The sequence below is a fragment of the Amblyomma mixtum genome, chromosome 1 (genome assembly GCF_055824585.1).
Source record: "Amblyomma mixtum isolate Tamu chromosome 1, ASM5582458v1, whole genome shotgun sequence".
In the NCBI taxonomy this organism is placed as follows: domain Eukaryota; kingdom Metazoa; phylum Arthropoda; class Arachnida; order Ixodida; family Ixodidae; genus Amblyomma; species Amblyomma mixtum.
Window position 1 is genome coordinate 189521580 of NC_143012.1, and position 71844 is coordinate 189593423.

Sequence of the window (71844 nt, forward strand, 5' to 3'; positions counted from 1 at the left end):
AATCACTCATCCAGCACTACTTCCTCTTTAACATAACTCTGTCGGAGACGCAGCTTCATTTGGATACCAACCAAGTCGAAACATAAACCATAAACCAAACATACGGTTTCCGTGTTTCAACATTCCATCTCTTAACGAAGCCTCAAGTGTATTGTTCAACTTCTCGATCTCCCAGTGATAATCTTATATCTCCAGTGTGGGTTTTCGTAGCTGTGGGCCTCGTAGCTCTATTAGTGGAAGTCACGTAGTGCGACAATGTTTCTCTCTAATCCGAGGGTGCAAAGGTGAAGTCACTAACCAGGCGCTAAGCTTCTAAAATTCGCTGTAAAGTATACGAGTGTGTAAGCAAGAGCAAGCAGTCCTGCCATTGCACACTATGGATGGATAGTTTATTTATGCTGCTAGGTATTGTGTAGACATGGCCGTATCCTAGACTTGAATTTATTACAGTGAAAAACGGACGGACATGTACTCGAGTGACACGGAAATTAATTTCTCTTGGAGCCAAGCCTAACGTCCCTGCTTGCTGGCTTCTCCGGCTACGTAGTTCGTCTCAAAACTCTGAGCCCCTTGGAAAGGCTGAAAGGAAATTTGTTCATTGGAGTGATCAGTGCTCTAAGGGCAAAGTGACTTCGGATTAAGGCTGTAATCTTCTACCAACGTAGTACGTCATAATGGTTTGGGCCTACAGTTTCGAATAAATGGCATGGCAAGAAGGGGCTACTGATGATTATGAGCAGGCAAAATGCATAAACTAGTCACCTGTAAATGTTTCACCTCATATTGATATATTAAAGAACAGTGTACCAGCTATCATCGCGTGCGGGTTCTAAACTCGAACCGCTGCGCAAGCGACATGCGCACGCCTGTGCTTGCTTCTGTAATTCAAAACATTCTCGATGATAGCTCTAGATGAAGTTAATGAACTGGTAGCACACGATAAGTAAGTTGTAATAGTACAGCTTTGCTGCATTTACAGAGTCAAAGTTTTGCTTTCTTTATGATCACAAACATTTTGTAGAGGCACTCTAGTTCCACAGACTTCTTACCTCGTAGTCGGTACTTGAAATCGAGTATTTAACACGCATTCGCTCACCTTTATCCTTTCACTCTCGTATAATGAAAATGATTGTTACCAAAAGCGTTCTGGTAATGTGTTTTTCTCTTTAAGTTTCAATTCCATGGAGAGAATTTGGAAACACTTCACAAGGAAATTTCTCCGGAGAATCTACCACCCGATCTGGGAGGCCAGGCTACACCACTTGATTACGGCGGCTTCTGGCATGAACTGGACAAGCTAGAAAATCGCTTCGAAGCTGAGAACCGCTACGGCTACTCCAACAAGTACCTCGGAGACTTCGCCACGAAAGAGGAGATAGAAAAAGATCTGGAATTTTTGTGAGAGAGAAAAGAAAGAAAAGAAGCCCGAGGTGGAAGTGGGATTGGGAAGTCTCCAGGAATGCCTAGCGCACGTGCCACCTAAGTATGCTGAAATATTGATGGCAAAAAGAGCTAATTTTCTCTCTGTTTTTGCATCAAATTCTCTTAGTGTGCTCGCCCATAAAAGGGCTTCTCTGGGGTTGCTTTCATCAAAATAAAAATTTAATGCACAATATCAGTGCTTTTTTTCTTCCTACTGTAAGTGTCTGAATAGGGATATAAGTGGCCGCAGAAGGTGCCTTCCACAAATTGATCAACATGCATAGAAACTTATAATATGGTCTGAAATGGTAAGGATTAGTGAATGGCACCTAGGTCAGATCGTCATTTATATTTTCGCTGCTGTCGCTCCCGCTAAGTTGATAGAAGACACTTTGCAAAAACAAAATTGCGGCATGATCAGTTGGACCCCCTCTGTACCTATCTAAGAACTGTTTTAATGCACCAACGCCTTCTACTTACAACGACACAGGCCATGCGCGCCGACCACACAAAGCCAAAAAAACGTAATCCGCTCGTCAACCTGAAAAAATCCGACTCCTTGCTGTACAAGTGGATCGACGCATCGATAACACACTTATCAGGCCGGAACCTCGCGATTTGCGATGCTTCAGGAATTTCGCTCTCTTTCTTTTCCTTCACGAAATCGATAGCCTTAGTCCGGTTGAAAAGCGGAGTGCATCTTATTTATAATGCTTGCAGGACTTGAAAAGCTTAGGTAGATGTTGCACACGTGTATCGCCTAAGGAATTCGCATGCTCTAATAATCTGATTTTACTGCAGCTACTTGTTTTCCCGACATACGAGGGGCGTTCAATAAAGATTTTCCCTCACCCACTTCCTGTGGACGAAGTGCAACGAAACTTTGTAGATTTATTAGCCCTTCTCTACATACACTCTAAACACAGTAACCTATAACGTAACTTTTGGACGTGGGTAACTTTTGTCACAAAGGTTACAATGGATGTTTTTTGATGTTTTCATTATGTTTTCTTTATTTTTGTGGAGCCCAAAAGTTACAACGGTCCAAAGTCAACCGTTTCAAAGGTTACAATGAAAAAATTGCCAAGTAACCTTTGCGCTGTAACCTTTGCTCAACACGGTTACCTATATACGTCGTCAAGCCAGGAGATATGCACATGTAGAGGACGTATGCTGCTTTATGTGCGGGAATGTGCTTTTCGGATGCAATGGGGATGCGGTTTCGACCGCAAGAGGGAGACATCAACGCAAGCTATCGCATGAGCCCGATACTGCTGTTTTGGGTCGCAGCCGCATTGAATCGCGCGTTATCAGATATCTGCCTTCACATTTACCAAAGGAGGCTGCGAATGCAATGCAAATGCAGTATTTTGCGGCTGTATATGAGAACACATCTTTAATGTTCGATTCCTATCCATGAGTTTTGCAAAGAAACCCAACGTGCTACTTCTCTAAGCATGTTCTCTACCGATTTTATTGCTCGAATAAACGCTAAAAAACTAGTATTTCAAATTCCATGTAATTTCTCGATGATTCGGATACAGCCATTTTCTCATCTTCCTCGAACCGATCCGCGGTAGCAACGGTCGCAATTAATAGTAAGAAAGCAGACATATGGAAGGACAGCGCCTGGAAAGGCGACTGCGGACGTAACCGCATTTGCGGGCCCGCCGAGTGCGCGATTCGATTTCCCTTCATGCGGCTCTCTTCATACACTTCCAATGTATCAGTTCTGGTGGAAAATATTTATCACAAATCAAAACGTAATGCGCCCACGGTACGAACGGCGGCGCCTATAAGAAACGAGTAATTGGCAAAGAACTACTCAAAATATGACATGACGGCCGCTCCAGTATGCGTGAGATGGGCATGCGCAGTTGGCCGGCGCTTCACCCAATGAAAAGCGGCGCTTCTGTTTCAAACGCTTGGCATCGTTGCTCGCCGGCAAGTCTGGACGGCGGGAAGGCTCGGACGCTACAGCGTTGCGGAGGCTGCTTTGTTTTTGGAACCGTTGGAACCGAGACGTGGAACCGTTTGTGAACCACGCCGTCTTTTGGTGGTGTTTCTGAAGTGGTTTGTTTGCGGGGAATGCCGCTAAGCAGCAGGGACTTGTGGGGTACGCTGCGCAGCAGCTGCAACGAACCTCAATGTGTCTGTAGACGCTACGTCGTTGTGTGCTTGGCGGACAGCTCCGCGCCCGGCGCTATTCGTTTCGACTACTGCAATCACGTTCCTGGGGTTCATGGAAGAATGACAAACTTGGGTGAGTGGCCTTTTTTTTTACCATATGCACAATAACGACCTGCGAAGTCATTTATTTCATGCTTGTAAAAGTGCTTATTTTGTTTGTTTGCCAGAGCAGCTTCATTCCTAAGCCTCGTTGAGTGCACTTCGAAGCGAAATCTGGTTCAGTAGTTTGAGTGCCTCATCCACCTCATCATGAGTGCGTATTGCGCGGGGTTTCGTGCCAAAAGTTTGGTTATCCAGAATTTTGGTTTTACACTATTGTTGCCGTATGTCATTTGGGATCATTAGGTGCGATAATACGGGGGTAATCCAGCGCTAATTCTTGATCGTTTGCATGCGTGTGTGCGCGTTTTTTTGTTTTTTTTATACGTACAAAAGAACATGCGTAAAACGCACGGCGGTACTTTTTTAATGAAGGATGCGATTTAGACGAGTTGGTATTGTAAGCGATTTTATGACGCGATTCCACATCGGCGCTATACTCCCGCCCAGGCGGCGGCAGTGGCCTCCTCGATTCGAGTGGCGATCACGTGAATCTGGCTCGGTGCTCCGGTCGGTCCCATGCAGTGCCTACCGCATTGCCTGTCTATCCTCTTCCCAGCTCCGTCTGGATGACGTTTCTGTTTGTGATGGTTGTTTTTCGCGAGTGCGGCGCGTCGACTCATTAGCGTTGGCTACGGGAAGCGCAGCGCAGGGTGTGTGGTGCGCGAGCGATCTGAGCGGACGTGCGTAAGACAGTGCGAGCCCTATTGAAGTGCGCTAACAAGAATTAAGTTGTAACTGCAATATGTCTGTTTTTTATTTTCACAAATTTGTGTGAGCGTCGAGTGTTCTTACTCACTCCCCCTTCCGTTTTGGTCATCTCTAACAGTATTGATTCATATATTGAAAACAGCGCGGGAAAACGAGACGATGTGTTGTGTCTTTATTTGCTCGTCTCGTTTTCCCGCGCTGTTTTCACTATGAAGCGGTACTTTTGTTTTGAATCTGAATTTTGGAACTTTGCACGTCGTTTCATTGATTATCAATTGATCGGTGCGCCATACGATTTTGGCAATACAACTGGGCCCATTAAAAAAATTGGCTGTGGTTTGACCAATGGCCATCCTGAGTGAATTGCGGAAACAACAGCGCAGCAATCGCAGCAGCGGCGCTGCGATGCGGTAGGCACTGCGGTGTTCTTTGTACACTCTAAGAACTGATACTCTCTATGATAGAGTATACCGGCTACTGTACTCTCTCTAGCAGCAGTTTACTCCGCCCAAACTGCCTAAGGAGTGAAACGACTCCTTCGGTAAGGAGTAAAACTGCGAGCGCACTCCCTCTAGGGCCTGAGGGAGTTGGAGGTTGTTTATTTTCTTAGCTTTTGTACTGCAGCAGAGCCGTATATATAGTGACCTGTGACTCGCATCTCATGCAAACTAGTGATAAGCAGAAACAACCAAACAAGAAAGTGCGCTGTGCTCCGCCCACAGAGCCAGACCTTGTACATAACCGATACGTGCAGTGTACACTTTGAAGATTATTGCGTTGCATTCATACAGCATATTTGATTTGATTTCAATGGATTTTACGTCCCAAAGCAACTGCACTGACATCGCGACATCCCAAAGCGAAGTGCACTAACATCGCGCAGTGCATGAGGCTTTGGAGTTTCGCATTCATCGAAATGCGACCGCCGCGGGGTTCTGAAGTCTATACCATTCAGCGAAGTCATGTACTTCCGTAGAATGCGTTTAAGAAGAGACTGTCATGGTAACTGTCGCAATTTATCCTAAACATTAGTTTATTGCTGTGTGAATATATTTTATGCCCTTCGGAACGGCCATTCACATTTTGCAACATCTATTTCAGCACAGCAACCTCCAAGAAAAAGCGGTTCGCAGAAACGAGCGATGCTTCTGTTAAAGGAAAACACTTCTGTCAGATCCCGTAAACCTTCGCGGTCGACGGCGAAACATTAGTCTAAACACTTTATATGGCATTCCTACTAGGGTATGAATGATCGACGAGTGCTCTAGGGAAGCTACACATCATTTTAATACGAATAATAGTGCATCAGGACACCAGTTAACTCGTTCGCGAAGGGCGAGTCAACGTACTGTGCACCATGAAATTGCTGTCGAGTAAAGATTTACCGTGGCGTTGTGGCGTTCAGGTGTTGCCTGTACTGTTTCATCATTTACTGAGCTGTGCCAGCTCTAACCAGCCAGCGATCTACCAATTTAGAGAACAGAACTCGCGACATATACGCACAAAACTGCCGCTGAACTCAAAATGTTAGCATATATAACTACTGAAAAGCAATGCGACTCGTCCCAAGTATAGGCGAGAGGTAGCGCACTCGGCTCGCAATGCAGAGTTTCCTGGTTCGAATCCTCCCTCTGGCGCAGCTTTTTTTTTCCCAGCCATTTGTAATAAAGGAGTGTTTCTACTCCTGCAGAGGGAGTGCGCCTAGCAGGAGTGCGGCGACTCTGGATAAAGGAGTGAAATATGGGACAAGCGTATACTCCATCGAAAGGAGTTCCCCGCACTCCTTTTGTTCTTAGAGTGTATACCATGTTTCACTCTGGTGAGAAAATCAACCAAGATTTAAGTATGAATGGTTGCTCACTGGCTCTAATTTAACATTCCACAGATCCCACTGCCTGAAGAGTTGCAAGTGACTGCACCTCATGTATACACCTGTGCTGAGTGTTTACGCTGGAAGTAGTAAAGAAGTGATCTCGATCAGCAACGGCAACCTAGAGCGTGCCCTCATCTTCTGCCTGGTGACATATTACATAAAAAACCTCGACTATCCACCGGTATTTTCCGCCATACTCATCCTGCTGCAGAAGATTGCCCTGCCAGACACTTTAGTGCCACGTGCACTATACTGGCGAACCGACTTAAGAGCTTGTTGATGGTCTTGAAGAAGAATAATTTGTTGTAATTTTCTGGGAAGAAATGTGTTTCAATTGTTCACTTTCTAATATGTTGAAGTATATTTTCTACAGCTAAATTGAGCAAGTTTTTTTTAACTGCAGTACACAGGTTGATGAACTTATGCGAGTGTTGTCAGGCTTATAGCACTGTTAATGTTGCAAGTTATTGGTCATTTCATTGTGCATCTTTGTTAATGAAGTGACTCGAGGAGTTGCAAAGTGCTTTTGTTTATATGATCTAGGCAAGTTGTGCTGAATTTGCTGATCCTAGGTACCTCTGAAAGCTGTCCGGTACATGTATATCTCTGGTTGCTGCTTAGCCAAGATGTCTCAATCGATTGATTGTTTGCGTTTGTATGTGGCCGCAAGTTTTAAAAGAACTTATTTTATCTGCACTGCTTGGACCACCTTTCTTGATCTCTTATTGTATAGTCATTTTAACCTTTCTCTTAATAAGTGTGGTAAAACGTGTGATGAAAATATTGCCTTCACTGATATTTTTGCCATTCATATTTTGTGTCTGTTGTATTCCTCACGCAATGGCGAGTTGACTTGGCACTTGGTCTTGAATAATAGAGCTTTTATTTTGTTCTTTTTGGTACTACAATTACAGTGACTATGTTTTTATGTACATTGCAATAAGAGTGATATGCTGTAGCCAAGCTCTATTCGAAGCGAGACTTCATCTGAGCGTGCTTTATTGAGTTGCTTGTTCAACGTGGTTTTGTTTCGCATGTCAACAGTAATACTGCAATATGGGCCTATATTTTAGTGCCTTGCATGCCCATTTATTGTGATTTTTTTTGCAAAAAGTTTGCAAAAATGGTGCCTTGAACATACCTGCATCTGTTACATTCCTTAGTTTTTCTTCAATGTAGACAATATTTGGGAAGTTTTGTTGCTTTGTATTTCCTATAGTCTTGAAGATGTTGGACTCAATTAAAAATTTGCCTATCATATGCCCATAATTGTCATTTTTCTCTTTTCGAAACCATTCTCTTGTTCGGACATTTTTTGTTCCATTCAAATTGAAATCAAGCAGAGCTCTGTATTTCATCACCTTCAGCAAGTTGGAACAACATTTTTGCCATAGGCCAGCCATTGCGGCTTACAAAGGTTACACATTTTGGAGCACGTAACCTATGGCTAACTCAATGATGTATACCTTTGTAAAGGTTACAGCGCTAAAAAAGTCGCGTAACCTATGCGTAAAATGAAGTAACCTTTACCATTTGTAACTTTTACAAACGTTATAAGTTGAAAGGTTACATTCTGTAACCTTTAAATTATAGGTATACTTCAATGTGAAAATGTGCACCTTTACAAAGGTTACCCAAAGGTTACCGTGTTTAGAGTGTAGGTGCCACCCAAGGACACACATTTTTCCCATTTTTTTATGCAACTGTAAACACCTCGCTTGTAGAAGTCGACTGGTTGCTCCAAAAGCTACGTTGTGACTTCAGAAATCAGAGTCTCATCATCTGGAAAATGCTTGCCCTTCAAATATGACTTCACTGTTGGAAAGAGGTGGAAGTATAGTGCGAGGTCTGGTGAATAAGGCGGATGCGGTAGAATTTGAAAGCCGCAGCAGCGTGCTTCCATCTGGGCAACATGTGAGTTCTGAACTGGGGCGTTGTCTTGCAAAAAGCGGACACCTTTGGTGAGCATGCCACGTCTCTTCCTTTCGATGGCCTCCCGCAATTTTCGCAGCAGTGAAGCATGGTATGCCCCAGTAACCTAGCACCCTTTGCTAGGAAATCCATCAAGACTACTCCGTGCTGGTCCCAAAAGACTGTGACCATGGCCTTGCCTGCCGAGGGCTGGGCGCGTGCCTTCTTTGGAGGCGGTGAAAACAAGTGCTTCCATTGCATCGACTAGATTTTAGTCTCCGGATCATAGTGATGGGCCCAGATGGCATCCTGTGCAATAAGTCTGTTGAAAAAGTTATCCTGGTTTCCATGGCCTATGGTCAAAAGAGCCTGGGAGCATTCGACTCGGTCCTGCTTTTGGAATGGATTGAGCAGCTGGGGAACCCAGTGAGCCGATACCTTACGCAGATAAAGTTGGTCCTAAGTTATTTTTTCCACGGACCCCACACTAACCTTGACATTTTCGGCAACGTATTCAACGGTTACGGGGCGATTTTCTAAAATGGCGGCCTCCACTTGCTGGATGGTGTGTTCATCGATAGCGGAGTGGGGTCGTACTGCAATCGGAGCCGTCTTCACCGAAATCCGACCACATTTGAATTGACGATGCCAGTTCTTCACTACATCTTAATGTATGATGGGGAATCCTCCCCATAAACCTCTTTTATCGCATCGAACGTCTCCCTTGGAGTGCGGCCTTTCAAGTACAGGAACTTGATGACTGCTCTGTATTCCACTCCATCCATTATCACACGTCACACCACTTCAGCACCTATAAAAGAAAGACCGTTATTACTTGAGAGTTGCACATTGTCACGTGACCTATAGTGACTTCATTCATTACATATGCGCAGTTTCAGCATCGTGCAATAAATAGAAGTGAGTCAGGGGAAATCTTTATTGAACACCCCTCGTACGTTTTACCATAGCTGAGTGGAAACTCGTAGATTACTTTCGATCAGCAAGGTGCAAACCTGTTCCTGTGGTTAGTGCCTCGCCAAAACTTCTTTTATTTATCTTTCCCTACTAAATTTCAAAAACAAGACAGCTTGCAAGGCGCACAAAAAAAGAAACCCTGCCTTGAATTTAACGGCGACCCTCTTTAGGCCATGCGAGACCCTGTGAACACACGGTATAGACCTTATGCGAAATGCACAGCCATCTAGCGGTCGCCGCGCGTGATCCGCCATGTTGGAGGATAGCCGCCGGATTCACAGCACGTACTGGTACACGCTCGTCGCGCGCGCTCTAGTTTCACCGCCCTCAATATGCTCATATATTGCTCATTGCCTTGCTGTATGCAGAAGGGTCACAAAGAAGCCCGGGGAAAAAAGGCAAGAGCGCTTGATTTGAGCGCATTTCTATTTTTGGACTGCGATCCCCGACATCCGCGGCAAAAATGTTGCAGAACCGTCCCTATATGTGGAGACATCGCGCAACACATTTCGTTATCGCCATGTACCAAGTGAAATTAGAAATAAGCTTTTTAGGCACGAAGAAAATATCAGACAAAAGCTGGTTTTCTGCTGCGATTGCCCGTGAAGTGCTGCGAATATCGGCCTCGCAAGAGAGTAATCGTGATCAGCTGTTCAGTGGTACGGGTCGCGCTTTGTGAGAACCGTCGCTCCTAGCGTTATCCGCTGCAGCGGTTACACGCGTTAGTTTTAGTGCGAATATTTGTTTCGACGGAAACACTAGCAAGGGTCAAGTCCCCGTGGCACAGAACGTTTGCGCTCTGCAAGTCAGTCAATCGTTTCTGTTAGACCAGGTAAAGGTGCCTATTTTGTGGAGCGACGGCTTGTATGCGTGTAGCGATTTCACTGAACCGGCCGGTTTCCACGAAACCGTGTGTTGTCTAAAAAAAAAAGGACCGTAAGGGCAGCCGCTCAAGCGGTACCATAGTTCCAACTAGTAGCGGCAATACAGAACGCGTGTAGAATCCTCCAAAAATATCACTGCATAACTGCTTGCTCGTCGTGGTAAAACCATAGACACTGCTGCATTCACGGGCTACGTATTTTTAACGGCGATAGTCCAAGAATGGTAAGCACTTGAGCAGTGGGGTCGTGCGGCGACCCAGGAGTCTCTGTGCCCGGTAATAATAATAAAATGTTTTCTCTCTCGGTCTAGGGCACTAGGGCAAACTAGGGGCTCTAGAGCACTAAGGCAAACAAACAAATGCTGTATGAACTTTTCAAGGAAAATGAAAAGCGTCGCATGTTGAGAGGCCACTTTTTTGGACACTACCAACATGAGCGTGAAGTTTACTATCGATTGCTTTCGGCGCCGACACAACACACAGAAAACGCAACCACAAAAACAACAATTCAAGCAGCACGCCCGTCCGCAAAAAAGTATCGAACCATATAAAAACTGACTCAAACTAGACGGAAATGCGCACATTTTTAGTCGTAAACGAAAATTACACTTGCTTCGTACATTTCTTGGTGTTCAGCGTAGGCAAACTGACGTAGGACTCCGTGAAAAACTTGTAGCTCCGTACTCGGTGGCGTTCGGAAAGTGGTTTGGATGCGCCTTAAGTGTCTGCGAAGTCACTTGGAAACTTGGGCATCAGAAACACGTCGACTGACCATTCAGTCATGTTTACAGGCTAAATTGACAGTAAATAAGATTTTCGAGCCAGCACAGCAGTAAGGAAGCTAACGCAGGGCACGCCTTCCAGACAGGAGAGGCGGAATGAGCTTCTGTCATCCTCCAACATGGCGGATTTCCACTGGTTCTTCTTTTCTCCGATAGATGGCAGCAATTTTGCATAACGCCTCTCTTCTGTGTCCGCTCCCCCGAGGCTTTGAGTTGGGGAGTAAGGACTTCAGCAGGGAGTCAGCGACCGCCTGAAGAAGAGCAAGCCAAAAACGAGAAGTCCGAAGTCGATCTGCTTGAGCACCAAATTTAACATGAACCTTTTACAGACATGACTTGGCCAGCGAAGCCCTGAGGCGAGGTTAACACTACACCCCTCTTCACCGTTTTTAACGGTATGAGTCCAAGTGCATATGGGGGAGACTGGTGCTTCTGGAGAGCTGCTGCCCTCAACACTCCGTCCTTGAATTCGAGTTAGACGTAGCTTATTCGTCTGGCTGCGCCGTTAGCTTCATACCTGTGAAGGCCTTCTCTGTGGTAGAAGTAGAAGACGTAGACGGGGTTTTGGTTGGTTGCGCTTTTGGAGGGCAGAGTTGGGTTTATGGGTGGGGTGTTGTGTGTCTGTAGGGTGGAGGGGGAGCGTGGAGGCTGTCCTTGCTTCCTTACAAGAGACATAAGCTTCTCTTCAACAGGTATCAGATTGTGAGTGGTGGGAAGGAAAGCGGGGGGGAGGGGAGGGGGTACTATGAATGGAATTCCTCGGGTATGGGATCAGCAGCCGAATGCCAAACCCATAGAGACATCGCGGCAGGTAGAAGCCTCACTCATTCACTGTGGTATGCTGAAACGAAGTACTTCGACAGCTAATGACAATTTCATGAAGCCGAGCATGATCCCCGCAATTCTTTGTATCCTGGCGTTACAACTTTAGTTCTCAGGTGTGTCTTCATTAAGTCATAACTTTTAGGGCGGAAGCACTACTCCTATCTGCAAAACCTGAAGGTCACGCTGCTCCCGAAGGGACACCTCCAAGCGGCAGAGCGGGGGTGTGGCTGTGACATCATACCATGTAACTCGCCACGCAACGGCTCAGCCGGGGCGGGCGAAGCTTGCGGCGTTCGCTGGCTTTCGGAACCGCGTTCAACAACGTGATTCATCGCTCCGCTCGCAGTGCGCTAAAGCACGTCCCTTGCGGTTTATCTGATAAGATAATAAAACGCGCAAAGCGTCGCTTGACATTCGAAGATAGCGATGAAAGAGTCGCGGGCAGGAGCGAGTGCTACGGCTTTGTACCGTGGGCGGCTGATTGAATCTGATGATTCTTATGGTCAGATCTTCTTTAGTCAAGCAACAGCCAAGTCATGTCATTTTCTGACCATGATTAATCGAGTTTTCGTTTTGTAAACTATGTTCCGCCGGGTTGAACCACATCCAAATTTTTGCTTAGGCCCTCGGGGCAAACACGAAAGGAGTGCGCACTTCGCAAGAAAGGTATTTCAGAATAAAGGATTGCTAGATGAATTGATTCAGGATGGTAGAGAAGAGCGGCGAAACTAACACCCCACGAGAGAGAACACGACACATGCGATATAAGTGGCATTCTTTCTTGTGCTGTGCCACTCACGCAACGCTTGCTTCACCAGAAAGGTTTCCTTACGGGGGCGAAAAATGCTTAGCCGGGTGATAAACTGGAAACAGCGCCTAAAGAGAGCGCCCACACAAATGAAAACACCTTTTTTTGCTAAGCGGAGGAGAGTACAAGTCGCAGTTAGACCGCGTGTCAGCGCCCCAGGCTCTGCATGTACTCGTGGTGTGAGTGGTCATTCCAGTCCATGCAGTTTTTTATACATGTTATTGGGCAGGTAAGATTTCATCCCTTCTTGCGAAATTCAACAAACGCTTACTAAAAGCATTGCCGCCACCTTTGGCAGATTTTAGTGGAGTAGTACTACATGTCGCACTTTACGAGTTTTGCGCAAACATAAATACGTCCCTGGCACCACGCACGGGACACCCCGCTCCAAAAAGTCGCTTTGCCAGGAGGTACATGCAACAAACTTTGAGCGTATATATGACAAAAAATTGTTATTCTTTCACGCACATAAACCCGCACACACGCAGACGCACACACACATATATGCACAGACGCATGTGCACACGCATGAACAGACGCACACACGCACACATGCTATAGACAGGAAGAGACAGCATACAATGGAAGTATTTCACTGAGAGATCGTCTTGTTCTTTATTTTTTATAACTAAAAGAAGCTCATTTAGATTTGTATCATGGTGTGCTGATAATTTTATTCTGCTTTCCAGCAGTATGGCGAGCTTTTTGGATTTAGTATTTCGGTGCTTCGGAGCAATTTGTCGGATTTATTGGCTCAGATATCATTTGTCATTTGTTCGTTTTTTTGCATTGTATTGTTCATATTTTTTAAAGATACCAGTCATTTTAGCGATTCCAGCAGCGCAGACCTATGCGCCGTTTATTGCACTTACAAGGGCACCATGTGCTTTTTTTCTCCTTTCTTTTTCACTCCTTTCGTGTGGGTAGACAGCCAGCAGTGACAGTCGTGTTCTTAGTAAGGGTTACATGATGTGGGATGGTCAGGACCGAAGGGAGGTACACGGGACGTGCACCCTCCTTCACAAAAAGCCGCCTGCAAACATGCTGCATGATTACCATGCTCTAAAGGCATATTCTGACGAAGAATGGATGACCCGCGTAACAGGCGTCACTTCCGTTTTGCTTGCTGTTCATGCTGCTCGCAAGGCAGGCCTAGATTTCATGTTGCGTGCATAGCTGGACCGATTTGCTTTATTGCTGTTGGATTCCTTCTCTCACGAACGCGATACTAAGGAGTCGGTTCTCGCTGTTTGAGCGACGTTGTTCATGCTGCACACGGTGCATGTCTAGCTTTGATGTTGTGCTCATCGCTGGACGTATTTGTTTTCTTGCATTTGGACTCCGTCACTCACGAACTCGTTACCAAAGGGGCGGTTCTCGCTGTTGAAGTCCCCGCTGTTCATACTGTTCGCGGTGCAGCTCTAGCATTCATGTTGCGCGCATTGCTGAGCGTATTAATTTTGTTCTGGCAGGGTTCATACAAAAATCGGTCGGTTCTGCGCCTAGGCACAGTAACCGAACTATCGCTGAATACTGAATATCTGAGAGGTTAATACTCGAGAATGGAAGCGAGGACCTCGGCCAAAGATAATTGCACACATTTGCTTGTGCTTTCAATTTCCTCATGAAGCAACTTCCTAAACGAACAACGTTTTGCTTCGAACACGACTGAGTAAATTCGAGGTTTGGTTTTTCAACTCTTGAATTTTTCTATGCGCTCCTTCGACAGAAAGCGATTAATTAACTAGGGTAGCTCAGGCTGCTGCGGGTTATTCATGCCAATTACATGTGGGAAGACAATGTCCTCTTACAAGCAATTATTGCATAGGCTGACCCAAGATGATAATCATTTAAAGAAACAGCCTTCTATTCAATCATGCAGCGCTGTATCTGCGCGCGAAGAAGAGGTTGAAAGCTTTTTTGGTTGCTGTTACTTAACCCTATACTGTTAGTCCTTTATAAATGTTCTGGTCACAAGTGCCTTAGAGTCCACAACGAGGGCATCGTATTCACCTATTTACATAAAGTAATGGACTGCCGTCAGTACGGTCCTTTTAACGTTAGCCTGCGAGGTGGCCGAGGTAAAGAGAAACTCAGGCCGCCGCGATGGCTCAGCGGTTATGGTGCTCGGCTGGTGACCCAAAAGACGCGGGTTCGATCCCGGCCGCGGCGGCTAGAATTTCTTTGGAGCAGAAATTCTAGAGGCCCATGTACTGTGCGATGTCAGTGCACGTTAAAGAAACCCAGGTGGTCGAAATTTCCGGAGCCCTTCACTACGGCGTCTCTCATAGCCTCAGTCGCTTTGGGACGTTAAACCCCATAAACCAACCAACCAGAGAAACTCAGAAATAATCGGTGAGCTTTCCTGCACCAGAAAATACTACTGGAAAAAATACTAATAGAAAATGGAACTAAATAAAAATAAAATGGGAAATAAAACAAATGAGCAGGAGCCTACGCACAGCTGATTGAGGGAGCAAACGCGCCTTTGAGAGCAGAATATTTTATGTCAGGATTACACCGCCATCCGTTCATTTAAAGCCTCCGCCGCACGTCTAGTCGTATGTCGTACCACTTCCTCTTGGACTAGATAAATTCTGAATAAGATTTGGCGGAAGACACCGGTCGAAGACAACACTCCCAGGATGTTTACTGATGTGCCGCGAGCTTGCTTGCGCATGCGCTTTCTCCAGTGTGTACCGCAATCAAAGCGATCGCAGTACAAAAAGTTCTGATAAAGTAGGGCAACATGGGGGGAGGGGGGGGGGGCAGTTTTTGGGCAACTATAATTTTTTATCTCCGGAATCGGAGGCTGAATCGGAGGCAGAAAATGCAAACAATTGATACGAGCGCACGGTCCACAGCGCGCCAAAGCGCCAGCACTGTTTCCGACACTCTGAGGATATTCTCGGCTGCACACGCCACCTCCATCGCGTGCACCGCTGTGAAATCGATCGCAGTACAAAACGCTTCAATAAAGGAGTACAACGTTGGCCGCCGCGGTGGCTCAGTGGTTATGGTGCTCGGCTGCTGACCCGAAAGACGCGGGTTCGATCCCGGCCGCGGCGGTTGAATTTCTTTGGAGGAGAAATTCTAGAGGCCCGTGTACTGTGCGATGCCAGTGCACGTTAAAGAACCCCAGGTGGTCGAAATTTCCGGAGCCCTCCACTACGGCGTCTCTCATAGCCTTAGTCGCTTTGGGACGTTAAACCCCATAAACCAACCAACCAACCAACCAACCAACCAACCAGTACAACGTTGCTCGGGGCAGTTATTTGAGTAACAAATTATTTAATGTCCCATTCCATGATCGTATTCCGGACGAAGCCAAGACAGAAAACACACGCGCGGTCTACCGCGCGCCAAAGGGCTAGCGTTGGGAGCGTCTGCTAGCTTCCCCCCGCCTAGGTGCCACCAACGTCGGCGCCCGGGGAGAGCCGAGAGAAGGAGCGCCGCCAAAGTAGGAGGATGGAGGAGATGTCATAATAGGAAATAAATAGGAATTCTTTACCACGCAACATTTTTAAAAGCAAAGACTTTGTGAAAGGACTAGAAAGCCATATTTTGCATACCTAACATATCCTGTTTTCCTTCCAAGAGAGTTATTTGTCATGCATTTCGCATTCTTATCATACATGAGATGTGTTGTTGCCATTTATTACCCAATATTAGTTTTATCATATAGTTGTTCTTTTAGGAATGTGTTTTTTCTCATGTGTTCTTTCTCGCATTGTATATGTTCTTCTTGTTCTGTTGTAAATTTGTATTCCCATCGTGCTTGGGCCAAAACATTGGCCGGCAGTATATGTAAATAAATAAATAAATAGGAATTCATCAGCTTCAGTTTATTGAGGGGTTTTAGGGCGGGGTGCTCTGTAGCGCCACCACATGGCATGGCGCCCGAAAAGAAGAGGAGGCCCAAGCACACGCCGAGCAAAACGTTCAACTTTGAAGGCACAGCAGCAGAGAGGATGTGTTGTTCGTTGGCCGTCGCCGCTAAGTGGGTCTCAAGCCATCTGCAATAGATCTGGAGCCACGTCTAGCACCCACAGTACCTCCATGTCGGCGTGATAAAAAAAGTGGAGCCGGGAAACTTTATTGACCATAATGGAGATGGTATTGAAATCATGTGGGTCGCTTCCTCATTGCAGGATCCTAGGGCCCATTGCTGCGTCAGGGACTACCGTGGCGAGTGCCCGTTGGCCCATCACTGTGTCGCCGGTCAGCTGTGCCTCAAACATCTCATACGATGAGCGTGTCGTTTTAAGTTTTCCTAATTTGTCCCTACTACCCCTTCTGCCCCTTCCAATGCCCCTCTTGTCCGCCGAAACGTGGTAAAGAGCGGTGTACAGTCTTTTGCACTTATGCGGTTTGAGAAAAAATTTGCTTACAAAAGAGGACAAATTTCTTCAAGGAAGAGCAGGAAAGACACCATCTCTTCCCCGTTACTATACGAGGGGATACCCAAAAGAAACCGGACTAAATTTTTTGGTCGGCAAAGCTACTGTGGTACCGCGTTTTGCCACTAGGAGCGCATAGAACGAACATTCCAGAGTCAGTAAGCCGAGTACCGTCGTTGAAGGAGGTCAGACTAGTTTAGGCAGAGTTTTAGAGTGACGACTGTTTTGTGTGAATGTCGTTTTTGCAATGGCTGATTTTCGTGAACAGCGTGCGCCGGTGAAATTCTGATTTTTGCTCGGAAAAAGTTGAATGGAAACTCTTGAAATACTATCAAAGACGTACAAGGACGATGCTATGGGGACAACTGAAGTGTTCCTGAATCGAATCTTGAATCAAAGCAACAATCATGCCAATGGAAAACTTCAAATTCACCTCGCCTCAAGAAAGCTAGTCAGGTGAAACCAAACCTCAAAACAATGCTGATTTGTTTTTTCGACGTGAGAGGAGTCGTCCATTGTGAATTTGTTCCGCAGTGTCAGACAGTTTGCCAGGCTTTCTACTTGGATGTTTTGAAAAGATTGGGCAACAGTGTGCGGTGGAAGCGGCCAGATTTGTGGCGGACGGGTGACTGGTTTTTCCATCATGGCAATGCCCCTGCTCACACAGCCCTGTCTCTACGACAATTTTGGACCAAAAATGGCAAGACCCCTATTCCTCAACCCTCATACTCTCCCGACCTTGCCCCGTGCTACTTTCTTTGTTTCCTAGAATGACAAAAAAATAGGTGAAAGGAAAGCGTTTCGCTGATGTTGCTGATGTGAAGAAAAAAACGACGGAGGCACTGTCAAGCATCACAAAAGATGAATTTAAATAATGTTTTGAAAAATGGAATGAAAGATTCTACAAGCGTATCATTGCAAGTGGAGAAAACTTTGAAGGAGATTGAAGATATGTGCTTAAAATGTGAGCAAATAAATTGAAACAAAAATAAGTCCGATTTCTTTTGGGTAGCCCCTCGTACGCTAGGCGTCGGAGAGAGGAGAGTTTATGATTGAGGCAGGAAGAAGATCAAGGCAGCGCACAGCGAATGCGCGCATTGTTTCGCGCGCCCATAATCCCACTACAGAGGCCCTTCACAAATGAATAGCAGAGTGTTGTGAAGCACTGCGAAACATTAAGAAATAAGCTGGACAATTAATTACAACCAGGTCAAAGAACATTTGTGTGCGTGCGTGTGTTTTGCTGCAGGCTCGTAATAGACAAAGAATGATGCTGAATGATTGGCTCGCCAGGTGCACTGTTGCAGCTGCCGTAGGCGGCAGACAGACAGGGGGCGCTCTTTCCAGCCTACGAGTGTTACAGTCTACGAGCCTTCGGATGTTAAATATACCACAGCGCCGAGCGGAAAGTGCGCGCCTCTTATCTGCTACACACAAACAATTCAAATTGAAAAGCGAAACTCCAATTTGCGTCGTAGGCTCCGCACCGGTACAGAAAGCGAAATTGGTTGTGGGCGTCCGCAGCGACCGGATTGACTACATTGATTTTTATGGATGAATAGCAGGATGTGACAACTGTATCCTGCTGGGAGAGAGAAAGAATGCGAATTATGAAAGCGCACTTATTTGCTAGCCCGTGTGCCCCGTCATGCTGCCGAGAAGGGTACCCACTGTTAAGAATTTATGTGTTATCAGGAATGCCACTAAGCTCGCAACGTGCTTCACGAGCAGGCCGCTAGCGCTTTTACGTACCGGCCGGCGGCGTGTAGAAGTACGCACGTGGGCCAGAATGACGGTTCAGATGCCACGTTCCTGAATTCCATACGAAACGAGTTACATTTGCACGCGAACTATAATCGAAAAAGAGGTGCGCGTCATAGAGCTTTCCTTGCCGCGTAATTTTTGTGTAGACAGCCGCTATGCAGGGGGTGTACAAAAGGAAATCAACCGAAGACATTTATGACACCTCCGAAGAAGCCCTTCCTTTTCATCTGCAACGCACTGCCGAAGACGACCTCGGCGAAACTCCTTCTAGGCGGAAAGAGTCAGTGGAAAAACTTGCCAAGATTTTGTCAGGTGAGCCACCGAAACTACGTGCGGTGATGAAAATAAATTTTCTTTCCTCTCCCCTACACGAAACGTAAATAGTTCAAACTGTGAGCTTATATGACGGTCGATTCGTTCTAAGATGCCTTTAAAAGGTACAGTGCGCACGAAAACAAAGTGCCACAAGTGACCGACGGCAGCAGAAAAGAAATCGCACTACGCGGATCCGATGTATCGAACTGACCGCTATGTGGTCACGTTGGTATTTAGCGGCCGAGGGTCAACAGCGTCGTAGCCCAGGACGTGCGCTTCCAGAACAAGGATGATGATGATCTCCTAAGGCTCAATGGCACATATCCACGGCGTTGGATTGGCCAGGGTGCATAGAGGGTACAAGCGCATTCATGAACAAGGCAAAAAGTATTTTGATAATTTTGGGACTAAGAGCTAGAATTGCACAAAATCAAAAATACGGAAATCAAATCGCTGCCTTTTCATTTTGCTGGGAGGCGTCTGTATAAACTTCAATATGGTTAGGAAAATTATCTAGGTACTCCTCTATAAGCCCATTTAACACATTATCACGGATGACAAATTGATCAAATGCGGATGGCATTACCTCCACTGTTGGAATGAGATAATTATTGAAGGTCTGCTTTGAGGACCTTTTTAGAACTCTCATAATTTATAAATGTGCGCCGTGTGCTCGTACTAGAGGTCAACTGGCACACAACTTGGAAACTGATCTGAAGCTGATCACTATTAGAGGCACAGTCAACTGGCGACCAAGAGCAAACAGTTATTCCGGGGGAGGAAAATGACACGTCTAGCGATGAGCGAGACTGACCACCAAAAAATGTTAGGAGACTCGAGTTTAAACAGATGAGATTGTTTTCACAAGCCCTGTCCCAGCGATCTGCTTGAAACCCCCAAGAAACATGATGCTAGTTGAAGTCCCCGATAATTCAAACTTTTTCCTACAACTTGTTAAAAACAAGTCAAGTGGCCGAATGTCATGCACATATGTGGCAAAATATACATTAGCAAGAGTGAGTGGCTGATATCGAGGAAGATTCAGATCAATAGCCTGAATGTCGCACTGCTTGTCCATATAGTTAAATGACACAGTTGCCCTGTGGCAAAATTTTTGTGAATACGAACAACAGCATGTCACTGCCTCTTGAGGGTCGGTCTAGCCTGAAAGAGTGATAATTTTGTAAGTTGTACCTAGAGTCTTTAGTTAGCCACGCTTCCTGAAGAGCACATAAGTCTGGAATTAATTTATTGATTAAACAAACAATTTGTTGAAGCGTAAAGAATTGACCGGTAGTTCCACTGCAACACCTTCAACGACCAGTTGCCGAAAATGCTGCAGTGGTGACCACCTGATCCAAAATACTGGCTTTGGGTGTAGATATAGGGTGATTCATTTTTCTCATCGTAAGAGGGCAAGACGAACCAGCAACTCCTAACGGAGACGCACTGCACTCTTGAGCTCGCATCTCAGCCTCCATGTCAACGCACTCTACAGATGAGATTTCTGTCGCACTGTGACGCGGATAAGCCGTTGGAGGAATAGAAAAATGCTGTGATTGAGTCTGACACATTGGATTGGAAGCCACTGGCACATACTGTTAGGGAGGTGCAACCAACGGTGAAGAGATTGTGCCAAAAAGACGAGCAGTAGAGGCTTGCAACAAAGCAGACACATGGGATGCCATGACCTGCGAAATACACGCAGAGAGATTTTCGACTCTACGATCCATGACACTCACCACTGCTTTCTCCGCCGTTTCAGCAATCGCTTCCGACAAGGAGGTATCCACAACGGTTGCATGCCGCGCTGCCATACTTGGATAGCCAGATGCCCTATCTTTGATGACTGTAAAAGCCTCGCGTCTTGTGCACCTGCGCTTGTCAAATTTTCTAGCACTTGAACATCTTCAGCCCCCGCAGGGCAGCCGTAATGGCTTGCTGAGTGTCCACCACCACACGAACAGTAGTTCTCGTGTTGACAAGAACACCCATCGGGATCGTGGCTCTCTCCACAAGCACAGCAATGGAAACTCGATTTACAGGCATTGGAACTATGACCAAACTTTCAGCAATTGTGGTACTGAAGGAGCCTAGATGTAAATTGATCAACATGGAAAACTATCTTGAAAACGTAGCAGCAAGAAAAAACGAGGATAAAATAGACACAGGTACGACAGGACATATGCTGCACTTGGTTGGTAAAAACTTTTATTCATAGTCCTGCAGTGCTTTCGCCTACGGGGCCTTAGGTCTCCCACGTGGGGACGTCGAGGCGCTGCCTCGCCGTCGCCTCGCGGGCCTGCTGGACGGCCCAGAGTTGGTCCCCGAGGCTGGGGCTGCGCAAGGCAGCGGTCAACCGCGGCCCTACTGAATATTTTAGCGGAAACCAAAGATTAAGTACAGCGCTACTATCGTCCCGTGGCAATCAACCGCAATGGTCCAAAAACGCCAGTTCAATATCAAGAAGAGACAAGGAAGCGGTGCTAACACACCGATCACCTGCTTTTCTAATGTGATATGCCTCAGTAATCTCTCTTTCCATCGGATCCTTTCCATGCCCAAGAAACTAAGTTTTCCGAAAAATGGGTTTACACTTACACTCCCGGCAGTAGATAGCAAGATGACCACTCTTCCCTTATTTCACCAGATTGTAATGCTCCCTAGCTCTGTCATTAAGACAACATCCAGTCTGACCTATGTACAGCCGCCCACAGACTTAACAAGAATGACGGAAAGCGTGGCCTGGACTTCCGTCAGCGCCATGAAGCGATAGTCATCGGGTGGGAGATAATGCTCACGGAATGTTTGCAGTGTCTGACGATAGCAGGTGCGAACCGCAGCAGCTTAGCGGGCAGTTCCTGGCTGCCGCAATAAGAAAACTGCAAAGAGCGTTGCCGGGGCCGTGGAGGCCGGATTGGCGAGCAAAAAGCTCTGAAACGCCCCCTTTACGAGCACGCTGTCCACGCGGCGATCAGGCACAAGCGGAAAAGCAGTAAAAGCGAGCTGCGCACCAGCTATCGTGAGCCACCGCAAACATACCGAGAGCATTGTCTCGCACCAATGACTATCGCTTCGTGGCGCTGACGGCAGTCCAGGCCACGCTTTCCCTCATTCGTGTTAAGTCTGTGGGCGGCTGTACACTCTGTTGCAAGTTAGCGGAATGCTGTACACTACCTTAGTGGTGCAACGGGTGAAACCTAGTTGGTGGTTGATAGTACAAATCGGCTTTTTCTTATTAACCATCACAGGACAAACTTTTGCTAGCTTGCTTGGGGCGGAGAAGAACACGTTTACATCGTATCTTCTTGCAATTTTCTCAAGATTATGAGACACTCTGTGAAGGTACAGAATTACTTGAGTTGCCATCCTGTCATCATGCTTATCTGTCATTTTCGGCGCTTTTTCGTTTGTAGCAACGTGTCTGCAATAGCTGACAATGAATCTGGAATGAATGGAAAGCTAAAGGCCACACCTTAGCTTCAGATGAACAAGTCAGCACCGCAAATGTAGCTATAACTGTCTCCGTCGGTATCTTTTTTTCCGTTCACCATAAGACTGCATCGGTAAATGGCGATCACGCCAGCCAAAGTTAGTTTCTCTAGGGTCTCAGACGCACAAAGCCGTGGGTCTACACCACAGACTAACCCTTTCTAACACGCCAGATGAGGAGGTATGGACGCGCTCACCGGGTGATTGGCAAAGGAATAACACTTTAGAATGTCAGCCATTGACGGTATCGTCTTTTGGTGCCTATATGAAGAGCTGGCTTAAACCAGGAGCCTTTAATGGGCGTGAGAACAGCACTACAATGCGGCTTACTAATCCTCGCTGCTGCTTAGATCAGGTTATGGCATGGGCTCACTTCAGCGCCGTATCACTAAATACGTAACGTGGTGGACCATGGAGTTCTTCAAGGACAGAGCAACGTAACTGTTGGGGAATTACAGGTAGTTGCGGAGGCTTATGAGGGCGTTGCTGCGGCGGAAGAGAATGCCATTCTGAAGAGCATATAGTTTCAGGGATGGATTCCGGTTTTCTGAGCTGCGGCCGCCAATGAGAGGTGGAAAGGAAGAATCTTGGAGCTGTTTGTCGGCGATGTTGAAGAGGTCAGAGATAGCAAAGAGACGAGGCATGGTATGAGTTTCACCACTATCAGACAGCTCTACAGAGTAGTGATACAAGTAGTCAGCGCCTTGATGGGGACGCCCTGACTTATGCACGACAATGTACGAATATTCTTGGAGGAGCAGCGCCCAACGACCCATGCGGACGGTGGGATCCTTTAGTGAAAAAGGCGTCGTTCTCCGTTACCACTGAGAAAGAACGGTCGAAGAGGTAGAACCTAAATTTGGCGACTGCCCTGACAACGGCGATACACTCGTGCTCAGTAAATGAGTAATGTTTCTCCGCAATGGAAAGAAGACGGCTGGTGTAGGCAATGGCATGTTCACGTAGGGCGAAGACGACGCCGTTCCCGTATCCGGAGGATCGGTGTGAGCTTCAGTGGCCAATCGATCGAGATTAGCTAAAATGGGCTGAGAGGGATGAGGATGAGGATGAGTGAAGAAAATTCGGTCTCCTGGGCAGGGTCTCAGGTAAAGAGAGTTTCTGTCGTAAAAAGATCGGTGAAGAAACGATGAATGGCGGCAAAATCTTATGCAAAAGCTTTGAAGGCTAGAATTTTAGTGGGATCTGCTCGTACTCCCGAGGCGCCAACCAGATGTACGTGAATGGTCAGTTCTTAGCGACCAGATTTGCATTTCGAGGAGTTGAGCTGGAGCGCGACTGTATGGAACACTGCTAGGATATTTGTGAGGCAGTCTAGTTGCGTGGCAAAGGTAGGGGATAAAATCAGAACGTAATCTCCATAACAAAGACATGTAGACCACTTAACACGGCGAAGGACACAGCCCATTATACGTTCGAAGGCAGCCGGCACGTTGCATAAGCCAAATGGCATGACATTGAACTGATATAAGCCATTAGGCGTCACGAAGACGGTTCTTCGCGGTTAATGTCATCGACAGCGATTTGCCAGAACCGAAACCGAAGAACCGAAGTACTTGGCTTCGTGAAGCCAGTCCATTGCTTCAATGCATCATCATCCGTTATAGGCGAAGTGTAGTATATAGATGTCCTTCGTGATGCGGCTCACGTGCCAGTAATCGACGCAGAAGTGCCAGCTCCCGTCCTTCTTTTCGGTCAGGACGACAGGTGACGCCCAGCGGCTAGAGGATGGCTCGGCAATCTCTTTATCGAGCATCTTGTCCAACTCATGCTCTGTTATGGGGCGCTCTGCACTGGACACGCTATGCGTGTTGCATTCCCAGTAAGCAGGCGTAGGCTTGACGAAACGGCTTTATTCACAGTGCTGCATACTGGCAGCTCGAAAGAAAACTCCCCCCCGAGTACAGCACATGACACGCATATATACATATACTCAGCAGCCCGGCACATGCGCAGAACAGACAGATATATCTTATCACACAGCGGTACACGCACGTGTCGCGCCCCAGATACCGACACAACACCTCCTCCCCTACTAGATCAAAAACGGTCATAGCCCCAACGCTCAGGAGGTCGCCTTTCCCGATTGCTCCTTCTTAATGAAATGGGTTCATTTTCAGATGGCAACCGGCCCAGTGGACTGGGTGCCACCTGAGGCTGCGCTGAAGGCCTCGGAGGAGAGGCGACCTCTGATGCGTGTGGCAGGCATATTTCATTTGCAGTTGTTTTTTCATCATCAAGAACGGAATGTCGCAAATGATCAGCATGCACAAAACGCACTTTGTTTCCAATGACAACCAAATACGTAGTGGGAGACTTTACACGCACAATTTTGCCAGGACGCCAGTTCACCGAATCACCACGCACAGAGCGCACTAGCACCCGGTCACCAGTCGCAAAGAATCGCGGCTTCGCTCTTCGCTTATCTGCAGCCTGTTTCACCCTTTCGCTTTTCTCTGTCATTGCACTGGACAGTTTTGGTCTCAACAAGGAAAATCTGGTTCGTAACTGTCTTCTTAAAAACAATTCAGCCGGTGTCCTTCCGGTGAAGGTGTGCGGCGTTGTTCGATAACAAAATAGGAAGTTGTCTATTCTGTGCTGCAAGGTTCTTGTAGTTCCCTTTTCTCTGTCCTCCAGCAACTGCTTGAACAGTGCTGTCTTGGTAGTCTGTACAGCCCGTTCCGCCGAACCATTCGACTGTGGGTGGTACGGAGGGGTGCAAGTGTGCTTTACTCCATTTGCTTTCAGGAAGTTTTCAAACTCAGCGGCACGGAATTGCGGCCCATTATCAGTTACAACTTCAGCAGGTAGACCATGAGCAGCAAACATGGATCTTACAACTTCAACGGTTTTAGCTGCCGTCGTCGTTGTACACACCTTCACTTCCAACCACTTGCTATAGGCATCAACTGCTAAAAGGAACATTTTTCCTTCCTTCTCCGCAAAATCGAGATGAACCCTTTCCCAAGGGTGCTCGCACACTTTCCAGGGAGCCAAAGGCGCTGATTGTGCTGCAGGTTGAACACTTTGACAAATGTGGCAAGTTCGCACCGTTCGTTCTAATGCTTCGTCGATACCTGGCCACCACACCATTGACCTTGCGACCATTTTCATCTTCGTGATTCCAAGGTGCTGCTCGTGCAGCAAGTTTAGTACAACACTGCGCAAACACTCCGGAATGATTACTCTGTTTGTCCAAATAATGCAGCCCGCTTCAATAGAAAGTTCGAAACGTCGAGCCCAGAAAGGCTGCAGTTCCTGAGAAACAGATTTTGGCCAACCATGCCATATCATGTCGCGAACCGCAGTTAGCAGCGTATTGCGCGTTGTTTCGCGTTCAATGTCTTTTGCCGTCAAAGGAAGCTCGTCAAGTGTAGAAAAATAAAAAAATGTCTTCAGTGTGCTCTGACGTTTCTGGCAAAGGAAGTCTAGATAAGGCATCGGCTTGGGCAATTTCCGTACCGGGCTTGTGCGCTATCTTATAGCTGTAGTTTGCGAGGAACACAAACCAACGGTGCACCCTAGCAGTTGCCACAGCACTGCTTTTTCTTTTCGGGTCGAAGAGTACGGTTAGTGGTTGGTGGTCTGTCAACACCTTAAATGTTCTACCATAAAGGTAGTTATGAAACCGTTTCACACCAAAAACAATGCTCAAAGCTTCTTTTTCAATTTGGCCATATTTGCGCTCTGCAGGTGACAGTGACCGGGATGCAAATGCAATTGGTTTATCTTTCCCGTCCACGACGTGCGACAGTACAGCACCAAGACCATATTCGGATGCGTCACATGTTAGTTGTATTTCTTTTTTGACATCGTACAACTCCAGAACATGCTCGTTAGTCAGAATCTCTTTAGAAGTCTTAAAGGCAGTATCACATTGACGCGACCAGTGCCATGCAGTTTCTTTGCGCAACAAGTTATGCAGGGGTTCGAGAACTGTAGCCAGATTAGGCAAAAATTTTGAATAAAAATTGATCAAGCCCAAAAAAGCCTTTAGCTGGGTCACGTTTCCAGGTTTTGGTGCGTTCTTTATGGCTGCTACTTTATCAGCTGTGGGATGTAATCCATCTCTGTCGATTTCATGGCCCAGATATAGTATTCGTTGCTGGAACAGCTTACATTTCGCAGTGTTGACCCTTATGCCATGTTCTCTTAGGCGTATGAGCACCTGCTCCAATCGGTCATGACACTGCTTTTGATCTTTTCCCGCGATGACAATGTCATCTAAGTAGCAGGCTGTGCCAGTCAGCCCGTGTAGGACTGTGTCCATAACGGCTTGAAACACTCCTGGCGCGCAGGCTACGCCGTATGGCAAGCGTCGGAACCAGTAAAGGCCGAGGTGTGTATTGACGGTGAGCAGTTCTTGCGCTCGCTCGTCTAATTCCAGCTGCAAGTACGCCTTCGACAAATCTAAAACTGAAAAAACGGACCCGCCTTGTAACATTGTAAAAATGTCCTCTGGTAGAGGGAGCGGGTACTGGTCAACCTCAATTGCAGGATTTACCGTGACTCGGTAATCACCGCACAGCCGAAGCTCCTCACCATTTTTCTTTGGAACAATCACCAGTGGTGTCGCCCAAGCACTGTGGCGCACCTTATATATGACTCCAGCTTTTTCCAAATTAGCCAATTCCTGCTCAACCCGTTCTCGCAGCGCATACGGCACTGATCGCGCCTTACCAAATACAGGGGACGCATTTTCCTTAACTACAATGCTCGTCTTGAACCCTTTTATCGAACCGTAGCCAGGCTCGAACACTTCGCGGTATTTCTCGGTCAAGGTCATCAAGGGCATTTCTTTCGTCAGTGGCTGCACATGCATCACTTCATTCCACCGAATTTTGATTTTACTCAGCCAGTTCCTGCCAAACAACGTAGGCATTCTGGCGCCTTTCATCTCTTTAACAATTATAAGAGGCAAGTGAAAACACTGATCGTAGTACTTCACTACAACATCAATTATCCCCTTGATATCAATAGGCGTGCCATTGTACGTAACCAGTTCGACGTCTGCTGGCCTGAGCTCGGTGTTTGGAAAGTGCTTCGCGCACTCTGCCTCCGACATTACGGAAACCGCTGCTCCTGTGTCCAACTCCATGGGTACGTTTTCCCCATTTAACTGCACACTGACTACAATGGCAGGACTGGCCGCACGGTTGTCGGTGTGGCAAAGGGTCAGAAGTTCACTGTCCGACGATTCCTGCTCCAGTTGATGCACAACTCTAGTTTTGCACATTTTAGCAACATGGCCTTTCTTTTGACATTTGAAACAAACACTGTTCAAGAACGGACAACTTACCGGTGCGTGCCGCCCACCGCATCGATGACAATTCGATTTAGTCCTTTGAGTCGTATCCTTTCTTTTTGGTTGGTCGGAGGCGTGACAGCTGTACGCCGTCGACGACTTGCTCTGCCAGAAGACATCACTGCCGCTTGACGCGTGCTCCCCACTGGTTTCCGACATCATTGCCACTGTGTCTCTCGCTGCCATTTCCATGGCCGTAGCGACGCTGCAAACACGGTCCCAGGTGAGCTCGGTGTCGGTCATGGCCAACAGCCGGCAACGTATCGCCTCCGAGTGCAGACCAGCAATCAGGCGGTCCCGAAGGGCTTGTTCCAGGAAGCTGCCGAAGTCGCATGAGGCTGCCGCTTGCTTGAGCTTCACCACAAATTCCGCGACACATTCTTGAGGTCCTTGCTTCCTTCGATTAAAATCATATCTTTCGCTCACCACAGACCGCTTCGGAGTGTAGTGCTTCTGCAGAGCCGACACGACTTCCTTGTAAGTTGAGTTGCTGGGCGTCTTTGGAAGAAGCAGGCTTCGGAGCGTCACATACGCTTTTTCTCCTATGGCGCTGAGGAACAGCTGCAGTTTCTTCTCCTCGGCCACTCCATTCCCTGTGAAGTACAACTCGAAGCGCTCGATGAAGACGTCCAAGTTGCCGCTGTCAGGATCAAACTCCGGTAGCTTGCGGACTGCGAATGCCATTCTCAGTTCGGGTTGTATCCCATCTTCGTCGCCAATTTGTTGCATTCCCAGTAAGCAGGCGTAGGCTTGACGAAACGGCTTTATTCACAGTGCTGCATACTGGCAGCTCGAAAGAAAACTCCCCGCGAGTACAGCACATGACACGCATATATACATATACTCAGCAGCCCGGCACATGCGCAGAACAGACAGATATATCTTATCACACAGCGGTACACGCACGTGTCGCGCCCCAGATACCGACACAACAATGCGCATCACTCAATTTGAGGTTGGAGACAAACGGTGAACATCAGAGTCGAAGATGTCGCACAGACGGGACAGTAGATACCGCAGTCCTTGGGCTGCGTTTGTGACAAATCGGAAGCGATCATTTGACGTACTCGTTGCTTGGTGTCACGGCAAGCAAGGGGTCGTGAGTAGAATGCGAGAGGCAGTTGGACACAGCCAGTATGACAGATTCAGCAGCAGGGCAGAGCACAGCGATTGTCATGCCTTTCGGGCGCTGCTAGACATAAGACGCAGAGTTGAGGATCGGAAGCCACACCTCGTATGGGCAGACGCAATGCTGCGGGTGAAGGACACATCAAGGGTTGGAGTGACGACGTCGTAATTATCGGGGACAGCTGGCACGCAAGGGAAAGGCATGTGAGTGGCAGCGTTCGGCTTTTATCAGCGTGGAACTACATCTCGAGAGAGGTGAAGCGACGACGTTGGGGCGAACGGGCTTGGCGGCGAAGAGGGAATGGTGAACGGCTCGAGCGGGGTGTCTGCGGATGCGTACTGGGTGGGAAATTACCGGGTTGTTCTTCGGTGCAGCGAAAGTGGTTCCTGTAACTGGACGTGTAAGCACCTAACCAGCGGTAGAGACAGTGGTGGGCTATGTGGCCAGCATTCAGACAGTGAAAACAAATGGTCTTGTTATCAGGTGTCAGCCAATCTGGAGGGTTGGATCGGCGCAGGGCGAAGTACTCAGGTAGTTCATGACTGATTGCAGAAATGTAGGGGGTTTGTGAAGAAGGCATGGGGCTGACAGACTGGAGACGGAGATAACGAAATTTTTGGCCGGGTTCGGCTTGGATGAGAGAGGTGGCGGGAAACTGAGAGTCGGCATCACGTGGCTGCACGGTGGCAGGAAACATGGCTTCAAGTCCTAATCGGATGATGCGGGCCACATTTCCAGGCGGGGAAACGGTCGTCGGGACAGCAGGTCTTGATATGACAATATCGCAGCTGTGTTTGGAAGGTGGATAAACTGCGGACAAATACGATGGCTTTTGGTTTCCTTCTAGCGCCGAAGTTCCTAAATAATGGCCGCAACCGCTGAAAAATTTTGGTAAACTAACAGGTTGAAACCTTCGCCCTCAATTCCTTTAAAAACGTGGCCCACTCTGTCGCATTCAGGAATCTCAGTGTCAAGCCTGTGGCAAAGGGCTAACACGTCTTGGATAAACCAAACGCAAGACTCGGTCGTCGTTTGGGTGCAGAAAGCGAGGTCCCTCTTTTCAGCAAGTTGTCGGCCTTCCTGTTTCCAAACAGGTCGCGAATCTTTTGCTTGCATGTGTTCCAGCTGTTTAGATAATTCTCGCGTGCCTCGTACCAGACGCGAGTGGTGCCGTCATGATAGAATATTAGATTGGCAAGCATGAGTGTCGGGTCCCAGCAGATGTACTTATTCACACGTTCGTACATGTTGAGCCAATCTTCTTCGTCGCCGGCCTCTGAACCAAAAAATGTACCAGGGTCCCGAGGGGGGCTGGAATTACGAATGGCGTGGCCTGCGGCCTTGTTTGCTGCATGGTGTCTAGAGGCATGGCTGAGCTGGCGTCCGCTGCGTAGCTCCGTCGCGTGCTGTACGCGTTCGCGAAATCCGGACCTGCACCAAATATGTAGCGTAGAACATAATTAGAAGTATTTAGAGGAGAAATAATAACGGCCACAGGGAAAGCTGCGAGCCGCGGCGAGTTGACCGAGAGAGAGAGAGACCATCGTTTTCGTCGATCTTGGACTCGTGGCATAGGTGCATACTCTTCATCTTCGTCGGCCCTCTACAATATGTACTACAAAGTGTTTACTGCTGCATTTTCGCTTGTTTCACTTTTGTATGTCACCCACTTCCCTCTGTAATGCTCTCGGACACTGAGGGTAATGAAATAATTAAAGATAAATCAACACTAAGCAAAGAGCCGGACTTCGGAAATATCACTCTCTATACTGAAGAAATATTATGCAAGCTCATTAACTTTCAGGATGATAGAAAAGACTAAATTCAACGGTTGCTTCCGAGTTCATCATTGGAAAGAGATGCAGGCATAATGTTTTCTTGCATTGTTGCAAGAGTTTTATTTCAATGTGTTTTGGGATATATGCACTATATATTACCGGATTGGAAGTTGGAGGACGACATTAGGTAGAATGAAAATCGAATCTGCAGATCGCGTCTATTCTTGTGGTGTCACTAATAATATTGAAGATAAGTTGCACGATATTCTAGCATTCTGCATAGATAATTTTACGTCATGCCCTCATGTCCAGCATGTATGCCATGTTCAGCGTTACACGTCGCAGCTACAGAGCAACATCACTTGCAGAGGAGCCCGATCTCAATTCAAGGAAGGACACGGAGTTCCTCCTCCGTTTCTTGAGAGTGAGGAAGTTCAACGTTGAGGCTGCCTTGCAGACCATCAGAAACTACTACTACAACCGGTGTGCCTGCAGTTCGCTGTACCGTGATTTTTTACCATCGACGGTACCCTCTGAAGCACGGGAATTGGTCATGGTGATACCAGGAAAGGACTTACACGGGCGTCCGATCATGTTCGTCAACATTGGCAAGTGGCTTCTTTTCACTGTTTGTGCAGCAAATTTCGAGTTTGTGAATGACTGACGTAAGTTTATTAGGACAGAATACATACTCAGTCGAGGACGCCTTACGTATGTAGAGCTTCGATACGTGGGTCATGTGCGTTTAGGTATGTCCCGTACTTACTTTGACGCACGCCGGAGTGTGTTGCTCTACGCTGCCGCCTACAGTGACCGCATATGCGGTATGATGAGAAAATCAATTTTCGAGTGGAATCATGCTGCTAGTGGAAATGCCCAAATGAAGTTACACGCGTGAATTTACGCCAAAGTAAGTAGAATATGATGGCTATGAAGCAACGCTGCTTGTGGCTCACTCACATTCATGCTGGGGGATCAATCGGACTCAGTTGCACATGAAGGTGCAGGTTAACTTTAGCCCACGCATTTACCTTGTAGTGCGAATGCCGTCAACGTGACACTATGAAATTACTGGGTTAATCCATCGCGGTCAATTTGGTTTTTCAGTTAGTGACAGGACAACTCCATTTTGGGCTCCTGTTACTCTTACAACAAACAGAAACTGCCCAAAATCTTCTCCTATGCTGTTTATCTTCACGTAGGGCGTTGTTTATCTTCACGAAACATGACAGAAACTTCTGAGGATGATTGATATGGTTTGCAGATCAGTCGGACAGGCGGTGCCCTGGCATGTCGCGAATGCTTTAACGTTAGATTCGAATAGACATTAGTGGAAGAACAGAGCTATGCCCGCGGAACGTCGAGTCCGTCCAGCCTTGCATTCGTTTAGTGAGCTCAAAGCGCAGCCACATCGCCAGCATCTCCAGCCTGGCCACCCTCAAATTTTTGCCAAAAACGACGCGCCAAACCTCTTGATAAATACGTTGGTTCAAAAAAGCACCAAGACAATCTATTTCATTCGCTCTATACGCTTCCGCACGACTGTGTGACGTCACGATAGTCCGTGAAAGTGGCCCCTCTGTACGTAACGCAAAGAGCCGTCCAAACGCGCTTTGTCTCTGGACCGCTCATTTGGCGGCACATGCACCTCGGCCGAAAATCTTCGCCGAAACAATGTTTAACGCTTAGATTTCTGTAGTTCAGGCATGTTAATCAGCCGCTACAGAGGCTTAATGGGTGGTTTGCGGCTGGCAGGAAATCTGGCACACCAGCTCTACGGTGATACCCGTCGGGTGACTGCTCTAGGGCCTCCGCAGAGCCATTGAGTACAGCACTGCCGTCCCTTACTGTGCTTACGGAATGTAGCAAGCGAGATTACTTAACTAATGCAGAGCGTATTTTATAGGGTGAACCAGATATGAGCATTTCACGCAACCTCTTATGTTTTCTTTCTCACACGCTGCTTGCACCCTCACGCCTGGCACCTTAGAGATCGAAGAGCAGCCTCTGTGCAGCATGAGATGATAATGCTTCACATTTCAACGGCTAATGCTTCGGTGAAGCTAGCAACAAGCTCTTTCCGATTGGTTTCAAAGGTTGGAACGAACGCGCAGGTTATTGTTCGACTGAATTTACGCGCCAGCGTTTCTTCCTTCTTTCTTTGCGCTGTCTGTTACTACTGTCATCCACTAGACATGCGTTCCCACTGTCAGTGACAACTCCCTCCCCACTGATATCCTGCTAGTCTTCCTCTTTTGTAGGTTTACAGCGTTTTTGATTGTTCGCTTTTGGTACTGTCCATTGGCAGAGGATCATATACTGAGTGAGCACCATTAGCGAAAGCCGCCATGGTGGCCCCATAGTTGCTGAGCAAAAGTTCGCCGAATCATCCATGCATCAGTGGTTGCACTTTCGTCGAGACAAAGAGCAGAAACGCCTCTATGCAGACACCTCCGTACTCGTTCAGGACGCCCTAGGAGGTCGCAATGCTCCAGAGCTGTCCTATACTGCGTGCCTATACGAGCGACGCACAGTGTTGCTTTGGCAGGATTCCCGCTAGGTGGCGCCGCCCTGGTTAGCTGGCTGCCTACCGTGCTCCGTTTTCACCTGCCCCTGGCATAGTCCAGGGCTTCGCCCGCCCCTGGATTTCCTCCCCATCGATTCAGGAAGGCTTCCGAAGCACGTGGATACCATCGTCATCATGGCCCGCTGCCGAGCTGGCCCTCCAAGCCTGATGCGGCGCGGCGCCTCGCTAAACCTAACGCGCCGCGCCTGCACCTCTGCAATGCAGCGTCTGACGAAGCCCTGCAGCCCAGACCCACTGATGCCGCCACCGCGGGGCCTACTCCAACCGCCCACGTCACCGCGCAAAATCCTGTTGGAACCAACACTGTGAGCGACGCTGGGAGCTCCGGATCGACGGCCGCGGCGCAGCCGGCAGCGTTCGTCGTCGCCGCAGCGTCCACTGCTAGCCAACTCCACGCTCTAAGGGACGCCAACACCTTTGGGCCCATAGACGCGTCGCAGCCGCCTGCTTTCGTCGACGCCGCCGGTGCCGCCGCGCCTACACCTGCCACATTACCCGCTGACACCAAGACCTGCAGCCCGGCACCAGCGTCGCAGATTGTGCCTCACGCTGACGATTCGTCGGCAGACATGGACTTCATGGCGTCCCCGGTAGACGACACTCCATCCCCGGAAATCGGCTGGAGCTCCATCGGTGCCAGCCGTAAGCCTGCTTCCGACACCCGACCCCGCTCCGAGCTCATCACTGTTGGAATACAACTCCCTCCTTGTACCCTCAATCCCAAGCTGCCTCTCTACGACGTGCTCGCCGCAGTCACCTCAGCTGCACAACTTTCCTCCAAGACCAGTGCAGACATCACCCTTCAGGCCAAGCCAGCCCAAAGCCTTGTGTTTTTAAAAACTCATTCTCCTCTCACCGCCCACCTCCTACTTTCGATCACGCAGCTTCACCTTCACGGTAAGCCTGTCAGCATCAGCACTTATTCCCCCCATCCTCCCATCTCATGCCTCGGCGTCATCCATAACGTCGGTGGCCACTTCACTCCTGATGAGCTCATGCATGATCTAGAGTCTTTCAAAACTGATATTCTCGCTGCTCGCATGATGGGATCCACTCAATCAGTGCTCATTACGTTCGCTGGTACCGTCATCCCCCACTTTGTTTATTTCAAACGCGTTGCCTTCCGGTGCCGTCCTCATAAACCTAAGCCTCCCACCTGCACCCGTTGTCTCACTCTAGGCCACCGCGCCCACCAATGCCCCCAGCACAGCGTTCCGGCCAAGTGCCGCCGCTGTGCTGCTCCTCTACCCGCTGACCCTTCCGCTCATGTGTGTGCCCAGCCCTGGTGCGTTCATTGCAAGGTGAACACCCACCCCTCCCTCGACCCCACTTGCCCCTTTCTCTTTGCTAAACAACGCGAGTGTGCTAAAACTGCATACCTCCGACGCCTAGCTTTGCGCCGGGCCACTCAACCCACCACCCCCTCCTCCTCCTTCTCTAATCATGAATCTCCATCAGCTCCGATCACGTCACCACCAGGCTCCTACGCCGCCATAGTTAAAGGATCCTCGGTGCCAGCGACCCTCTCTTCCACTAAACCACCCTCTCCATCCTTGGCTGACGAGAGACGCTCCTTCGACCTCCGGCTGGCAATGCTGGAACGCCAGCAGCGAGAGCAGCAGCGCATTTCCCACGATCTACAACAGCAGATACATGCCTTGACTCAAACCCTCCAGACAACCACCTCCTCTCTAACATCCCAGCTTAGCAAGCTAAATGAGCACCTTGCCACGTTTACCACTCCCTCCTCCAGCGCCCATGTCGCCCCTTTGGCTGACCTTGTCGAAACCACCACACAGGCACATCACACTCGCTTGGTTCAGCTGGAAACTTCGGTTCTCCTGATTCTTACCACCCTCCAAGCACAATCAAAGCAATTGGAATCCTTCACATTTATGCTCCAATCTGTCCATGAGTCACTGCCCCCGGCAAAAATAGAAGGAACGCGTACCATCGCGTTCCTCTCCACTATCATAATGGCGTTTGGCGAGGACCTCGAGATTGTGCAGTGGAACTGCCGAAATCTTTGCCACAATAAGACCCCCCTCCACCAGTATCTACTCACCCGCTCCTCTCTGTCTCATTTTCTCCTTCTCCAGGAGACCCGGACGGCCCGCAATGTCCCAGGCTACCGCGCCTACCATGCCACTACGGCCACACCACTTGCGTCTATTTATGTACGCAGTGACGTGCTCGTAGCGCAAATTGACATCCCCTCCACCCTCCTTAAATATTTAGTTGGTGTGGTTTATTACCACCCATCTTCCCGCATCTTACTCGTCCTTTTGTCTTTTTACAACCACCCTGTCACTTCCTCTTTATTCTCTGCTCTGGGCAAATTCCTTCACTCTCTTCCTTCTACCTCCCACCTCCTCTTTGGTGGTGACTTTAATGCCCCTCACACACTCTGGGGCTACCCACAAACCCTCAAACCCGGCCGCCTCCTCCATTGTCTGTCCCAGGAACGCCACCTCACCCTTCTTAATACTCCTGGCTCTCCTACTCGAGCGGGCACTGCCTCACAACGCCCCACGACACCCGACCTCACTTTCTCTCGGGGTTCACTTTCCTTTCACTGCCAGGTGACAGCCGAAACTCTTCTAAGTGACCACTTTGTCATCCATATCACCGCCTCTCTTTCCCACATCCCTCGCTGTCATCCGGTTATTCACACTGACTGGCATGCTTTTCGCACTAATTTCGCCTCCGACTCCTTTCAATCCTACGACGACTGGAAGTCGCGCATCTCTGCAGCGCTCACGTCAGGCAGCCGTCGCGTTCGCTCTCGCTACCCAATCCAAGACCCAGATCCTCACCTTCTCCGTTTATGGCGTCGCCGTAAACGTCTTCAACGCTCCTTTCGCTCCCAACCACACAATGCCCAACTTTCCTCCCGGATCACTGCTCTGCGGGCCGAGATCGTCGCCCACTGCGCCTCCCTCGAGCACTCTCGTTGGAGTGCTCTTTGTGATGGCCTTGATTCTTCTTTGCACTCGCGATCCGCATGGTCTCTCTTTAAATCCCTCCTTGGCACTAAGCCTGCCCTTCCTCCCACTCTAGCTAAAGCCCTCACTCAGGGGACTCCCTCCGAAGTTTTTGATCAACTCGCCTCTCTCTACCTCCCGCCCCCTCTGGCACCCTCCTACCCGGTGCACTCAGGTGGACCAAACCCCGATCTGGACCAATGCTTCACTCTCCGGGAGCTCGAATCTGCTCTGGCTGCTAATGCTACACGATCGGCTCTCGGTGAGGATGCCATTACATACACCACACTTCGTAACCTTCCTGACTGCGCCAAAGAATTCCTCCTCCAAACCTACAATGATGCCTGGCAGAGCGGCTGCTTGCCGAGCTCCTGGACATCCTCCCTTATTTCTATGATTCCAAAGCCGGGCAAACCTCCCTCTCTCTCTAACCTCCGCCCAATCTCCCTGACGTCGTGCGTTGGTAAGACCCTTGAGCGAATGGCTCTGACTCGCCTCTCTGATTTTCTTGAGGCACGGGAGTTCTTCCCCCATTCTCTCATTGGCTTCCGACGCCGCGTCTGTGCACAGGACATGTTTCTGATTCTCCAGCAAACGTTTCTGTCCCCTACACCTACTCAAATTTACGCACTTGTGACCGTCGATGTTCGCAAGGCCTTTGACGGTGTTTGCCACGATCACATCCTTTCTCAACTCGCCTCTTTGGATTGTGGCTCCCGCATGTACTCCTATATCCGCTCATTCCTCTCTAACCGTGTGGCTCGCTTTCGAGTAGATACCCACTTGTCTAACCCACACCACCTCACCCGTGGCACTCCTCAAGGTGCAGTTCTCTCTCCTACCCTTTTCAATCTCGCTATGGCCCCTCTCGCCTCCCAGCTAGCTGAAATTCCCGACCTGCATCATATATTTTTCGCCGATGACATCACACTCTGGTGTTCATCTGGCTCTCCCGGTCACGTACAAGACACCCTGCAACGTGGCCTAGATCTCATCGACTCCTTTCTCACCACCGCTGGCCTCTCTCCTGCTCCTGAGAAATCCGAGCTTCACCTTCTCAACCATTCCTCCTACCAGCGCTCACACAACCACTTCGTCTCTCTCCACCTTTCTGGCTCTCCCATTCCTGTCGTCACACAGTGCAAAGTTCTTGCCTTCCCTTTGCATGCGGCTAAGAATGTGCAAGCCCTCCACCGCGCTGTCACCACCTGCCACTCTGTAACTCACCTCCTGCGGCGCGTGGTCACTCGACGCTCAGGTCTCCACGAGGCTCACGCGTGCCGAGTTGCCCACGCGCTGGTCCTCAACAAGGTCTTGTACTTTGCACCCTACGCTTCCTTCACTCAGACTCAACTTAACGCTCTAGAGACTGCCCTTGTGGGCCTCTACAAGGCAGCTCTCAACCTCCCTATCACTACCTCTACCACTAAGCTCTTTGCCACAGGCCTCTTCCATCCTCTTCGTTCTCTTCTCAGACTCCATCGTGACTCGCAGCTTGCCCGGCTTTCCCTTACCCGTCAGGGTCAGTGGTTATTGAGTCAAGCGGGTATCTCGCCCATTCCAATCTCCCCGTTTACCTCTCCTATTCCCACCCCCGCTCCCAATCTTCGTATCCTTCCCCTCCCGACCAACATGTCCCCCGTCCTGCACGCCGGACGTCGTCATGCGGCCGCAGAGCACCATTCCCCTCTCTTTGATACCCAGGGTGTAGCTTACACGGATGCCTCTTTCGTGGCTCCTCGAGGTTCCTGCGGCTACGCCCTGTACCATCCACACCTCCCTGCTCCTGAAACCCACACCAGCGGGCCGTATCTACACCCTCCAGACGCATTGTCCCTCGAGGATCTCGCCATTGCGCATGCCCTCCAGTCATTTGCCCTCCTTCCCTCTCTCCAAGAGTACACAGTCTATTCAGACTCACAAGCCGCTATACACAACATACAGAAACGCACCCTGACCCCTTCTCTCCAACAGGTGGTCGAACGAGCGGTCTCCGCACTGCAGCCTTCCATCGTTTTCCTCCACTGGGTCCCTGGGCATTCAGGGATTGACGGCAATGAGCTGGCCCTCCAGCTCGCCCGCGACACACTTTTCCGGGCACCGTTGATCCCCTGGCCCAAGCCCTCGGCGGACGGTGGGAGACTCACCCTTCGCCGCACCATAAAAGAGGTCTACCTTGAGCTCCGCCTCGACAAACGCCTTTACCCTCCCCCTCATCCATCACTCACGGTGCCGGAGTCTCGCCTTCTTCGGCGCATTCAGATGAATGCAGTTAGCACCCCGTCCCGCCTCTTCCTCTATCGCTATCGATCGGACCCTTCCTGTCCCAACTGCCCCTGTATCTATGCGGACCTGGCCCATTGACTCTTCTATTGCCCGGCTGCTCAGCAGTCGGGTTCCTTCCCCCCACCCTCTCTATCCATCACCACCTGGCTCGACTGGCTTGGCGCTGAAGGGGAAGAAGAACAGCGGCTTCTGGTCGCCCAGGCGGTCGAAATGCTCGGCCTATAAATTTTGGTCGAATAAAAGTCTTTTACTACTACTACTACTACTGCTTTGGCAGGTAAAGATCAAAATAACGATGGAATTGGTGGACCGTAACGAATATCAGTGGAATAAATGACATTCAATGGACCAGAAGGGATGTTGTATTGCAACGTTCAGGGGAAAATTAGGAGTTTGTAGCCTCGTGCTTCAGACGTGTGTGGGAGTTAATGCTACCGAGAGATGCGGTACAGCTGTGGCTACTTTCGCCGATGCAAAGCACAGTCTATTATTCTTCTGTGTGGACGCATAGTATCCTCCGATAACAGGACTAGCCTAGGAGGCAAATGCGACGAAAGGCGGGACGAGAATCCGTCCATCGCATTCTTAGTTCATTCAATTGTTCTTGTGACGATCTAACGAAAACGCCATATACATCAGTTAAGCAAAAGAAACGCCGAAACGTTTGCCTTCCAATCTCCTTCCCTTCCAGGGGAGTGGACGCCGAAGCGGATTTCGTACGATCTATTTCAGAAGGACTGCATGATGTGCCTGGAGCACATCACGTCCGATCCCGCTGCTCAGATTCTGGGTATGGTCCTTATATTGAACTACAATAATTTTGAGGTAGAAAGCGCACTGTCCGTAAAACCAGGACTCCTAAAAAAAGGACTCGACTTCATCCAGGTCATAAAAACGGTTCACATTGCGTTAAATGCAGTGCGATAATATAGCAAGTGCAGAAGCATTCCAGAACCGTGAATTTAACGTTAATATTCAAGACACATTGCACAGGCATCACAGTATTTAGGTTGGTTAGACACTGAAGTAGTTCCACGTGCACAGTGTCATTCGAACGCAAACCACACCCTGCGCAATATCTATCAAAACTCTTAAGAATGATCGTCTGTAAGCTCTAGTACATCAATTATTATTGTTTTCATGCACACTCGGGGCAATAATATTTATAGAGGGTGTACAGGTTACAAATATAAAAAACAATAAAATTAAGCGAAGACGGGATGGGTCTATTGCTATCAAACAGGTTGCTGAAGTGGCTACTCACAAATACAAGCCAACGCTTTTTTGAAAAGCTGGTAGTTTTCGATTGTTGCAGTCACTGCGGGAAGGTGATTACTCTCTGGTGTGGTAGGTGGCAAAAAGGACTTTTAAAAATTTAACTGCGGTTCAACTATTGCTTAACCTGGGTACACAGCGAAAGCTATGGCGTATCAGGCAACTATACGCGGCTTCACGTGTGCAGCGTTGAGTGCGTTCCGGACACCAAATAGCCAGTGTGCCCACCCTGCCACCCTGGCAGGTGGCAGTTAATGGTTGATCGCGATGAATACTGCGCCCTATTGCTGCAGTGCCACGTGTCTGCCACAACGATGTCAGCGCTAACGCATGCAGCCGACAGCTCTCTGAGCCCACCACTTACGTAAATTGGATTTTTTAGGGAGGGGGAGGAAACGGCGCAGTAGCTGTCTCGCGTATCACGGTGGACACCTGAATCGCGCCGTAAAGGAAGAGATAAAGGAGGGAGCAAGAGAAGAAAGGAAGGAAGAGGTGCCGTAGTTGAGGGCTTCGGAATAATTTCGACCACCTGAAGATCTTTAACGTGCACTGATATTGCACAACACACGGGCGCCTTTTCAGTTTCGCCTCTATCGAAACGCTGGCGCCGTGACGGTACAAGATGCAATCGTCTGCGAAAAGATGAATGGTCGACGAGATGCCTGCAGGAAGGTCATTTATGAAAATTAAAAATAGAAGTGGACCGAACACCGAGCCATGTGGGACGCCGGACAAAACCTCAGTTGCAGGCGACGGATCATTACCGATAATAGTGTATTGATTACGAGCAGTTACAAGACAACGCACCCATGTTAAAACCAGAGTATCGAGGCGTAAGCATAAAAGTTTCGCTAGAAGGCGCTGACGGGGCACACGATCAAAAGCCTTCCGGATGGCCAAGTATATATGACATCAGTCTGAAATGACGGATATAAATTTAGGCGGAGATCGGTACTGAAAGGAATAAGTTGTGTTTCGCATCAATAACCGTATCTGAAACCATGCTGATTAGGGGAAAAGAAGCAGTTGTAATCTAGATTAGAGGCCACATGTGAATATATAATATGCTCTAGCTGCTTGCAGGCAATGCATGTTAAAGAAATCGGATGGTACATAGAAGGATCGGCCCAGTTATCTGCTTTAAAAAAATTACCGAAGACACTGGAAATTCTGAAATGTGCTTGTGGAAAGCCATGTGGTCAACCCACTGCCGCTTCCCCGAACCGCTTGGCGCGGATTCACAGGGCCGCTTCGGAGCCATGCGATGCACTCACGCGACTGCAACGAGACATCTGGTGAAGGTGCGGCGGTGCAGCTGCCACCGCCGAAGCGAGCGCGCTCGTTCTACCGCTGCTGCGTGACGCCACGGTTTCTATGCACAGCTGCGCCCCCCACCGGAGCGCCGGTTGCTAAGGAGGGGAGGAAGTTGCGCCGCTGCGCGAAGAGGCCACATCTGGCACGATTCCAGTGCCCGGACAGACACCGCGAGCATGAGCTACATGTATTAAAGGCTTTCGCCTTAAAACAGGAACTACTCGATTCATCTTCTTGTCATCTGGAGTTGAACCACTAGCAATCGATTTCTTGAATATTATTTGCAAAAACTGCCTTCAGCTATCCTTAGTGCATTTCGGTATCTTGGAAGGCATATTACAGGTCCTTCGGCGCTTGAAACCTTAAGCTTATCAATGAGATTTGCAATACCGTTGGCAGCGGCAGTAACAGGTGGCATGTGAGAAAACAGAAGCTTTTGTAAGAGAGGGATATTTAAGGATGTTTACTGCTGAAAAGAGAGGAAAAGTATGAGTTCATTACCGCGCTGCGTTGGTCTGATGGAACCTCGGATCCATCATTATCATCTAATGAGATATTGAGTGATGACCTGTCACCTCGAGTTAGAATTTTCCAGAATTTTTTGCGATTGGATTGAGTGATGCTTTTTTCTTTTTTGATTTTCGAAGAAGTCTCGTGTATTCGCGAAGACACGAGGAATACCTTTTCCACTGTTGTGGGCTGCCCGAGTGTTCTGCTACATGGAAGAGACGTTTCTTTTTTCTTGAAAGTTTTCTGAGTGCATTAGAAAACCATGGTCTGCTTGCGTTGGCTCGAATGCATACAAGGGGAACGTATATATCGATTACTGATAATAATTTTCCTTTATAGGTGTATAGGCGGAGTACATACGGAAATGATTGAGGAAGTTGTGTAACTCTGAGATAATACTTGCAATGTTGCCCTTGTTATAGTCTCGAATATCCTTGCCTGGTGGTTGACGAGCACCGACGGGCACATATAAGTATAACAATAAGGTGCAATGATCGCTGAAGCCAGCAATGCATGATAGTGACTGCATATATTCAGGGTTAGAAGCAAGAACAAGGTCAGGAGTATTGTTGTGCCCAGTCGGTAGGTCAACTTTTTTAGTAAGATTGCGAGTAAGCAAAAACCATTATATCCAAAAGCTGCTTCCACAGGGTGCTATGTGCGGATAAGCCCGGCGAGTTAATGTCAGTGAAGTTGAAGTCGCCTGACTGTAAATAAATTGCATGGGGAAAACAGGCTTTGAGGTCCAGTAGTATTGATTACAGTTCGTCGATAAATGAAGTGTCGCAGTCAGGAGGATGGTAGCATGCAATTAAAATGATTGTGTTAAAAGGAAGCGATGACTGAATAATAACGATTTCATGATTGCTGGTCGACAAAATGGAGAAAGACGGTACATTCAATTTAACCAAAACAAGCACACCACCCCCTCCGTCCCACTCTGTCACGCCTGCCACGCCGTAAGCGATGATAGATCATGCAGAAGCTCGTCATAGGAAACGTCCGAGGTTAGCCGCGACTCAGTAAGTATAGCTATATATCTACCGCTATCGTTTAGGAAGGCTTCTGCAGCGTCTTTCTTGGTCAGATAGCTGCAAATATTGGTTAGTAGGTGAGCTGATGTCTGATAAGTCAGTGCGCAGTAACTTACGCGTGGTGACTGCGGGGGGGGGGGGGGGGGGGGGGGGCAGGCGGCCTGCAAGCGGGCGATAATGGCTATAATTCTACTTCGTCGACATAATTTGTATTTTCGTTGTATATGAATTGCCTGTCATTCATTACAAGCTTGTCGAATTTGTTCTTAAAGTTGGTGCTTCTTCCTTGGGCGTAAGTGTAAATCATTTTCCTGGCTGTTCACACACGTGCAGAATAATCATCACGAATAGCATAGGACGAAACTTTGAGCTTCGGTACCGCAGACAGAATCTTTGATTTTTCCTTTAAACGCGCAAATTTTACAATTATTGGGCGCTTTCTTCCTGGCTGGAGACGCCCTAGCCTGAGTGTTCGTTCAATATCATCAGGGTTCACGGTAACGCCAAACTTTTCTGAACAAAAAAGAAATAATTTCAGGCTCATACTCAGGCCACGTTTCCCCATTAGCGTCGTTAATCCCGAAAAAAAAGCAAATTGGATTTGCGGAGGCGATTTTCTCTGTCATCAGATTTGTTGCTATGAACCTTAACTTCTGCAGAAATTTTTTTCATACTTTTTTTCAAGATGCCAGAGGAGTACGGGTCGTTCAGCTGACTATTCTCGGCAACTTTCTCCAGGGTGTCGACGTGTGAAGACAGCCGGCTCACCCCACCTTCTATGTTAGTTTGAGCAGAGCGGATTAGCGAGAGTGAACGGTGTTTGGGGACAGTTCTAAGCGAGCGAGAGTCGGCGAAAAGGATTCAAGCGATGCAGGTGCCTCGCCGTTGATAGGTCCTGGATATAGTTCTACGTCTCCCGACAAGACAAGCAAGACGCACACCAGATGTGCATTGAGGAAAAAGTTGCTTGACAACCGTAATAGTCTCCCGAAATGATCAGGCAGGTCACTGGGGCACGACACTGCGACAAGAAAGGGCTAGTGCACCGCTTCAGGAGGTAACTAACCTGCGCAAAAAGGGGCGGTTGCATGACCATGTTCATAGCAGTGGCGTGCACCGACTGGCTCCAGAAGGGAGAGGGGGGGTATTGGTAAGCAAGGCGAAGCTCCTGTGCTGAGAGTAATGCGTGGTTGCCAGGCTTGGAACTTGACTGGCTGGATACGGAAGAATCGGTGTTTCTTGCGCTGCTGGGTCGATGCTCACGGGGAGCTGCGGAGCAGCCTCATCGGGTTGACGAGCTGTGGAGGGTAGTAAGACCAAAGCAGGAACGTAACGAAGCGAGGGTCCATACCAGGAGAGCCGGTATGGCCGAACTCGGATTGGCTCGGATTGGCTTTCTCGGTTTGTGCGTGGGACAACCGACCCGGCAAAGGGCACCACCACAACAGTTGACTTGCCAAGTTTGCGAACAGCCGCGATTACAGCGCCATCCCAAATTAGGCGCACACGGAGCGAAGCAGATGTCCGAGGACGAGCACCGTGATCACTCCTTTGCAGCATTCGTAAGCCTCTTAAGACTTCCGTGGAAAAGCAAGCGCCTGCGACCTCCAGCTCCCTAGGACCTAGAAGCTTGCGAGCAGTACCCTCTGTTTTCCCACCGTAAACAATGACGTTTTGATCGTGAACGGGACACACCCGGTGCTCACGTAGCGCAGCGTCTCCGAAAAGCTGAGCCACTGCAGCACCATCTTTGCCCGGGCCGATGGCGGTCCGGATATCCACCCAGCAAACCACAAACCTCTCAGAGACGTGTAGCTAGACGTCTCTGAGAGGTTTGTGGTTTGCTGGGCCGTGCAACTCTTGGTTTGAGAACGACAATAAAGTCGCCCCGCGAAGGGCGTGGAATGGCGCATGGCTTCGACTTGGGTGGTTGTGTAACAATAGCCGTGGCTGGCGACGTGCCAGGCGCCGGATCCCCGGAGAGAGGGAGCGCCAGAGCAGCTGGCGTCTTTGGGGCTGCGACGAACCCCGGCGTCTTCTTGCGTTCTTGGTTGGCGGCTTGGAGCCCTTGTTGACGGAGACGAAGCAGGGCTTATAAGCAGGCCTCCTCACTCAGAGGCGCGTCTTTGGATGTGGTCGAGGTCTCTATGTCGACCCCGCTGTAGAATTGCGGGGTGGTATCCCGTCACTGAAGTCCCGGCTTGGGCCATTCGTGCAGCTGCCAAGACGCGTCTCGCCGAGACGAGGCTTAGCGCGGTCGGGTGGCAGAAGCTGAAACAGGTGTAATATTGCCAAAATTAGGCCCGCCTGGGCGGACTTGGTGTAAAACGTTGCCGCTGGGCGTTAGGAATCCGATGGGTCCAAAATTGATTGAGCCCAAGTTGATGGACCGCAGATTTCGGTACAAAAATCTAAAGTAAGGGGCCAATTTGATGATCTAAAGTGCGCGAGGCGAAAGCCTTTGCCACAGGCACACATAGGCACACACGAGGCGGCTATGGGGCGACTTGGATTGACTAGTAATAGTCTAATTAGTCATGACCCAAGATTAACTAGTCATGATTGGTAAATGACTTACTGGTAATAACTAATTAGTTGATGACTGGTTAATGGTGATGACTATTCATCACTAATTAGTTTATGACTAGCAGTCATGACTGGTTAACGACTAACTAGTCATGATTGGTTAGTTACTAGTCATGGCATGTTTATGACTAGTTAATCGTGACTATTTAGGTGATGACTAACTCTTTGTGATTGGTTATTGACTGACTAGTCATGACTACATAATGACTAACGAGTCATGGCTAACCAGTCTTGACTAACTATTCATGAATCGTTAATGACTAGTTAGTCATGACTAAATACTTGATGATTACCTAGTCGATAGGTTAATGACTAGTTAACCATAACAGGTTAAGGAATAACTAGTCATGACTAGTTAGTCATTAAGCAATTATAACTACTTAGTCATGACTAACCATGACTAGTTAGTCACGACTGCTTAATGACTTACTAGTAATGAGTGGCCAGTTATGACTAACCAGTAATGACTAATCATAACTGATTAATGACTACCTAGTCATGACTAAACAGACATGACTAACCAGTCCTGACTGGTTAATGTCTAGTTAATCATGACTTGTGACTATGAATGACTAGTTAGGACTTTCATTTTAGATGTAACAGATGGACGATCAGTTATGGGCGCAAGTATGAGCAGTTACAGGATTTCGCTTAATACACGGTTGTGATGTGCGCTCGATAGCGTGCGACAGCTCGCGACGCGCTCAGGTGGCGCCCTCCCCTCCTTCTGATTGGGATACGGCTCCGTCTCCCAAAATAGCAACCGGCAAAATAGCAATATAGAAACCCGCCTTCAAGAAACTTACTGCCAGCTTCCTCCAAGAAGAGATGGAGCCAACTCCTTAGTTCGCGTGGCCATACCATCCAACACTGACAATCTTTTTGTTTTCTGAGGAAATCACCCCCCCCCCCCCCTGGGGGCCACACCAAACCCACTTGCCCTAAATTTCGACATTCTATGGCAATAAAGTCGTTTCTCTTTCTCTCGGACATAGCTGGCGACACTCGAAGCAAGCTCAATAGTTGCCAACCGTCTCATAGTGGCACCATCCCTGGCAAGCAATGCACACCTTATCGCTGACGTTATCGCGGAGCAGACGACGGCCTGTGATACTCTCCTGTACGCCTCACGCTGCCGCCCTTCACTCTATCACCGCTTTCGTCCTTGCGATCTCTACACTGTCGCTGTAGTCGGACAGAGCCGACGACACTCGAAGCAAGCTGGATACCTGCCAACCGTCTCATCGTGGCACCATCTCTGTCAAGCGATGCATTCCGTATCGGTGAGCCACCGTGGTGGCTCAGGGGTTATGGCGCTCGACTGCTGACCCGAAAGACGCGGGTTCGATCCTGGCCGCGGCGGTCGCATTTCGATGAAGTTGAAATTCTAGACTCCCGTGTAATGTGCGATGTCAGTGCACGTTAAAGGACACCAGGTGGCCGAAATCTCCGTAGCCCTTCACTACGGCGTATCTCATAGCCAGAGTCGATTTGGGGCGTTAAACCCCCAAAAACAATAGATCTTAACGATGACGTCACAGGGGAGCAGAAAACGGCCTGTGCTACTCTTCTCTATGACTCACGCTGCCGCCCTTCATTCCAACACTTTACTTCTCGCGATCTCTTCTCTGTCGCCATAGTCAGACTGAGCAGGCGGCACTCGATGTAAGCTCCATAGCTGCCAACCGTCTCCTAGCGGCACAATCTCTGGCAAGCAGTGCATACCTTATCGCTGACGTCATCGGGCATTAGACGACGGCGCGTCCTACTCTGCTCCTCACGCTGGTGCCGTTCGCTCTTTCTCCGCTTCTCTCGTTTCGCTCTCTTCTCTAGCCGCGCCTTTCCTATCGGGCTGCGCTCCACATTCGGTAATGCCAAAAAGAGGCCCTATTTGGTACTGTACCGGGCCAGGACAAGGTTACCGTCAAATTTCTGGCGAACCTTCCAGATGCAGCCTATCTTACCCTCCTTCAATTCAACAACCAAATCTGGCCTGGAGAGATTCTTCTCCCCTGGAATTGGTAAACACGCTTAGTGACGTTTATTCCTAAGGCAGGCAAGCCAGTTGATATGGAGAACCTGCGCCCTATCTCCCTCACATCTTGTGTTGGCAAATTGATGGAGACTATGGTGCGAGACAGGCTGTCCACTTCCCTCGAAACACTCCAGATTTTGTGCAGACTATGTTTGCTTCCCGACCACACAAGTCTGCACAAGACATCCTTCTACAACTTCATCATGACATACTCGAGCCCAAAGAACTCCCCCACAATGACAAGGTAGTCCGGGCCTTGGATTCAAAAGGAGCCTTTGACAGTGTCAAACATGAAGTCACACTCAATCGCCTCCACGACACCAACTCTAGTCAGAGTACGTACTGATACATCTGGCAAATTCTCACGGCTCGGCAGGCCTGCATTCGAATTAAAGACGAGGAACGTGGACCCTATACCATCGGATCCCAGGGTACACCACAGGGTTCGGTGTTATCACCCCTCCTCTTCAACCTCGCAATGTAAGACATTATTGCAAAATTAAGCTCCATGCCCGGCATCCGACATGCCTGCCCTATTTGCTGATATTTCTATCTTGGCAACAGAAGGCAATTTCGCACACATGGAGACCTGCCTACGAGAGGCAGCGGAGGTAGCGGACGCTTACGCTCTATACTGTACACTCTGCAATGTGCTCCCACCAAATCAGAGTTTGTCCACATTCGTCCCCCTCCACCCTCGCGACGACACTTCAATCCACCCCACACTCCTTTCGGGTCCGATTAGGGAGGCCAAGGAGATCCGCATCCTCGGCCTCTTTATTCACCAAGAACGCAGACCGGTCACAACACTCGCGAAATTCTGCATGTGCGGCGATCAGGGGGGCCGTAGCGTCCACCGGGTCTCCAATAAATGTGGAGGGTTACGAAGCAAAGCTGCTTGCTGCTGGCGCATGCCTTAGTAACAAGTAGAATTCTCTACTCAACCCACTACCTTCCCATGCGCAAACACAGCGAGGATCAACTCGAAGTCATACACCGCAAAGCCATCAAAAGGGCTCTTGACCTTCCCATTAAAACATACAACCAGCGTTTATTGGACCTGCGGGGGGAGAGGGTCACCACCTATCGGGAACTGCGAGAAGGCCATCTCCTCAACCAATACACGCTCCCATCACAAACGCCATCCGGTCGCCGCATTCTTGACCGACTCTAATCCTGCACACAATCACCTTTGAGGGAATAGTACGAGCGCCAGAACCCTAGAGACGCGCCCTGAGGGTCCAACCCATTCAACTCAACATGTCACACTCTGAACAAAATGGCCGTCGCCAGGCGCGTGCAGGAGCACTTGAGCGACATTATGGTCGACAACAACGTGTGCACTATGTGGACATCAACGGTCCCCACCATACGGGTGGTTCGCCGCGGCAATGGCCCACAGCACCAACACAGTGGCAGGACTCACGTTCCGCGCCTGCAGCAAAACACATGCGGAGGAAATCGCGATTGCGCTCACCCTCTTGCCCCCACAAGAGAAACACATCATTACCGACTCGAAAGGGGCCGGTCGGAACTACGAGCTTCTCTGGATACCTCCTCTCGCCTGGCGCATTCTACAAAATTGCTGTCGGTGCCGCGACCCTCATCTCAACCTCATCTCAACGACCCTCTGCAACCTCATCTGGGCTCCCAACCACCAGAGACTCCAGGGAAATGAGGTAGCCGATTAGAGGGCCCGCGCGCTCTCTCCCCGGGCACTCACACTTGCTCTGAAAGCCTGCTCCGAGCCCATCCAATCTCTAGTTACATTCAAAAACATCACTGCATATTGTAAGGACTGTCATCGCCGCTTTCGGGAACCCGGTAAGGGTCTGCGGATTGCAGACGAACGACGCCTCAAAATTTTTACAAATACAGTGATGTGCTCGGCAGTATCGAAACACTTCAAAGCAGAATTTCATGGGGCTGCAGCCTGTGTGGAGCGACGTTCTCGGACGTTTTCCACATGGTCAAGGCCTGCCCTTTCAATCCCCACTCATCCCGATCCTTGATCTCCCACCCATATAGGGAAGCCTGGGAGGCAGCGCTGTTTGGCTGGCATGATCTGCAGTCCCACCAGACCTAGGTCACCAGGGCGGGACGGGTGTTAGACGCCATTGGAGCTCCGAAATAAGAGCTCCACCTAGACTTGTGAGGATCTAGGCCAATGGGGCCTGGGCCAAACACCTCCTTGTACATAGCCAATAAATGTGTGCTACAGCCACCACCACCCAAGAACAGGCGCCGAAAAGTTGCGTTCTAAAATGAATTTCATTCTAAAAAGTTGTAGGCATATGCCGTGAGGGTGGACGCCGCATGCTAGGGCGAGGAAGCGGTGGAAGCCACGGCAGGCCATACCATTCAATCTCTTGCTACTCTCCCTCTCCCCTCGGTTTCCTCTTCAGAAGTGGCTAAGGAGGCAGTCATCACCCTTGCGATAGCCCAATCTGAAGCCGGTTATGATCCCCCACATTCTAAAACTGCTTAATGAAATTTGGCGCGCGGGCGAGCTTATGTCCCAGCAAATTACATACTTCCCTCGCCCGGTGCCAACCCGGCCCGCCACGGGGAGCTGCCCCAGGTGCCTGTGCACTCGGGGAGCCCCAGTAACAATGCGAGGTCTGGTGCACCGGGCACAGGCGGCTCCCACATCAGCGTTCTCGCAGGAGTGCATGCGCGCATTCAGTGAGCTGACTCAACCTCACCGAGCAGATAGACAGCTCCAGCTGCCACCACACCAGCACATTGATAATGACCACGAATATATGCAGCTGCCCAGCACGCGAACCATACCATCCCCTTATAGTACGTCCCGTTAGCAAGAAACGGTCACCAAAACCTCTTGCAACCTTTACAACAACTGTACCGCCATTCTCGCCCGCATTCTATTTCAATGCTCGGCGGATTCTCTCCCGTGGAGCCTACAGCGCCTCACCAGCTGGGACGACTGGGAGATCCTGCAACGCTATGAGGAGCCAGTCCACCAGAATACCGCCACGGACCGGGCTGCCGACGCTAGTGACCGTAGGAACCTAAGCGTTTCAGCTTATGGGGTCGTCCGGAACCCGGGGCCTGTGTAGCCCTAACAATTCTGTAAAGATAAGTTTTTACCATCCGCACGCATTATGAGAATAGAATTGGTTCTGAACCAAAATATCTTCGGCAGAAGTCTCTATGCTTGGGTTTGAGAAAAAAGCTGGGAAATACAGCAACCAATTATTCATTTTAATCTCAACGTTTTGGACACTTGGGTCCCATTTCCAGGGATCACTGGTAGGCTGCCAAGCAGTAGTAGAGAGATGGCTTCGCTTTCCCTTTGCTCTCACGGAGTAAAGAAAATTAAGATACGCAGTGGGGAGGGTTCCTGGAGCCTTTTTTTACCGACCCATTTGTGAGTCGGATGTGAGCTGTGGCAGTGAAGGGCTTCGTTTTTCGAGTTGATTGACTACAGTACATCAATTTTACGTTGCCCTAGTCTCTGCTTGAGCTTTTTTAAAGAAAATTAAAATACGCAGTGGGGAGGGTTACTGAAGTCTTTTTTTTTACCGACCCATTTGTGAGTCGGATGTGAGCTGTGGCCGTGAAGCGATTTGTTTTTCGAGTTCATTGACGTCAATTTTACGTTGCCCTAGTCTCTGCTTGAGCTTTTTTGACCCGCTCAAGCATGTGACTGGTCAGTAGGAGCAGGGAGCCTTGTGGGCGATGCCCAGTTTTTCTTTCGGGACGCGGTCTTCGTCGTTGCTGGCGATGCGGGCAGAAAACTACGAGCAACCTAGAACGCGGGTTGGCCTCCTATTTCTTGTGACCTTGCGGCGTAAGCACTAGCTATCCACCGGATAGTCAGCAAACTGCCCACCATGGCAGGTGGCAGTTATATTAACGATTGGTTGCGCGGTAATAGCAACCTGGGCACACAAGGCCCACCGCTGGGAGCACCTGCCATTGCAGGACTGCGGTGCGCTGCTTATCCCCTGCACTACTGCGCCAGGAGTTGTATGAGGGCTACCAGATATCTATGAATGTCAAGTAGAGAAAGACCAAGTAGAGAGAGAGGCAATAGCCCATCGGCTATCTCATCATATCTTTATAGCAGTGGTGGCAGTGAAGAACAATTATCGTCCATTAAATATTTACAGAGAGGTGATTAAGAAAGAGCCCTGCTGGCCTCTTCCCCTAACAGTACTAGGTGAAGCCCCTACTCCGGGTCTTCGCTGGCAAGCAACGCCCTCCGAATACATTGAAACAAGGCCTATTGGGCCTTGAGGTCTTGACAGCCGAGCATGGCCGCCTCCCTGTCCTCTCTGGTGGGTTTGGGTTTGGAGAATAAATGGGTTTGATTGGCATGCCCAACCCATATGGAAGGTGTCAGCCAGCTCCCACAGAAATGGCATGCACCATCAAAGGATGTATTGAAATACTTAAGCAACGCCGTGCACAATACACCGTTGGTGAAAATTTTGACCAGGAGGCGTTAGTCAGCGCAAGCCCGTCCCTTACAAGGGGACGGGTAGCGCCGGTGCTGCTCCTTGTAGTAATCGGTGACGTGTCTGAGTGTAAGGGCTGGATTTGCTGATTGGGAGTAGGCTTTCAAAGACAGGGAGATACCCCGTTGAGAAAGTTTGCGGGCGGTCTCATTGGCCTGTTCATTTCCGTGGAGTCCCTGGTCACCAGGGGTCCGAAATCAGGTTATGTGGAGTTGGAGCATAGTATCGTCTGCTAGACGGCAGTATACGCCGTGGAAGCGGGGAGCCCATCCCAGCTCATTGTTCCGACAGGCGCCTCGCGAGTCAGTGATTGATGTACTTCGGCTTGAGATATTATTGAGAGCCAGAGCAATGACAATCCCCCCTTGTGTGTAAGCTGTAAGAAGCAGTTTTACAGCGTATGGCTTATCTAGTGTTGTGGTGGCAGATAGCTGTTCACAGTTTAGTTTCAGTGACTTACAGCCCTAATTGGAGCAGAATGGTGCAATGTTAATTTTCACGCCACCATATTAATTTCAATCCAGCGTTGCCGTGGAAAGGCTGGTGACTACCTTGAAGTTATAGCTAGAAGATGAGAGTCAGCCGCTAATGGTCGTTATGGCACAGCGGTGATAATGTTCTGTTGTCGTACAGGACCACGTCTCATTCGTTCGGAGAATCGGTGTCTTGTGAACTGTTTCTCGGGCGATACGTTCGAACCAGACCGTCCATGCTGCAGCCATGCCAGATAAAAGCGTGGAAAAATTAGGGGTGAACAAAATAAGCTCAAGGCAGATGAGAGATGAGGCAAACCCACGAGCTGACGCAACGAGGAGACGTGTATGAAAGTACCGTTCGAAACGAAAAAATGAACTGGTGGCCAGAAGAAATTATAGCGAAGATGTGAAATGTGGCGTTTCATGTGCGCCTAGGCGGGGATCTTATTATTGGTCAGTCTCATCATCAATTAAGTAAAGTGGAATCCTCAAGGGTTCCCTGGCCCGAAATGCCACTGCCGGAGAACGTATATATCCAAAGTGAGAAGGCATCCGAGATTGCACCGAGTGCCGGTACTAGACACAGGCACATCCTTTCAGCAGTGGCTGCCATCAGGAGAGGGGGAAGTAAACGAATCTCTCGCTCTTTAATAGCCAGTATCACCAGCGTCCCTTATGCAATCCACTGGGATCCGGCTAGTGCACAAAAGGTGTATGAGTACCAATGATCGATTGGTAGCTAGCTTAAACAGGGGCGGAAAGTGTTGAATATTATTCCTGGCAGGGTCCGCTCCTCATCTGTACTTGAGCGCCAGCACAGGAGCATAAAATGCCTACCCTAGTACGCAGGAGGAGCCTTCTTATGCTGGTGTTACAGGAAGTCGTTGTCAATAAACCCGCTCACCAACCTGTTATGTTCCCTCCAACGATGAGAAAGAGACCCTAAAGGTGTCTTTCAGCGATGAACGAATTTGTTAATTTTCTTTCTTTTGAATGCTTATTACGTACAACAGGGGCGGGAAGTAAAGCAGAAACGATTCCTGATTTCTTTGCAGTTCGTTGCTTCAATGAACGCAATCGAATCCCGAAGAAAAGCTTCAATAAACAAAAATACAGAGCTATAAACTGCCGTAACCTGCGATTCGCATGCAAATGACCGTAAATGTCCAGGAAAGCATTAACTTCGAAAAAGTCAGCGGCACCTAATGCATTGTGTGTAGGCAATGCTACAGCATTCGAAGGTATTAATGCCTTTGCCGGAAGCCACTCGTGGGATGCGAAACCCGGGTTACCCTAGCCAAGCACTTCGCTCGCATCGCCTGCGCCCTCCAACAGAGGGCAGTTGAAGTCTTCACTACGGCTGCCCGCCTGTCAATAGGCGATTGCCGGTCTGGTCACTTCAAGTCTCTCCGAACAGTCGAAGCTGATCTGGCCACGTGACTTCCGTCCAGCCAATAGACATTCGTTTGTTCGATGACGTCGTGTCTCTCCACCAAATGGAATTTCTCCGCTCTGGTGACCCCACTGAGGCTTCATTTCCGGCAGCCAATGCTTCTGCCAGCCAGTGTGACGACGCCGTTAAGCAGGTTTTCGCTGCTAAACTGCTGATATGCTATCGTACAAAAAAAAAATTCCCGCCTAACAGCGGTGCAAAAATTTATACTTGATAACACGCACAAGCGCAGGAAATATAGTTCAAAAGTATCTCTTGGGGGGTAGTTGGTCTGAATCATTCATATTTGAAACTGCGCGAACAAAACAAGGTTCTGTGTTCTTGCTCGGTCCTTGTTTTGTTCGCGCAGTTTTAAATATGAACGATTCAGACCAACTAGCCCGCCAGATTATACTTGGTGCATCCAAATTTACAATATCCTTGTTATGATCCAGCGCAGAAACTATGAGAGAAATGTGAATTAAATAGGAGTGCAGTTTTGAAGCCTTTCCAACCACAACTCCTAATAGCTGCAGGTCGTGCACGAAGCTCTGAGTTAAGTCTTCAGAAATCGTTGAAACGCAATGGCGAACCATTTTGTGCTGATGTATGCTTGTGTGGCGAGCGTGTTGCAAAGCACCTCTGATTTACATTTTCATCTCCTGGTGATGGGAACTACTGAGAAAGTCGGCATGAACTGCAAAATTTTGCGGAATATTTTGTACGCACTGTCTTGGTGATGATTTAGGCACGCATCTCCAGCCATAGCGTATGAAAACTAAGAGGTTTCCTTGAAATGCGCCTACATCCACAACGCTATTTTTATGATTTCTTTCCTTCTCGCTTTGCGAAACTCTTCAGGACTGCATGCCGTCCAGAATGAAGGCATGTCACATTGTGCAACACGGGTATGCTTTCGACATATTATACGCCATCATGAAGCCTTTCTTGAAGCGCAAGATGGTCAAACGGGTGAGCGAAGATGCGCTTATTGCGTTTCTAGAAATGGGTCACTCGAACAGTGTTATTCACTTGATGAAAGGGAGGATACCAGACATACGGTTGTGCGCAGTATATGCTCTCCTACCTAGGAGTATTTCTGCTCCGAACACATCAACCCAAAATCCTTCAGTTGCATAGCTACGCATTGGCAGTATCTGTATGCATTATTTCAACTCTTAGCGAAGTCTCAATTTCTTTGTTATAACGCAGTTATAAATGCGGTTAAGCGGTTATAACACAGTCGACTGCGGTTTTCTACAACCCTGCCACATCGGATGGGTTTTGGACGTTTACGTTATTTTATTTCAATTATTTATTCTTACTTTTCCTATTTGATGGTCATGACAGCCATGGAATAAAGACAATACAAACAAAAACACTGACACATACTAAAAGTTCCAATGTGCAACATCTTAACGACGAATGTTTGGAGAAACAACATTGGAAGGAGAAAATTCAAATATTACGCTGGAGATTATGATGCTGAAAGCATAATAAATCACAAATATTACAATATGGTAGATACGTTATCAGACTTAAGCTCTAAACATATATAGAACGATAGTCTCTCTCACTAATATCTGTTGAAATTATTGTTTGAAGAGGTGTTGAGTTGACCTCAACAACCAAGTACTAAAACTGAAATTCTAGGTAGAGTAAGCAAGGGTTTGCACAAGAGCAGACTGTAGTATCGAGGTACCTTGCCCGGTGTGGATGCACAGTTTTTTTACGCTAGTAAAGACTGAGCAATCATGCTCGAATGTTTGACCTTAGATTACGCCGAAAAAGTCGTAAGATGCTCGGGAGCGGTTGGTGAAGTAGTTGCTCTTGAAGCCAGGCCTAAGGCCCTCGCTTACTGGCTTCATTGATCTACGCCATGCTTCCTGAAACCATAACCTGCTTCGAGTGACTTATGGCACTTAGTTTTATCGTGGTTGGAACGACCTGTACCCTCTATTCCATTTCATAAATTCTTTGCAGGGCAGTGGAAGTTAGCAATCCCCTCAGCCAATCAGGAAACTGCGCTATGCGTTTGTGTCTGCGCCTCGTCGTCAGCTGGTCGTCGGCTCTCGGCATACTACCTACGCAATGCTGACTGGCTCTACATTAGCCAGTTTTAGAATCGTGTATGCACGCTTTTGTACACTGAACAATAAACGTTTTGCACTTTTAATGCACTATAGCTTTGAAGGTCCCGTGCCGCAGAAAAGCCAGTGCCGGCGCTGCCTTCGGCGTGGACGAAAAAGGCCAAATCGACAGAGCCATTACGTCGCACACACATGACCTCGCGTGGATAATGCAAACAACCAAGTGCGATCACAAACTTGCTTTCTGCATTTACATGCTGCTGCGTTAACGCCCGGAGCCAGCACGGCGAAACACAATTAGTGCTGTCATGCTGTGATATGTTGCAGACGTCTTAGGGACGTTTATAATGCTAAGTAGCTGCCATGAAAACTAAATTGGTGTGATTAACGTGTGGTTCGAGCCTACGATCTTCGACTGCGAGGTGGGCATGAAGCCTTTGACCACGAACGCTGGACGGCTTCAAGGGGATAGATGTGAACCTGGTCTTTCACTTCTGTTGTGCATACAGACATCTACTAATGTGTGCATACGTAATTATGACTATGCCAATTAGTCCTTAGATATTTCGACGAGATAATTTCTATCTCTGAGAAGTTTGATCGTAATTGAACGATTTGATGTGTGTGTATGTCTGATGTATCGATGTGCAAGGTGTGATTCGAGCATTACAAATCGGATACAGAGAGGTTTAAACCCGCCACGGGCCGCCCAGTTTGCCCCACGTTGTGAAGAGATACTACTTTGAAATAAGGTGTTGTCTGCCTGGCGGATTATTTACACCTTTACACCCGCCACTCGTCCGCTGAGGGGCGCTGTGATCCCGTTCGTTTCCATAGCAAGCAGAGCCCCCCACCCTACCGCGCGGCTGCAGATAGCGGCTTGTAGATAGCGCTAGCAGGAACGCAAAGCATTTTCGCCAATACATCAACATTATTTTTTTAGCCGAGAAGCGGCAGAATCTGCCCTCGAAATAAAATGTAAAGACCTGCCGATAATTATGACCTGACACGTTAGAGGAATTAGCCACCGGAAATGTTTCAGGCACGGAGACACGACCTCGTCAATACCATTCATTGGCTATTTACAGAAGGTATTCCGATTCCTGAATTGGAAACAATTAGAGATAAGAGTTAATAAAGAATGCCTCAGTAATTTCCGATTCGCTGATCACATTGCCTGGATAAGTCACTCGGGAGATGAACTGCAAAGCGGGATCAGTGAGTTAGGGAGAACAGAGCGGTGGGTCTAAAAATTAACATGCAAAAGAACGGAGATGGTAACAGTTTCACAACGGAACAGTAGTTCAAAATTGATAGCTATGTGCTGGATGTGGTAAGGCAACGCGTCTACTTAGGGCAGGCAGTGCCTGCTAATCAGGATCGTGAGACAAATAACCAGAAGATTAAAAATTTCGTGCAGCATATATGACACATTCTCTCAGATCTTGAAGGGCAGATCTCCAAAATCTCTCAAGAGAAAGGTATACAAGAGTGCATCTTAGCGGTACTCATCTATAGGGCAGAAAAGTGGAGGCTAAAGAAAAGTGTTCAATTTAGGTTAGGAAAAAAAGCAGCGAGTTATGGAAAGAAAAATGATAGGAGTAACGTTAAGAGCCCAGAAGCGCGCAGAGTGAGCGACGCAACAAACGTGCGTTAATAACATCCTAGTCGAAATAAAGACGACGAATGCTCCTGTGGAGGGTATTTAGCGCCATAACAGGGCACGTAATGTAAGATAACCGCTGGTCCATACGGATAACAGAGTGGATTCCAAAGAAGGCAAGTGTTACAGGGGAGGTAGAAAGTTGGGGGGATCATATAAAGAAGTTTGCGCGAATACGATCGCCGCAGTTGGCAAAATACCGGGTTAATTGGTGAGTCATGCGAAAGCCTTTGCACTGCAGTGGGCGTAGTCAAGGTGTTGACGATAATGGTGAAAAGTTGCACCTTAGAAAGATGTATACACCAACGGTTTCCTAGCAATCCTCATTTGCAATCTTAACCCTACGAGCCCAAAACAAGCACCATGCCGGGATTGTTTTCGTTGATTTAACTAAATGACATTCAACATTTGCAGAAAACAATAAGTAAGTTATAAGTGTAAATTCAGGTTTTCGCAATTGCAGTACCGATGTTTTGTTTGTTGTATGATACAAGACCTTCATGAAGGACTAAACGATTGAAATAAATATTTTCTTTCGTCCCTACTTGATGCTGATAACTTCACTAACATTAATCTGTTTTACCTTTTTCATACTCCTATTAGAGAAATGATTGTTACGAAAAGTTTTACGCTCATGCGTTTTTTCTGTCCAAGTTTCAGTTTCATGGAGAGAATTTCGAAAGCCTGCACAAGGAAATTTCTCCGGAGAATTTGCCGCCCGATCTTGGAGGCCACGCTCCTCCACTTGATTACGAAGACTTCTGGAATGCACTGGACAAGCTCGAAAATAGCTTCGCAGCTGACAACCGCTATGGCTACTTCAACAAGTACCTTGGAGACTTCGCCACGAAAGAGGAGATAGAAAAAGACCTTGACTTTTTCTGAGACAAAAGAACAAGTAAGGATTAATACCGCGGTGTAAGTGAGCTTGGGATGTTTTTAAGTACGTCTAGCCAAAAGGGTAGCTAATATTTCAGAAATATTCATGACAAACAGTGCTCCTTTTCTCTTCGTTACTGCAGCGATTCTTCTCAGTGTGCTTACTCAAAAAAAGTTTTCCACTCACTGCTTTTGTGAAAATAAATTTTTTATTAAAACATTACTGCATTTCTTTCTCGATTCCGTAAATGCCTGAAATAAGATTTACATGGCCACAAGATGTGTTTTCTACTCATTGCTTAAGGTACATCGAAACGTATGATGTTGAGTTCACGAGGGGGTCAGCGAAACCTAGCCCAGGTCATTATTTATATTTTCGCTGCTTTCCCTCACCGGAATTTCTTAGAAGACGCTGTGCGAAAACAAAAATGGGATAATCAGATACCTGATGCGACAATTCGGCGAAAGCAGCTGGAATTACACTCATTACTTTGGTGCTTTTCTTATATGTGCTGTATGCTTTTGCGGTATGCCGAGGCAAGCACACCGACCTATAGGTTTTTCTGGAGATTGAAAGTGGCAACAAGTGCATGGAAAGCGGCGGTGAGTGCGTCAGCAGCCCATTAGGTGGTGGGGCGGATAAGGTGGGGAGGATGCAGAAGAGTGATGCTTCTAGAGAGCAGCTGTCCTTAACACTGCGTCTTTGAATTCGAATTCGACTTGTTTGTTTCGTTGACATTCAACATGGGCAGCTATGTGGTTAATGCTATCTGGAGCGGCGAAGTAGATGGGATGTGGTGGGTGGCGCTTCCGGAGAACACGGCTGGGTTTTTTGGGGATTGGATGTACTTAAGATGGAGGCGGACCGCGAAGCTTCACACTTCATTTCAACAGACATCAGCTTTATTTCAACAGGCACCAGATTGCCGGGTAGGGGGAGAAGGGGGCACTGCGCGGAAGGACTGCTATCACAGTAAACGTAAATTGTGGGGTTTAATGGCCCGAAGCGACAAAGTACCTATGTCTGATCGATGACTTAGTGGACGGCTCCAAATGAATTAGGACCAGCTTTCTTTAAGATCCACTGACAAAACACCGATGTTCTTGGGGATTCGGACGAGGACTTCACCACATGACGATGAAGTAGGCGTACTACAAAGGGAATCCTTCAGGGGAATAAGCAAACTTGAAAGTTTATTCTACATAGTTACAGGTGAAGAAAATGCGTGCAAGCACGTAAAATAACCAGGAAACCAAAAGTCTGAAATGAAGCGCTCTGAATCACGCCAGACTGCGACTTAAATACCGTTGATAGTCTCTAGGCACCAGCTAAGGAATCCCATCGCTGGTCGAGCGTCCAATGGGCCTTTAGCTTATTCATATGCTCCGCCCTCACCACGTTACCACGGACACCCCACTTGAACACACACAGGCAAGGAAGAACCTTGACGCCTTGCAGTCGCGAACTGTGGTTTCCCGTTTTCCGACCTGGCCCATAAGGTGGCTTCTATGCGGCGAGCCTGACCATGGGAGGCACGAGATCTGACGGCTCGCACCGGTTAACTCTTCAGAATGGAAGAAAGAGTTAGCCGTGTCCACCCCCGCTTTGTCGGGCCTCTCTAGGGCAAGCGGGCAGTGGGTTGGAGCCACCGCTGCTGTCTCCTGCGCTCGTCCACAGGCGAGCGCAGTGTGGGAAAAGCGCCGTATTCAGCATTACCGACGGAGAAGATTATATGCCTTTGTTCACGGTGACGTAAACTGCGTAACCGCCACGCCATCAGAAGCCGCACCCACACCAGTGTTTTTTGCATCCTTTCCAAACAACGGCGCCTTTGGTCAGGGTTGCTCGATGACATCTGTTTGGCCCGCCTGTCAACGTTGGTTGGGCCTCCGATCGCAACAGCAGGCTCACGGGTGGTTTCGCCTTTCGCCTCCATGAAAGCGCATCCTACGCGGCAGTGAACCCCCGTAATGAGATCAGCAGCCGAACGCCAAAGCCGCTGTGCTTTCGCGGCAAGTAGAAGCCTCACTGCATTTGCTGCGGTATGCTTAAACGAAGTTCCTGAAGCACCTGTGGTGACGCTTTTAAGCAGGCGAGGTTGATCATCACATTTCTTTGCATCCTGATATTACAACTGATTTTTCAGATGTGTCTTCAGTAGTTCACAACCATTTTGCTTAGACTCTCAAGACAAACACGACAAGAGTATCAATTTGGCAGGAAATGTTTCATCACGAGTAGGAAAAGTGCTTGTTGGAGAACAAAACTCAAAATATTGCCTGAAGAGAACAAACTTAAAAATAAAAACATCTCGTATTAGCACTGCGAAGAAAAGGTGAAGCCGCAGTTGAACCGCGCAGCACTGTCCCAATCTGCGCTTAGACTCCCGGTGTGACTCATCATATCAGTCCATGGACTTCATTAGGCATGCTATTTGGTAGGCAAGCTTTCGTCCCTTCTTGGGAAATTCAGCAAACGCTTACATAAAGCACTGCCGCAATCCTTGTCACTTCTTTACAGCGATAGCAGTAGTGCCGTCGTTAGCACAAAAGCTGTTGTTGAGGTCTTTGCATCCGGAGCGAAGAAGTACAGAGGGAATGCAGAGGCGCAGAGGAAAAGTAAAAGAAGTTGCCGATGGTTTGCATGTACAAGCGCGGATATCGTGAAATAGCACTTTAGACGATTGTTGATTGCGGTGAGGGCCAAGTCTAGGTCAGGGACAGGACCATGAGGATGGGCCATGACATGCCACTGTCAAGGTTATGTCAAGGAGATATCAGAGTCATTGTGCACGGCGTGGTCAGGGCTCATGTCAAGATCAAAAGTCAAGGTGAAAGATAAAAATGGTATGTTGTGATACGGTATAACTCTGGCCATCATCATCATCAGCCTGAGTACGATCGCTGCATGGAAAGGCCTTTTCCATATCTGGCTAATTGTCCTTCTTTCTGCCAGCTACGGCCACCTTATCCCAGCGAAGTTAATCTCATCCGCCCACCTAACTTTCTTCCGCCCCCTGCTACGCTTTCCTTCTCTTGGAATCCAGTCCGTTACACTTCATGACCATGGGTTATCATGCCTTTGCATTACATGCCCTGCCCAAGCCTCTTTCTTCCTTTTGATTTCGAATAGAATATCACTAAACCACGTTTTGTTCTCTGGCCCATTCTGCCTTCTTCCTGTCTCTTAACGTTTCCACTATCATTTTCCTTCGATAGGGCACTGTGCTGTCCCTAATTGGAGTTGAACACATTCGTTATCATCCACGTTTCTCCCCATAGGTGACTAGCGGCAAGATACAGCTGTTGTATTCTTTTCCCTTGAGAGATATTGGTAAACTATCAATCATGATCTGAGAGAACCTGCCAAATGCGCTCCACGTCATTTTTGTTCTGCTAGTTATATCGCTTTCAGAGAGGCTGACATTGTAAAAGAACCTGGCAACATTTATGGCTATTACTTTATTAAGTGAGGCTAGCCTTGCAGTGCTGTTCGGGGAACTATCACGTACTAAATAGGATGGGATTGAACTCAGAAGACAGAAGAGGCGTATACAGTGCTAAAGGCAGTGCACGTAGAGAGAGCAAAATGCTTGTCTAGAATATGTTCTGGGCGTGTTTCAGGCTGAACACGCGAAATCGACCGATAACTTTCGTTTAAAAATGGTCTGAATGTAAGCATGTGCAGTTAAACTCATAGGATTTCATTGTAATTTTTTGCCTCCCTGGTCGCAGCGGCTTTGGGAGCTGCGGAACACGCAGTTCGGTAGTTCTAGAGACGTGTTTTGTCCTCTGTACGTCGATGTCATGTAGTAGCGTACAGACTACAAATAGGTGTGGGATTCCTCATCAGTCGGGATATAGCTAGCAACATCGAGGAATTTTATAGTATTAACGAGATTGTGGCAGTTCTCTCAATTAGGCTTAATAAGAGCTACAAATTAAAGATGGCCCCGGCTTAGCCGCGCGCACCCACCCTTGATGACTCTTGCTGACATTGTGGAATCCACAATGAGAAAAGTAAAAACCCCGTACACTGTGCTGATGGGTAACATCAATGCCAAGGAAGGAAAGAAGCCGGCTGGAGACCAGGCAGTAAGCGTCTATAGCATGGGCTGTAGACATACACGCGGGAGTTAGTAGTAGATTTCATATGGCATCTCATAATTCCAACTCGTCGCATATCAAAGACTTCAGGGAAGTGTTTATTTTTTTTTCAATTCATTTTATTTTCCAGAAAGATTCTGGCGGATTCATAGGCAAAAAGCTGTTCCTGACAGCTTGACAAAGGCCTATAAAACCACCAACGAGCCAGTAGGTGATGACCTTATGATGCAGAATATTGAAAGAAGAATAAAATATGTTTAACACACAATATATGACTACAAACATGGATAGTAGCTGAGTAGAAAAATATACATTAACAAGAACATACATTAACAAGAATTACATTTTAGAGCTTGACACCAGTTTTACAGAAAACAGTATTAACGAAGTATCGATTATAACTTCAAAGGAAATTTACACATATTGTTTTAGAAATACAATTATGTGGCATACAAAAAAATAAAAGACATTAAGACTAAGCAAATAATAGCATGAACAAACTATCCATCAAATAGTTAACCGGTAATATATCTAGGAAAATGCAGCACATAATACACACAATCTCGAAACCTACATTATACAATTATAGCTAAAATGAGTACACTTGTGCACATCTGGTATAATTTGTAAATAAAGGTACAGCCATGTGGACAAGAATTGGTCAAGTAACTGTTTTAGTGTAGGCCTAGTTATGTGTTCGTATTTATTTAGAATGACTGGAAGATTATGCTGAAGTGTTTGCACTTTATAATTTGTGCGGAAACGAGGTATGAACCATAGATCAGTGTTCTGTGTATGAGTGTTTTTATTGAATTCTAAAGAGGCTAATGACTTAAGGAAATGCCTGAAAGAATCCATTGCTAAATAAAATGATCGCAGGACTCGAAACTCGTAAGCACGTTTGATGCTAATTATATTGTAGGACTGAAAATATTCTGCTGTTGACGACCGGAAGTCTATATTGGCGATGTTACGAATATTTTTTTTCTGGAGTACGTATATCCTCTGGACATTTCTTTGTGATGTAGTCAACCAAACTAAATTGCAGTAGTTAGTGTAGGAGGCAAACAAGGCATTGTAGACTTGTAGTTTTATTTTTGTTGGTAGAAAAGAACGGCAACGTGATAATGCCCCTGTAACTGTTGAAAGCTTTTTGCAGAGGTTATCTATGTTAGAGTCCCACATAAGATGAGAACTAAATGTTATGCCAAGTATCCTGATTTCTTCAACAATCTCAATAATTTGGCCTTCGCAGCGGATATCTTGCTCAATTTTAACTAACTGATTTCTAGCGCGAAAAATAACTGCTTTGGTTTTTGAGGGGTTGATCTTCAGCTTATTTGATCGTGACCAAAAGATTAATTTTTCAAGAATGTTATTACCCTTTGATATAAGAGTATTATGTACGACCGAACCCCGTAAAAGAGCGACTAGTGGTACTACTTGACTAGAAGGGATTGAAATAGAGGTTATGGATTCCCTGGTTATAACCGGGCGCGGTGGCGGCGTTTCTATGACGACAAAACGCAAAAGATACTGTGAGCTGTGCGATGTCAGTGTGCGTTAAAGATTCCCAGGTCGCCGAAACCATTCAGGAACCTTCCACTACGGCACCTCTTCTTCTATTTCTTCTTTTACTCCCACCTTCTTTTCCCCATCCTTTACGGAGCAGTTCCGCTGACCGTTGAGGTGTCAGAGAGTAACAGCGCTATTCCCTCTCCTCAGAATTCAAAAACCAATCGGATTGATAGATTGTCAACTTTAATTATTCCAAAAGGAAAAGGAGCAGCAGGGGAAGGGGAGCGGTCCTAGGCTGGGTATGCCTTCATTACCCTCTGGGCCCAGTCTCCGATCTCGTACTGGAGATCACGCACTGTGCTGCTTAGGGCAGCCTGCTAATGCCCCTTTTGAATAAATGGTCAACAATTTGGGGAGGGGGGGGCGGTGACGAACCCAGCTCCCCATGATGTGATGAGGGTTGGCTCTGGCAAGGCAAAAATTACAAGCTGAGGACGAATAAAGCATTTTGATTGCTAGTAGCTATCACTTGCGTTGGAGCTACGCTATCTCTATGCAAGGAGCGAGCCTTTCCTCCGATCTCTCAACCTCAAAGAAACCAGTATGTGTCGCTCACCTCGCTGGGTCACTAACTATGGCGCTCGGCTCCTGACCTTAAAGACTTGAGTTCGATCCCGGCCGTGGTGGTTGAATTTTGATGGAGGCGAAAATCTAGAGGCCCGTGTACTGTGGGATGTCAGTGCACATTAACGAATTCCAGCTGGTCGAAATATCCGGAGCCTTTCACTATATGGTGCTCATCATAGCCTGAGTCGCTTTGGGATGTTTAACAGTAAATAATATAGCAGTAGGTGTTATTACACACATTTCTGTTTATGTAATACGGGCTGTGTGCTTCTCTTGGTTCTGCCTGTCTTCCTGAGTCGCTCGGCTTTGACCTTCGAGTCTTCGTACGGCCTCCGAGTTAAACGTACTGCGAAACACTAAGCTCGCCATTGGAGTAGCAGGATTGTCGCGGCTGCGAAACTACCGCTGCAGAATTCCTGCGTCGCTGCCTTCGCCTCGCAAAAGCCCCGGCAACGTTTCCCCGTGCCCGCAGCGCCTAGGTGCCAGCAACGTTACTAGAGTTCTAGTAACGTTGGATGCCAGCACCCTTGAGCAAGAAAATCCGATTAAAAAGTCCCCTACCATAATCTGGATGCCAGAGAGCTCTAAGAGCCCATACGCAATAAATTAATGCTCTCTTTTACACATATAGCCAAACGAAAGACTGTGCAAAATAGAATACAATGTCGGAGTTCTTTGACAGCTGGTTTCTTTTTGATTGTTGCAAATCCGAGAAAGATGTTCAGAATTATATTATGGTTTGATGATCATTTTAATCTCGTTTGGAACAGTACAGCGACCTTTTTGGACTTATTTCTGTGCATGCGAACCATTTTTACGCGGTTAGAGCATGAATTACTTCGCAGGAGCGACAACACAGCTAGCGCACATACTCAGGGACCGATACCTCTGGACCACTACGAACCCCGGCCGGCTGCGTTTGCGTATGCAGGCGAGGAGAACACGGTGCTGGACACCCCGTTCCAGCTCCATGACCTCCGGGCGGCATTTAGAAGATGCAGGGTGGCACTGCGCCTGGGCGTGACAAAGTTACGGTCAAGCTCTTGGCCAACCTTCTCGACACAGCCTACGCCGCGCTCTTCAAAGGCAAAAATAGCATTCGGGACAGAGAGACTCCTATCCCTCTCGAATGGTAGTCGGATCTCGAGACCTTCATCCCGAAGGCCGGCAAACCTATCGATTTGGAGAACCTTCGCCGAGTCTTCCTTCCGTCTTGTGTCGACAAGCCGAGGGCGACGATGGTGCGCGACAGACTCTGCGATTTTCTGGGAAAACTGCACATTTTCGCCGACATCATGTTCAGTTCTCGCCCTCGCAAGTCAGCACGAATATTCTTCTGCAGCTCCACAGCGACATCTTAGATCTGGTCGAACGCCCCCTCGAAGACAAGGTGGTCCTGGCATGGGATCCTACTGGCGCATTGGACTACGTCAAACACAAAGTAATCCTGACCCCCTCAGTCACACCAAAAGTGGCCATAAAACATTTCATTACATGAGACAATTTCTTACAGAACGCCAAGTCTATATACGGACACAAGATGCGGAGGACCATGCACCATCCGCTCGAGGGGAACACCTAAAGACTCGGCCTGTCTAACTTCTTCAATTTGGCAATACTTCATTTTCCCTTAAAATCGTCTTCTCTGCCTGGTATACATCACGATCTTTATGCGGATGATAGTACAGTCTGTGCCACTCAAGGTCACCTGGGCCACATGGAATCAAGCCTGCAAGCAGCGGCGTGCCTAGTCGACGACTGCGCGACCTACTGCGAACTCCAGTGCACCCTAGCTAAATCTGAATTTGTGCACGTACGTCTCTCCCATCGGGTCACAACTCCGCTTCGCATCAGTCTCCCCTCGGAAAAGATCTGGGAGGCCAAGAAGATCCGTGTTCTTGGCCTCTTCATACACCACCAACGCAGCGCCGACACCACCCTGGCCAAACTTCGCACGGTGGGAGACCAGGAGGGCCGCTTGGCCCACCGGGTTTCCAACAAGCGGGGCGGATTACGAAGCAAGGATGCACTGCGGCTTGCCCATGGTGTCATAACAAGTAGAATCCTCTCCTCAGCACCCTACTTGCATCTGCGCAAACGCGATGATGACCAACTGGAGGTCATCCACCGGAAAGTCACAAGCGGGCTCTCGACCTCCCGGTCGTCACGTTCAGGCATTGACTTCTGGCCTTGGGCGTGGTGAACACATCCCGGGACCTTCGAGAAGCCCACTACACGCGTCTTGGGCAGACCACGTCTGGTCGCCTCCTATTGGACCGGCTGCACATTAAACACGACTACCACGTTGAGCAAAGGAGGAGAATGCCAGAACCCTGGACACGTGCGCTCCTTGTCCGACCCCTTCCCCGCAACATGTGCAGAGAGGACCATAGAGGGGCGCTGTGAACGCGCGGAGCGAGAGAACGTCAGTGTATCGGCTCCGCCAAGTTTCGGCTGGAGCCACGTATCTTCGACCGCAACCCCGTCAACACAGCCGCGTCTGGCTCCCCGAAGTCGTCAGCTACCTGTGCATACCTCTCGCACACAGGTGGGGCAAAATTTAGGCCTTTTAGGGCCGATCTTCACTTGGGTATCGTGGCGGCGGCGCTAGGCCTAACGCTTACGGCGGCGCCCGGCCGTGAGTGAGTCGCCCACCCGCGGCAAGATGGCTTCGCCAAACCTGCAACGTGGCTACGACCCGGACGCCATGGCCTGGTCCGAGGTTCCAGCAAAGCCAGCGCCTGATAGCCCGGCCTCTGCGCCCATCGAGAACTTGGTTATTCAAGCTAGTGGAACGCCGCTCCCGCAAGCGGAACGCTTCCAAGAAAGCGGACGCCACGTCGCCAGGCCGCTCAACACGGCACAACGCTGCTGCGCGCGGTGCAGCGCTTCACGGTGGGCCCCAGGGACCTGCTTGGATACCAAAGCCGCTGCCGCGGCTTCATCCCGAAGACATCGTTATCATCCTAAAGCCCCGGGTGACCGTCGCTCTGAAGGATGTCTTTCAACATGGTGAGCTGGGAGCAGCGTTCGCGGCCTACCTGGGCGCCAAGGCCGCAGCATCGCTCAGCCTGCTCCCCACATGGGAGCAAAACCTGATCGTGGCAGGCACCCGAGAGCCGCACGTCGCAGACAAGCTATTGCGGGACTTCGAACTAACAACACCGAAAGGCCAGCTCTTTATGTACGGCCAGTTGAAGCTCACTGGTGACGTGTGCCGCGGCGTCATCACCGTGGCCAACCACGAGACCAGTGAGTCATTGCAAAACAAGATCCAGTGGCGTGCTGGAGAGCTTGCCGATATCCGCAAGCTTGGAAAATCAGACGTCGCGGTGCTCACCTTCGTGGGAAAAGTGGTGCCGCGATACGTTCATTACAACTCAGAAGTCACCCTTGTGCGTGCATATAAGAAAACGATCCCGGCCTGCGTGCGATGCGGTACCGTGGGACACCGAGCGGACACATGCCCCTGCCCGGATCATAAGTGTGGCCTTTGTGGTAGTGCGGTGTCGACCGTCGACGGGATGAAGACACCGCATGAGTGCACACCGTCCTGTGCAGTCTGTAGGCAAGCCCACGCCACCAACTCCCGGGACTGCACGGGGAAATTCAGTCAGCTCAAGGTGCCCGGCCGCAAGGCTAGGCGCCCAGAGCTCCCTGGAAAACAGCGACCTGGCCGGCAGGCAAGTCATCCCAATTCAGGTGCCGGTGGCGGAACGCCGCGTGGGGCTGACGGCATCGACAACAAAACGTCATCATCATCATCCTCGGTGAAGTCACCACCCGGGAACAAGACTACGCCCCCACCGCCACCGCCCAGCGGCAGGGAGGCTGGCCACTTCCCGGCGCTCAAGACAAATGGCGCTGCCGGCGCCCGGGCATCAGCGTCTCAACACGGCAAACAACAGGTGAGCAGCTGGGCTGAGATCGCCTCCTCCTCCTCCCATTCCCCCTCCTCGCCAGTTACCGTCTCCGCACTCGATGCGGAATACAAAAAACAGATCGACGTGCTCCGGGCACAGAATGAGCTTTCGCTCAACAAAATTCAAAATTTAGAACAAAATTGGCGTCCGCCGCTCCGAGCCCGCAGAACTCGGACGCAATGGAGAGCGACGCGGAGATCTCGCCTGCCCTCGTGACAACCATCTCCGCGATGGAGAAGCGCTTAACCTGTAAATTACGATCTATGATCGAGACCGCCATGGACCAAATCTTGACCAAGGTCAAATCTGCCATCCCCGCGGTAGTATCAAAACACATCTTGGACAACCCCTGCCTCCTCCGTCGGACGGGGCCCATTAGGGACGTATCCCGTCCTTCAAAATTCAACCGTCTGATTACTGATTCGGACAATGAGGACAGCTGCCCCGCTCCTTCCATCATCACCCCCTTGATGGCGCAAGTAGCTGGCTCTCAGGCAGCCAATCCCTCCTCCTCCCCCCCAAGAATTTTAAATCATGGCGAGACACCTTAATCAAAGGAGTTCCGCCATCTCCAATTCGGCCATGTCAACTTCAATAACACAGTGGAACTGTAGAGGCTTTAAGGACCGCACTAAGCGGGCCAATTTCCGCCTCTACCTTGAAACTTTCGAGTCCTTACCAGCCGTGGTTGCCCTCCAAGAGCCAGGCCTGAGCGCCACAATTTCAAATTACACGACGTTCCAACAGGACCCCGCGTCTTGTCTTCTCGTTCACAAAGACTACACAGCCAACCTAGTGGATCTCGACCTCCAACTAGAGTACTCTTATGTAATGGTGACCCTCCTACCAGTCCACCGCAGGGACCCACCGTTGCATATACTCAACGGGTACTGCTCTCCCAAACTAAAGCGAGTGACTTTTGTGGACCTCTTTAGCCGCGCGCTAAGAGTAGCGGGCCGCGATCCCCTGCTGATTGTGGGCGACTTTAACGCTCCCAGTCAGCAGTGGGGGTATCGCAGGGAGGAGTCGCGCGGGCGTAAGCTGGCGGAGCTTGCGTCCACGTTGGGCCTCACCCTCCACACGGACCCTGTCCACCCAACCCGGCTAGGAAATTCCGTGACACGGGATGCGTGTCCGGACTTAACCTTCACTCGCAACATACGACACGCAGACTGGCTCAACACCGAGGAGACCCTCGGTAGCGACCACTGCATCATTAACACTACACTACGCACACGCCCCCTCAAGCGTCCAAGAACACAAGCCCATAACCCAGATTGGACGAAATTCAGGCAAAATTTTAACTCACTTCATAATACACCCATTTCAGCGTAAGGCTACACACCATGGTCCCAACAGCTGCTGGCACACCTTTCCTCGCATGAAACACACATCTAGCTCTCAGAGGCGGTCACGGACGTGGATAACCACCTTCTACACCTCTCGGAAGCCCGTCGCAGCCTCGTCCGCCGTTGGCGACGCCAGAAACACAATAGAAAGCTTAAAGCTCGAATTGCCGAGCTTACCCAGAAAGCGGCAGAGTACGCGGCCCAACTCGCCGACTCCAACTGGGTAGATAGATGCAACACGGCCGCGCGACAAATGTCCAGCCGAGACACGTGGCGTCTCTTTCGAGCCCTAATCGGCCCAACCCAAACACGAACCGAAACACAAAAACATTTGCACCGAGCTCTGGACGCTTTTCCTGGCAACACGACTCAACTGGCACAGAAACTGCGGGACCAGTATCTGTGTACAGCCCAAGACCCCGTGGATCTGCGTACCCTTATGCAGGCAGAGAGAACACGGAGCTGGATCAACTTTTCCAGCGGGCGGCTCTCGCCAAAATGAAAAGGGGCACATCGCCAGGACGGGATAAGGTCACCGTCAAGCTTTTGACGAACCTGCCCGACTTGGCATACCAGTCCCTCCTGGAATACGTCAATGCGATTTGGTGCGGGGACACCCCCCTGCCAATCGAATGGAAAACGGCTTTGGTCACTTTTATTCCTAAAGCTGGAAAACCAATTGACACAGATAACCTCCGCCCCATCTCTCCCACCTCATGTGTGGGCATACTAATGGAGACGATGGTGCGGGATCGGTTATCTACATATCTTGAACACAAAAAACTCTTTGCGAGCACCATGTTCTGATTCCGCCCACATAGATCCGCACAGGATGTCCTCCTGCAACTCAATCGGGAAGTCCTTGACCACCTCGAATGCCCCCATAATGATCGGGTAGTACTCGCCTTGGATCTTAAAGGGGCATTTGACAATTGTAAGGAGATAGCGCCACCCAGCGGCGTTCGTGAGGAGAAGACAAAGCACGAGGAGCGCGCACACTCGAGGAGCGCGTGCTGAGGGGTACGCCGGGACAGGTCGAACAGGATTACGTGGCAGAGAAGAGAAGAGCGCGGTGGGCGACGGACGTGGACGAGTTCTGCTGGCTCCCCGAGTTCCGGGCTTGGGCCTTAGCCGCAGACGTCCGGGCCACCAGACCTGGACATCCATCGTCGAGAACCTCAACCACCAGGCCCAGGCGCTACTCTTCTCTGTCCATCCGTCAGCTGCTCTACATAGGCCGCCTCTGGCGCCTACGTGACCTTTTTCCGGGATACCAGACCTGGAAACCGTGCCGGGAGCCCACGAACGCTGACGCTGCGGTAGCCTTGCATCGACATTGGAACGCCAAGAGACTCCTTGACTACCCGACACCCAGCCAGTCCTCTCCGCTCGTTGCTCGAATAAGACAAGTAGTGTGACTTTCCTCTTTGACTCTTTTTTCTGCATTTTTCGATTTTTCGTAAGCACCTTGTTCTGTTTCCCCGTGTGTTTTTCCCGTGTGTTGTTGCGTTGTTCTCATGTTCCTTTCCTTTTTTCTCGCTCATATTGAAATTGGTTTCCTTTTTGATAAAATCCGCCTCGTTTATTGTTTGTACTTTTGTGTTTATTCAAAATAAGACCTGCAATCTCACAGAGTCCTCACAAATTTGGCGTCCACTACGACAGGACGAGGTCGGTTTTCATTTATTTGCCTGTTGTGTTAATTTAGGAACAATATGAGCGCTTCAGATTTGGTTGCTTTGGGCGAGCGCATGGGCTTGTGCGGCGCGGAGTTACGAGCGTGGGTGGAGGACGAGCTTCGTAAGGCACGGGAAGAGAGAGCCGCGGAGCGTGAAGCTGCTAAGCAAAATTGGAATTAGAGGCACGGAATTTAGAGGCGGAGCGTGAAGCTGCTAAGCAGAAATTGGAATTAGAGGCACGGAATTTAGAGGCGGAGCGTGAAGCTGCGAAGCAGAAATTGGATTTAGAGGCACGGAATTTAGAGACGGAGAAACAGAAATTGGAG

General features: G+C 48.8%; 3 protein-coding genes across 3 annotated transcripts in view; 2 read left to right on the forward strand and 1 right to left on the reverse strand.

Annotated features, from left to right (window-relative positions):
- The window catches only part of LOC149370294 (clavesin-1-like), a 24805-nt gene extending 23192 nt beyond the window's left edge, over positions 1–1613 (forward strand). The window contains exon 5 of the mRNA XM_089561120.1: positions 1172–1613. Within this exon, the coding sequence (XP_089417246.1) occupies positions 1172–1402 (231 nt within the window). The 3' untranslated portion in view covers positions 1403–1613. The remainder of the gene's footprint in view (positions 1–1171) is intronic.
- A 17067-nt stretch (positions 1614–18680) lies between these two features.
- On the forward strand, positions 18681–58561 carry LOC149370295 (retinaldehyde-binding protein 1-like). Its single transcript, XM_089582987.1, has 5 exons — positions 18681–18955; positions 31049–31288; positions 39229–39422; positions 54545–54655; positions 58091–58561. Exons 1-5 carry the CDS (start codon positions 18799–18801, stop codon positions 58319–58321), a joined length of 933 nt encoding a protein of 310 aa, XP_089439113.1. The 5' UTR covers positions 18681–18798; the 3' UTR covers positions 58322–58561.
- Positions 20852–28457, reverse strand: LOC149370296 (uncharacterized). Its single transcript, XM_089567644.1, has 2 exons — positions 27920–28457; positions 20852–21051 (listed from the first exon to the last, which is right to left on the reverse strand). The coding sequence occupies exons 1-2, from the start codon at positions 28455–28457 to the stop codon at positions 20852–20854; spliced, it is 738 nt and encodes a 245-aa protein (XP_089423770.1).
- Positions 58562–71844: the final 13283 nt, after the last annotated feature.

Coding starts and splice junctions, on each gene's coding strand:
- LOC149370295 (XM_089582987.1), top strand. CDS start 18,799: ATGCAGGGGGTGTACAAAAGGAAATCAACCGAAGACATTTATGACACC. Junction 18,956..31,048: donor ACTTGCCAAGATTTTGTCAG/GTGAGCCACCGA, acceptor CATCACTTGCAG/AGGAGCCCGATCTCAATTCA. Junction 39,423..54,544: donor AAGGACTCGACTTCATCCAG/GTCATAAAAACG, acceptor GAAACTCTTCAG/GACTGCATGCCGTCCAGAAT.
- LOC149370296 (XM_089567644.1), bottom strand. CDS start 28,457: ATGGCATTCGCAGTCCGCAAGCTACCGGAGTTTGATCCTGACAGCGGC. Junction 21,052..27,919: donor GGCAATGATGTCGGAAACCA/GTGGGGAGCACG, acceptor ATTTACATCTAG/GCTCCTTCAGTACCACAATT.